Here is a 71,796-nt window from a genome sequence, read left to right as displayed (position 1 = left end):
CATGTAGTCATATCAAAACATGTAATACAGTAGGATTTATGGCAAATACTGTAAAGTAACAGACAAGACTCTCAAGCTATTAAGTGGGAAACTGGCAGCATTAGAAAACTGCCGCCATTATGGCCTTTTTAGTGAAGGCTACTTCAAATTAAGATGTACGAACAAATTTGAAAAATGTTTTGAGCAACATCAACTGCAACTTAAGTTGATTTTAATAAACTTTATTTTTGCCCCATTTCCCCCCCCCACAAATACATTACATACAAAAAGGTGATCGGAATTGAACATTTCCTTATGTCAAGACCGTAACATTTACACAACAATAAATAAAAAAACATGTATAAATAAAAAAAATAAATTACAGGACATTATGAGCCAAAAGAAAACAGAAAAAAAAAGAAAGGCTCTTCTGAATTGGCGGATGGCTTTTACAATGTGGGTTTTTTGAAAACACGTACATAATACTTGCATTCCAGGTCACAGTTTTTAGGATACAACTCTGGGTTGAGTAAGCAATGTAAACCAATAAGGATTACAGTACAGTACAGTAGAGTACAATGTTTTTCCAAAGTAGATATTTCTGGGATATATATTTATCATAACAGTTGTTCTAAAAGCTTATACCAGGTAGTGAGAGTGTAGTGCTAGTGAACTTACTTTTACACTTGGCTCCAAGTAAAAAGCAAATCCCACCTGTAAAACCCTTCGAATCTTGTTTGTTTCCAGCTTGACATTCACAAAGGGTTGTTATTGCACTAAACAGATATCCCTCAGAAAGGCACTTTTATCCCCCCTCCCCCCCTCTACCCCCATAGTCCAACCAACAGTTTTGTTTACCAGCATGTGGCACATTCATTCACCTATTCTATGTGAATTTAAAACTGAATCATTTTAAAAACCAAAGAAAATGCCTTTTGGTTATTCTAGTTAAAAACTAATAAAATATAACGAGTGGTAGTAAAAGGTTCCGTTTTCCAGATTAATTTACTCAAAAAAAAAAAAAAAAGTGCAATATTGTGTTGCTCCCATAGTCCCTTTAGTATGTTGTGTATCATGTCAGTGAAATTAGTTTTTAATAACCATCTAACAAAACAGAAAAAAAAGGTGACGTTCAAGCAGAAGAAGCAAAGGCTCTTCAAACTTTAACGTCAGCATGACAAATAAGGCCAGGAATGTTATTGTGCAGGTGAGGCAAAGATCGTAGTGTGATCCTATGGCTGGCTCATTTTTTTTTTAAAAGAAAGAAGGGGAAAAAAAAATTATGCGTGCACCATTGACCGAAGAGGCAAGACACCAACCGAGGGTAGGAGGGTCTCTTGCCAATCAAAACATTTTTCCCCCAGAGCATCTCTGCTGCAGATCACAGGTCCAATGCAAGTCAATGGAATTAATGACCTTGCAGCTAAAATGGCTAACAAAGCTTTTCAAGCTGCAAGATTATCCATGTTCCATTCCAAGCAAATAAGACTTAGTGTTAAGATACCTTTGAAAAATCATGCCGTGGTTATCGGCTATCAGGGGATGCTGAAAGCTGCAGGGTTTGTTAGTGGCTTTGAAAGATCCAGCCAAGAAGCACTGGTTGGGAGTGAGTGAAGGAAGAGAATTTCGAGTTTGGGTGTCCATTTAGGCATCTGCCTGTGAGGAATCCACAATTTCAGAACAGGTAGGAGTCTTATTTTAGAGAGCAATACCTTCCAGGTGGTTACCTTTTAGGCATAAGCTGGACAGAAAAGCCTTTTGGGCAGATGCTGTATTGAACAACCTTCTGGCTGCTTGATGTTTATCTAGATCAATCAATTTGATAATCAGCTGCCTAAGCACCAGTCCAGACAAAAATATTAATCAGAGTAGTTGAGCAGCCTTCCATCAGTCAACTGAACAGGCATCAGCCGCTACCGACCGTGCCCTGGGAAGTTATTTCAAGCAGTCAGGCTGCCTCTAAGGCATCTGTCAATCAGGCAGCCTGGGAGGCACTGAGCTGGATCTCAGGCTTCGGTGTGGTGTTGAAGTAGCTGGACCACATATCGGAGCCGGTGTCGTAGCTCAGGGGTGCAACCAATCTCATTCAGCATGCTGAGGAGGTAAGTGCAGGAGACGCGCTCCCGGCTGATGTAGGTGAGCAGATACGAGTCATCGGATGACTTGCACAGAATGATTTTTGTATGGTCTGTGTAGAAGTTAACCTATGAGGAATAAAAAAAAAAAAAAATACAGAGCATATGTAAGAAAAGGAGGGAAATGATCAAATAGAACAGTTACTAGTAAAAAAAATAAAAAAAAAATAAAGTTGAACATAAACTATTTTGTACACAGTATATATGACGCTTTTTAAAAGGCATCTAGGACGGTGAACTTAGAATAGATTTTAATAGGCATTTTCAAACCTGCAGAGTGCCATTGTTGAAGAGCATGACAAGAGCATGGTCTGTCTTCACCCACTGGAGCAGGAGAGGAGGAATACCTGAAAGCTGTTCATCACAATGCAGATCTCCACCCTGAGGAGGACAAAGAATTTCCTTCACATCATATAAACAAATAGTTATGCAAGTCCACCTAAGATTAATCTAGTACAAAAGTTATAGATGAAACATTTGACTATGGTACACGTTATGGACTTTAAAGTCCTCAAACCAAAAATTGATTAAGCTACAGTCGATAACATTTTTCCCCCTCGTACCTCCATAAGGTTCTGCTCCATGTAGTTGGCCATTAATTCTACAATTTGTTTCTGGCTGTGAAGCTGCTCAGGTAGAGAGTTGGCAGGAAAGGTGAAGTGTTTGTTGTTAGTCAAACAGTAGTGGACGGTCCTGTTTAGAAGACAAACACCACATCTTAAAAACAAGGTCATATTCTCTTGCCAATTTAGTTATCTTAAAAAAATAAATAAATAAAAAGTTGGCACACACATTATCAGAGCAATTTACTTGGCTGAGTTTACTCATTAGATAAGTCAACATGACACAATGTAAGTGACATTAAACAAACTAAAGTTTTTAAGGTGCTCACTTGCGTTGGTCACAAAGACTGAGGTGTGTCCCCTCATTGAAGAGCACGCCGATACTTTGGTTTGACAGCTGGTAGCCAAAACCATATTTGTTGGAGTAGTCGACCCATTTAGTCACCCACAAGAAGGACTGTGGCCTGGACAAACATGGCGGGTTTCTGGTGGCTGGAGAGAGAGAAATATTCAAATTACTGAACAACTCTCATAGCGTATGATATCAATTGTGAGTAAGAACAGAAGTAACTTTTACATTATACAAGTCAGCATTTTACAAAAACACCTTCAAGCTGTTGAGACAGCTTGAAGGTTTTTCTGGGCTACACGAGTCAGCAAATATTCAGTGGATTTAAAGAAACTGCTAAGGCCAGAAAATGCAGCAGAAAATAAGAACGTTTGTGTTATTAACTGAGGAAGTATTTATTTGCAGGGCTGTTTGGTGATCTGTAGCCCAGCCACTGATGGAAATATTCACTGATGCTACACAGCATTTCTATTTGTAGTGTTGGGGGTTGAATAAATCTGTTGGGTTTGCAAAACATTTAACAGTTGAGTCAAAATGTTTTTGCAGTCTGCTTTATTCTCACCTACCTGCAGGCATGGTGGCCAGGCAGCCGTTGAGAACTTTCATGGCTGTGTCAGCAACAGCTGCAGGGGTTAGGACATCCTCGCATGCTGAAGAGAAAACAAGATGTCAAACATTGGTCACATGATGAATATTGAATACATGCAATATGCATGCAATACATGAATACATGAACTGAAACATACGTTCAGTGCTGCTGGCCAAGGTGCCCTTGAAGGAGCGAGAGATCGACTTCCTGGATTCCTCCTCAGCTGGAGTCTGTTCCAGAGGCACAGAATTGACCAGCTGACCGGCTGGAGAGGGCACCTGAGCAGCAATGAGATATGCTTCTTAAGACACATTCATAACATGACCATCCGTAGATGATGGAACATTACATGTGAAGAAAGGTGGTCAGAGAATTCCTGAGCAAGACTATCATTTTTGGACTTTTAAATCCAACTTCTGCATCAGCTTAAACTGTTGCTTTAGTGCTTTTGAGTGTTTTGATCTTGAGCATCTTACTGCAACTGCACCCAGTTAAACTACTTTCACTACCATTGTTTCATTGTGTGCTGGTAAACACGCATGTCATTTTATTGAGCAAACATCCCTTTGACTACCATCCAGTATATATTGACTACAGCCTGATTTCTCACAGCACAGCCTCAATATCAAGTGACAGAAATATTCACTTCAAAAGTGCAAACCAATTTAAAACCTGACCAGCCTGATTAGAATTGGCAAACTGAGCTTCTGGGTGTTGGGGCATTTAGTCTCAATTACAGTTGTGGAAACGTACAAACTATGGAAGTAGAAAAATAATGTTGTATGTAGTACAAACTTTGAGTGTTTAAAAACTGGCTCTCACCTGTACTGTGTGTGCCACTAAATATTAACTACAACCAACATAAACAGTGCTTCATTACGGTCTGACAAGCTGGATGACGTCTGCATTTTATACTGCAAACTCAGCAAAATCATGCTAAATACCCAGAAAAATAAACTTCTGAATCCTTCTAAGAAGAATGACAACTCTTTGAAATGAATGAGTTATTAAAAGCTTAACCCATTGTTCAAATAATATGGCTGCTGCATATTCAGTCAGCCCACGATGGTTTTCAAAGCTGGGACTTGAAAGTCTCCACTGAGGAAACAGTCCAGCTCTCATAATTCACAAGAAAGATGGTTATACTGTTCAATAAAACATGCTGCTGAGGTTTCAAGTTCACTTCAAACACTGGATGCAAAGAGATCATCAACTAAAAGGGACATTGTCAGCCTTGTATAATATGTATCAACCCGCCCCTTTTTCATTATTTGATTAGTGGCATATTTGAATTAACAAAGTCTTTTTTTAAAAGCAGAAGCAGGTAGAGAACGTACCTCGTTGGGTCCCACTGTCTTGTAGCTGATCTGCCGGTTGATGGAACATTTAACAATTCCAGAGACCAACTTGGAAATGTCTTTGTCATCTTTTTCCTCACAAGGAATTTTCTCTGCTGCAAAAACAAGGTTGTCCCATTGTAGTCACAACAAATATGTATAAACAACAGGAGCATTTAAATACCCGCACAGTTCCTGGAAAGTGCTTAAAGGGACAATAATTAAATTGATCTACAACAAGGTACAGGAAACGTTCCATCAAAATCATCAGTTATCAGGAAAAACAAAAAACACGTAACCAAGTCAATTACTTGCAAAGTGAATGAATAATTTGTCTGTATCAGTCATTTCACTGCAGTTCTGCCGCTTACCTTTTGCTTTTTTCTTGCCAAAGAGGCTCTTGGCCATTTTAGTGAGGAATTTCTTGGCAGGGCTGGGGGGGTGAAGCTCAGGAATCATGATGCAGCTGTTGGGGGGAAGCTTGTCTGGAGTGAAACCCTAGGGGACAAAAGAGGCCCGGAGCAAGCAGATGAGAAGGCGAAGAAGATGCAAAAAGACGTCGCACAGCTAATTCTGTACTAATATTCAAAGCTAGTCAGGCATAAGTTTCACACCCTCTGTACAAGCAATAGCATTTGATTATTGTTTGACTAATGAGGAAAATTAGCATGACGTTTGCATACTTTGGTGAAGAATTCATGGCTGAGAATTTGGTCCAGTGTCAGCCTGTCGCTGGGGTTTTTCTGCAGAATGCCTGAGATGAGTTTCTGTGCAGCAGGGGAAAGTGTGGAGGGCAGGTTGTACCGAATTTCTTTTATACACTTGTAGGTTTCCTTCAGGTCAAGAGTCTCAAAAGGAGGGTTTCCACACAGGAGAGTGTACCTGAATTTAAGAAACACAACCATCAAGTAAACTTGAGAAACTAAACACGTGCTTACTGATTAAGTGCCATTACCTCATTTGTACACAGGGAAGCTCCAACATACAGACAGGTTTTTCACTTGACTGAACTAAGCAAATAGCTCTGGGTTGAATTTTGCACACCTACCAAAAAGACATTTTAAAGAAGTGGAAGAACTAAAAACACTCACATGACACAGCCAAGGGACCAAACGTCAGACTCTGTGCCGTGGCCCTGTCTGTTGAGCACCTCAGGTGCCAAGTAGTTGGGAGTCCCACATATTGTTCTAAGAAAAAAAAAAAGAGTCAGATTTAGGCTAAAAATCCTTCAGTTTATTTTGTTTTATAGGTGCGTCATTCAGACAAGGAAGCAGTGGTGGAAGCATTTGCTGAGGTATTCCACAGGAAGGCGTCAAACTGGTACTGAAACTGTGCTCTGAGCGCTCCATTTAACTGTCACTTGGAAACCGGTTTAGTTAGGTACCTTCAAGAGGAAATGAGGGGGAGGAAGAATCTGCTCGCACTGGGCAAACTTACACAATAAATAAAACAGTAAACCATCAATATCTAAACATCCCTCAAAAAATGATGTGTGGCTTTGCCCTTCAAGGCTAAGCATGATAAAATGGGCCCAACAGCCAATTCATTATTACTAAATATTGTTTTCTTCCGTTTAATATCGTGATTTTGTTACTAACATTTAGATATTGTAACAATGAAATACAAGTTTTTTTAAAAAGTAAAAATTCTAACTTTTTTCTCTGTTCGACTGTCTCCAGCTTGGCAGCGAGGCCAAAGTCCCCCAGCCGCAGCTCCATGTTCTCATTGACAAAGAAGTTGCCTGAAAGAGACAAAAACATGTGTCTAGTCAGCATTCCACAGATTACACAGGCCTGCCTGAAAGTCACAGCAGATTCCTGGGATGCTCATGTGCATATACCCCACTTTAGCCATATGCTCACACACCTAGTTTGAGATCTCTGTGCAGGATGCCTTTGCTGTGGAGGTACTTGAGGCCGGATATGATCTGTCTGAGGTAATATCGCACTTCTGGTTCAGTGAGTGTGCGTCTCGTCTTCCAAATATGTGCCAGGGACTGCAGAGACAGCGCAATGACATAACCGTCAACCCTGCATCAGTCAGTGGGACTGTACAATGCTGCTGCTCACACATCACGCACAACCACAGCAGCATATAAATTAGATGCTGCCATAAATCAAGCTGCCTGAAAGTCTTTGGAAATAGTGATCTGACTGTAAATTATGAATACTAAAAAAATAGATTAAAGTATTGTTTCTTTTGCACCACTGTACAGCAACACAAGACAAGCTGAATATAAACACATGCAGGCAGGGCAGACTGTTCTAGAGAGTCCTAACGTCTCACCTTCCGACTGCAGAGCTCGAGGAATATGTAGATGTTTTCTTGGTCTTCAAAATAATGGGAGAATTTCACCACATGCTTGTGGGACAGGGTTTTGTGCAGCTCGATCTCGTTTGTAATCTGTCAAAAATATGACAAGCCATCAATTTGTGACCATAAGCAAATTCTAGCACAATTCAGACAATGAGTGCAAGGCACTTTCCACCAGACACTGACAAACAATTGAGCACAATCTGTACCTTATCCCTCTGGTGTGGTTTGGACACTCTGCTCTGAGGAATCACCTTCACGGCATACATTTTGTTGGAGGAAAGGTCTGTCATCTCATAGCATCGAGCAAAACCACCCTTGAGGGAGACAAACAGGGTGATCAGTTAAAGCAGCAGGTTGAAACCTGCAATGGCCATAAATAATAGGTTCAGTAGTCTCTGATCTGAGAATCGTGGTCTATAGAGCAATAGAATTGTTCTGATGTAGAGACAGATGTCAGTTAAAACAGAAGAGGAAATAACCAAATCAGGATTTAACATAACAAAAAGGGACCAGTCTGTTCCTGTGCTTTGTTCTATAGGCAAAGTAATAAGCATCTTGTGTTGTCCTGGCTGCTCAGATAAGCGTCTTCAATCGACTCCAAATACCATGTTTCCTGCTCTATATCGGGTTTTTTTTTTTTTTTGACGCAATCAAAAATATATTAGCTTGAGGACATGAGGGATGAGGCAGACCAGGTTGCGGCATTTATTAACTGTGACACTGACATAGACGTTTCCAGCTCTGCGGCAGGAAGCAGAGGAAGAAAAAATAAACATAAAAAACCCGCAAGACTTGGTTGGATGCCCAAAGCAGACTGTCGGTGACAAGCAACATGTTGATACAGTCACTCCATTCATACACGGTGTCAAAACCCATTAGAGCGGATACACTGAAGGGGGACAATGACAGACGGACAGCTACGTATCAGCTTCAACTGTTGCCAAAAACCGCATTCAAATGCTGGGATGCTTGTAACGGATAATTCGTAGGATTTTAATATTAGTTTCCATTTAATTTGTGCGCTTAGGGGCTGGGCCCCAGCTTTCGACTGATTCATTCATCAACGCGCACAGCACCACGAGGTCAACCCCCGTTCCTGTGTCAGTGACACACCTGGAAAATAGCCGAGGAGGATTTTTAAATCATCGGCAGCTTCAGCTATCAACCCACAAAACAACACGCTTGATCCATCCCTCGCCTCAGAATTAACAGAAAGAAACATGTCAAAATGACTCCGGTGCTGAAACAAGCACATGTAAAATTCAAGCGTACCTTTCCCAAAAGCTTCCCTTTACTGTAGCGTCGTCCCGTCTTGGCGTCCGTCACCACCTGGGCCAGTTCTGGTTTGGTTTGTTCGGGTCTAGTCCTGCTGGCTTTCACCGGGGCTGAGGACTGTTGGGGTCCACGCTCCGAAACGGGCTTAAATAAATCCGCATTCATGGTGTGGCACGAAATTCGCTGCGCCGCGGCGAAACAACCGGTATCCATTAAACACAGTGGTAGAAATGATCAGTTGGTAAATATATTATATATCCCTTTAGCGTATTTATGTTCAGTTGTTGGTCTGGTGATTAATAGTACGTCCACCTCGACCAACTATATCCATTTGCGTCGCCGGGCTCCGCTCTCTCTGGCTATATAGACGAGGAGCGACGTCACGGAACAGGGGGGCGGATGGAGGCGGTGCATTGGTGAAGAAAGTCCAGACGATTTGCCAACGCGCAGGTTCAATCAAATATTTCTCTAGAATGTAAGAAAATATGAATGAAACAGCTCCTGGAATGAGAATCGGTGTAATTCAAGTTGATACCGCTCATGTGTCAGATGTGAAGCCAGTGACACGCTGTAACCCGGGTAGGGGGGTTTCCAGAGTCTGATATGTTTCATCTACAGTCACCGTTCAAAGACACCTCCGGGGCAGTGCAGACAGTGGGAACACTCTCCAAATCTTCATGCCTGCACCCGAGAGATAAACCTGAGCTTTCACCTTTTGATCTTTCATTATATAAAGGAGTATTTCCGTGTTCTCATTATTGAGCTTAACATTGCCAGGGGGTCCTCACAGCGTACCTTAAAACGACTTGCAGTAATCACAGTCACCACTTACGTATTATTTTATTCGAAGTTTTAGTTCAGCCTGGCAAATAGGTTCATATCATGTAAGCAACTGAATTAACTGAAAATTGAATTTACTTGATAAACAGATCTAATGAAAAAACTGTACAACCTAGTTCGAGTAGACGCGCAGACCTGCCCACGGGTTAGGGTTACAATGGATAACATAGTATGACCCCCTAGGCCTTGTGTGTGTGTCCAAAATAATCAGGGCCTACAGATCATAAACTGCTGCAGTGGGCGTTATGTATTGTAGCAAACTACAGGTACACTAATGAGTTTTTGTGTCAAAGCCTTTGCAAATCCTACTAAATGAAAAACTCAAATCTTTATAATAGTAAAATAAAGCAAGAAACTGCTGCATTTTTCTCTCCTTAGACACACTCGAGAAAACTGGTGATCACAGGTGCCACCTGCTGGACAAAACCTGCACTTCCGCATCTCTTTTTCCACAGGACATGTATAAATGATTTAAAGTGCTCTACATACTGTAGTGCTGCGGTTGCCTATAAATGCAAGAAGCCTGTGTGAAACGTACCTATTCTCATCAAATACCTGGACCACTGCTCATCGTAATATTTAGTTTTAACAGTGAGGTCAAGGTTGGTGATGTGTACAGATTATATTAGCAGTGTTTGTAGACAGAATTCTGGAGGCAGGCAGGCTTCTTTACAAACATATTTTAAATACTGCACAAGGTCAAACTCTTCATTGTGATAAAAGCAGACAAACAGAGACAAGAGGACTCATTTCAGAAGCTATATTTGTGAAGACTGAACAACCTGAGGGCTGCGCAAATACAAATGGCAAATACAACAAATATATTCACACATGTTGGAGGGAAAATCGCAATGTCATCAGTGCAACCATGAATAGAACTACGAGTTTGAAACTGTCCAATGCTATAAAAATACAATTCATATTTAGGAATTATAGTGTATAGTGTATATAGCATTACACTGCAAGAGGAATGAATAAAATAGATTACATTTCAAACACAGACCCATGCAGTAATTTCATTTATTACACTGGATTGATGCATGAGTAGTAAGTACAGTACGAAAAATATCAAAAGGCGCAGAAGTTCTAAGATCCCTTTTGTCATCTTCACTGAGAGAAAATGAATGACTTTGGCAAATGTTGGCAAAATTAACTGGTCTGATTCAAACTATTCACTAGAGTTAGACATATGCTGTCACTGGCCACTTCATTAAATATACCTTTACAATCTAACGCAATCCAATGCAGCAGCTCTGCCATGAATTGTACTTGTTGGCTATAAAGTCAGACATGAAAGGCATGTGACAGTATTCTGTCATACTGGACTGCATTATATTATCAGTTGGATCAAATTTTTTACCCCCTCATTTATTTAAATTAAGGTGGCCAAAACATTAAAACCACCTCTTATAATTCACTCCAGTACAATTCTTTCACCCAGTATGACCTCAATAATACAAAAATAATAGAATTATCACCTTTCTGACATTTTCAACTTTAGAATTGAGAAATTATAATCTTGTAAAAGAAGATTTAATGGCAAAGCTGTTACATTGGATCACATACAATTGTACAGGTATATACCTAATGATGTGACTAGTGAATGCATCTTCAAATAACAACAATCACATATTGGTCTATTAACCCTTTATATACGACTTGACCACAAACCGTGATGAAATGCTATAATGTCTTGTTGTATTCAGGTTGTCATGTGGTGAACTGCATCCCAGCAACCTATGTGTTTGTATAGGAATGTTCCTTGTTGTTGCTGTCATGTGTTTGCATTATGACCACTGACTAACAGGGGCAGTGCAAAATTTGTTCATCCAGGGCTTTAACAATATTTGTGTCAGCATATTTATCAGTTGTAAGCCTACATTGTATTGTGGAAATATGAACTATATTTTGGGTTTTAATTTCAACCCACAGCATTTAATAGTCAAGTCGTGTCAGCTGCAGCCTGGAAAATCTCACTTGGTCTTGATGTGGAAAAGAAGTGAGTGCACTTCAGAAGTCCATCATGTCTTCTCCTCGTAGTTTCTTCTCTTGGGACTCTGTCCAGGCTTTATTGATGGTTCTCTTCATTTCATCATCTCCCTCTGCATAAATCTTCTTCAGCACACTCATGAGGCCTTCGCTGGGGTCTGCATTCTCATCCATACTGGGTTTACTGTTGAGAGGACAAAGAAAAATATCCTGCATCTGCACTTGTTTTATAGTTTTTTGTATTTCTAGTCTTACCTTGTATTTTCGCATGCTACATGTAATCACTGCCTAATACAAGTGACAGCCAGTGCACAGATTCATTAGTGCACCTGAATGTGTAAACTACTGCATGCTTCAAATAGATTGACATTTTAAATTGGTCAGAAGTAGATTGTAAAACTTATCAGGGTTTCAAATAATTTAGAAATAATAATAGTTCAGTTTCAAGTTATTACTCATACCAACACATTTGCACGTTACCAATTAGTTAAATAGTGTACATATAACGTCACTTCAATTAAAATATGGAATTAATCTAATTACTAGAACATAAGCTCCTAATTATCTTTTGAACTTACTCCTTGTCTTTAGATTGCTTTTCCACCTTTGTTAGGCACTCCCACTTTTTTGTTGTCTGCTTCTTGCACATGACCAGAAGCATGTCTGTTTTAATCTGTTGCAGAGAAAAAAAAAAAAATTATGGTTAGAGGTTATAAAGGACAAAAACTCTGAAATATGTCATTCAGAAATTGTCAAGATTAAACCTACGGTAAATGCAAAGTTAACTAATAGATTCAATAGCTGTCAGCAAGACACCCATCCTTATTTGATCTGACCAACAATTTACATGTTAAGGTCTTGATAAGAAATACATTATATCAAAGGACAGCTTTGCCAAATTTTATCATGCTCCCTATGGTCCTAGTGTGGGAGTACATTTACATGAATGGTAGCAAAGTTCCCCTGCCTCCGTTATGTTAAAATATCTTCTGCTTCTTAGTCTGGCACAACTATTTTCGATCTACATCAGAACATCTAAGAGATAAATACAGATAAAGCAAAGACTTTTGTGATGATTTGTAAGCATGAGAATATGGAAAATTTGTTCATAAACAAAAGAGCTTGAAAAGATAAAGTGAAAGTTAAAACTCAAAAATAACTGATTTCAAAAACATGAGTTATTATTAATTAATTATTATGAATAAATAACTCAGGACAGCAGAACATGTACACACGATCCCTCTAAAGGTAAGTTTTATTTACCTTTTTGTAGCTGTCCTTTTCATCAATTGGATACAAGAGATTGAGAACCGTCATCTGGTGGTTTTTTCCATCTAGATTCTTTACTAGCACAGAAAATGACCTGCAGAAAAATTAAGACATATGTTATTAACAAATGAAGAATAATTAACAATGTGTGTGTATTTAGGTAGGTTGGCCAAAACATAGAACCACCTCTTCTTATAAAGCACTCCAGTACCACTCCACCACCCACTATGACCTCAATAATAAACAGAGTAGAATTATCACCACCCTATTTAAAATAAATGAGGTGGCCAAACGATTAGAACCACATCTCCTTACAATCGTATAGAATTGTCTATAAGATATATTATAACCTTGTAAAAGAAGAATTTATGGTGGAACCACTGCATTGGTTTGCATTATAATGGACAGATGGACATTACATTATGTCTGTTTGGTGTATGTTTACACATTGATATGTAGGCTATAATTTACCTTTCTGTAAAAGTAACCTCAACATTTTCTGATGGAATTTTGTGCACATCTTTCAATGTGAGGTAAATTTTAACAAACTTCTCTGACTGGTCCCAAGCTGCAAAAAAAAGAAGTAAAAGAACAAGTAAGTTAGAAATATAATTTTAGCTCTTACACATATCTTTAACTGGTCAATTTTACAAATAATGACTGTTAGGCTGTTAGCGCTGTACCATAATTGGTGATTTTAACTGTGTACGCTGCTTTTGAGGCTGCAGATGGGTCCGTCTCACTCCTGGTCTGTTGCTCCTTCTGTTGTCGTTTGGCTATGAGCTCCTTCTCCACCTTCTTCTGCTCCTGTTTTAGCAGTTCCTGTACTCTTTTCCTCTCTGACTTTTCCAAGAGTGTCCCCAGCTCCAACAAGTCTGCCTCCAACTGATTGATCTGCATTGGTGAAAGGATTAGATTGGTGAGAAATGCAAAGTTCTGAAACATAATTTTACTGAATAGTTTACCACAAGGGGGCATGGCCTGTGAATACATATGGTGCATTAGAGGAAGTGACTGACCAACCCTTGTACAGCCCAGATATCAGGACCCAGAGCTGGTCAGCAGCACAAGATACGTGGCTAAGGTTAAAGGTTAAAAAGTACACTTCTTATCTAGCCGTGAGGCGGCAGCACTAACCACTCCTGCTGGCCAATTGGGGATCAATAAAAGTAAAATTCAATGTTGCAATTGCCAAGCCTGGTAGTATTTTTTCTTTTTTTTTATGTTTTTTTGTAACGAAAATCTATGAAAGCATCTTTTAATTTTACATCTTAACTTTGTCATCATCATCAATCATTATATTTATTTGGATAACCCTTATCCTCCTTAAGTCAATGGTGGTCCAAATAGTATACATGTCATAACCCTATTGCTGTTCATCACACTGCATATCCATTCTGTTCATTGAACAGCTCCACTTTTACACTTTTTTTTAATTACTTTTAGTATTTTTATAAATTCCCTTGCTTTCTTTGTAATGCTCTTTGGATAAAAAGAGCTATATAAGTGGGCATTTACCAGTTAGAAACGAACTAAATGATTCAGACTCCTGAACAAAGTTCTCCACACCCGGTTCACAAACATGCACCTAATGATCTCTGAATACAGTCATAACCTCCCAGTCTGTTATGTAGCGGCTCATCAATATCATCTATTATTTAGCCCTCGTGGTTATTTGGGGACTAACGTTACCCAATAATAATTTGATTAATGAGCCTAAAAACGTCCCCGATATGTTGTTGACTTGTTTTAAAATATTTTTATGTAGTTAAATCTCTCCACTTCCAGTCAATGGCGATGAACAATATATCGCTAGCTATGTTAGCACTGCATTGCTAGAATGTTCTGGTAAACTCCAGTGAAAGTTAGCTTGCTGCTAGCTAGTGAGCTCGTTTCTGACACTTACGGTCACACATGACTGGGCACTGTCAACATCACTGGTAAATCTAAAATTAGGGTTTAAGTTTAGAAGTTTAAAGATGTGCACACACATAAATATCAGACAGCAGTGACTAGCTAAGTAAATTTATATTAGGAGCTAGCTGACGTTATTTAAGATTTCTTTAGCTCTGCTTTCAGTGCAGGCATGTAACGTTAAGCTAACTAAATTCAAACACTACCTTCGCACTGTTCGCAAACAATAAATAAATAATAAATAAAAATAGGCTATTTACCTGGTGGTTTAAATCCATTACGGATTTGTCTTTATAACCTAACGTTTGTCAACTATGTTGATGCTCAGGTCAACGTTCTGTGTCTAGTCCACAGCAATTCCAGCTTTCACCAACCGAATGGCCTTATTTCTTCTTCTGTTTGATTGTTAGCAGTTGGCTTAACAGCGTATAGCAGCACTACTGCCACCTACAGCACTGAAGGCTTATTTCTTCTTCTGTTTGATTGTTAGCAGTTGGCTTAACAGCGTATAGCAGCACTACTGCCACCTACAGCACTGAAGGCTTATTTCTTCTTCTGTTTGATTGTTAGCAGTTGGCTTAACAGCGTATAGCAGCACTACTGCCACCTACAGCACTGAAGTGTCGAGATCCCGAAATATAGAAATCATTTCTCAGGTATTGATCTTTTAAGTAGTGAATGACATGCTTTTCAGACCACAAAATTTAATATAGCTTTGCTGCAATTCTCATTATTCTGTTTAGATTTAGCATACAGACAGTATGATCAATTATATTAAATGCTTTGTAATGGGCATACGTTTTGGACGCCTAAACAAGACTGAAGACGTTTTCAAAAGTAATAAACAACTAAATAATAACAAATTGATGGTTTCATGTTAATCTCAAAGATTAACGGCTTTTGGCTTGTACCTTGATGGGTCACCACAGCAGAATGTGTTCCGCACGTTGATTTTACAGGAGTTTTTACACCAGATGCCCTTCCTGCGGCAACCCTTCCATTTTATCCCTGCTCGGGCCTGTCACCAAGGTGGCCTCAACTGGTGGGGTAGGATTCAAACCCGCAGCCTTCTGTATCCCAACCCAATGCTCTACCACTGAACCACCAGGCCAACAATGGTTGTATTAGTGTATTGAGGGGTAATAAACTGAAATAACTAGTGTTCCCATTCTGTTTGCTGCAGTTACAGTGCAAAATGAATATTTAATTTTTAATCATATGACTCTGCTTTATAGATACATACCTAAAGTTCCTAAAACCTTAGAACTGCACATACATAAAATATATTTTTAAGAAATTAAGAGTTGTAGTCAGTTTGATACAGTATAAGTGGGTTTTTAACCAATACACTTCTTCATTCCAATTTCCAGTAAAGTTTTGGACACCATGTAAAATGTAAATAAAAATATACAATGTACAATTTTAAATAAAAAAATACTTGCAAAGACTGTATATCAAATATTGAAACTAGACAAAAGATTGCAAAATTGCAGGACACAAGTTTCATGTTAGGTGATGTTTTGAAAATTCAGTCTACAATTTGAAAGGAAAACTAGAATTTTGCATCCTTATGTGTTTGAAGAAAATACAAGTTTTCTCTTGCATATTTATATTGACAATGCTACAAAAAATTCTCTTTATCAGCTTTTATTTAATCTAAATAAAGGAAGACAGTGAAAGGGTGAGTAATATACAATACGTATTTATCCCTTTCTGAGTGCAGAAAGTTACAGGCTGAAGAATTACATTAGCAATTTTATTTAAATATGTTTTTGTTTGTTTACTTTTGTAAGAGAACAAAAGTAACTTACTGACTTGGACATACACTATCTACAGAAAAGTAATACTTCAACAGCCAACTTCAGCATACACAAGATACTAAAAATACAGTATGTTGCAGTAATCTTTGTGTGTTCACTTAAAACATCAACAACTTCTAGTAGTCTTTGTTGTTGTCAATTGTTGTCAATGCCTCTAAACACATATGTACAGATCTCTAGACAGTAAAAGGCCAAAATGGGCAAGTACTGAGAGCAGATGCACTGGTTTTTGCCTTTTCATAATCCAATCCAAGTGTAGTATCCAGCAGATCCTCAGTCACCACCTTGCCCTCAGAATCCCAGACATCTGATTGTGGTCAGCTAAGTGACGGAAGACAATGCGACTTAACCGCCACCTCCGCTTCACTCCCCGAGGTCTAGAAGTCATCACACACCTGTTGCGAATTCTAACAGGGCAGCTGTCTCTAGGTAGTGCTGCAATCTCTTTATCTGCAATCACCTGCAAAAGTTATGAGAGAAAAAGTCTTTGCTTGTTCTAAAATAATTAGAAACAACTGTGGTTTTGTTTTTTAATTAATTACCTCCCAAAAACAACATTAACAATAAATGTATGCATGAACTGAGAATACTCAGTGCTTGGGGTTGTATTAACAATATAAGATATATTCCTAGACTTTTCACACTGCTTCTATATACACAAATGAATGGATTTTCAAAAGATCTGCAAGTATAATTATAAGTATAACACACCAATATAGCCACATGAAGCTAGAGTTCAAGTCACCTGAAACAGAAATGCCCTGTACATGACTGACATACAGACTGACTTTTTACCTGAAGCTCTTTGGGAAGTATGGTATTCTTCCTCAATGCATTAATCCTTAGCCTGTCATCAGCATAGTCAAAGGCCATCTGTCTCCTCTTGACATCCCTCAGCATCCTCCAGTCCACATAGTAACCCCTCACCTGGTCGACAGCTCCCCAGCAGCTCCTTAGTGCCTGCACAATGTTCCTGCAATTGTTACTCATTGACAGATAATAGAATATGCCTGTGCTCTAATTCATTTTACAGAAGATATATTTAACACAATACTGCATGTGTATTTAACAGTTTCTTTCTAAACCTTGACAGCAATTTGCAGCAATCTTTTTTCTTCACAAAATGACCAATACCATAGTCTTATATCCGCTGTCTAGCTGACATACTCCACTATCTCATGTCCCTATGAGGACGATGAGGACAGCAGGTCTGTGGTGTAAACACTGTTACCTATAGAAATTGCTTATTGCCACAAGAAAAACATGTGGAATATCTGGAATACCCAATTTTATATCAGTTTTGAATGCAGTACATTACCAATAACATACAAGGCGCTTGTCATTCACCAAACAAATTAGCATTAGCCACGAAGCTCATGTCAGAAAGCAAGTTAGAACCAAAACTACGGTCAGCGGGACTTTCACTTTCATTCTGTCTTACGCATGCAAGTCAATCTGTAGACCATCCGTGAGATCATATACTACCATATTGTAAAAAATATATTACCTGTATCGGGGAACAGACAGTTGAATGAAGGGCATTTAAGCCTAAACATGCTATTCTGTGAGCCGCCATGTTGGATGAGTTCTTGATCACTGAAGAAGATGAAAAACTCCGACGACACCGCCGCCTGGTGACCAGAGTTTCAAATGACACGCACATGGGAAAATTACGAAAGTGCGAGACAGCTATGGATGTGTTATCCGTGAAATATGTATGCATGTATGTATGAAATACGTATGTAAAACATTGACTTTTGCATATTTGATTGCAAGATCTGCAAGGGACAAGCTGCAGCTTTAAGTGGGAATTAAATATTTAGACCCTGGGACACCAGAAGAACTACAGGTGGCAGTGTAGTTCTATGACTATAAACACACTCTTTCTAACTATAGATGAGCAGGGTCCCTGGTTTTCAACTGGATCTAAACCTTATGTCTAGCTGAAATCCTGTTCTTAAATATATTAAAACCCAGAGCCATTTTCTCCCATGACACCCTAACAATGAAAGTCTTGTGTTTTGTTGATATACATACTATAAAACAGTGCTTCAGTTTCTATCAACATTTTTCAAAGTTTGAATATGATCATTATATGGAGCCTAGAGGGGATAGATTCTTGTATGACCATTAACACATGGTAAACTGTGGGCAGTGCTTTGTCTATATAGACCTACATTAACATGAACTGTCCCTCTGATGTCCTCATTCCTGATCCTGTCCATCCTCGTCACTCCCAAAGAGAACCTCAACATCTTAAGCTCTGCTACCTCCAGCTCTGCCTCCTGTCTTTTCTTCAGTGCCACTATCTCTAAGCCGAACATCATCTCTGGTCTCACCACCGTCTTGAACATCTTTCCTTTCATTCTCGCTGATACTCTTTCATCACAAAACACATGTATTCTGTCTTACTGTGACTAACCTTCATGCCTCTGTTTTCCAGAGCAGACCTCCACCTCTCTAGATTTTCCTCCACCTGCTCCCTGCTCTCACTACAGATCACAATGTCATCTGCAAACATCATAGTCCACGGAGATTCCTGTCTAACCTCATCTGTCAGCCTGTCCATCACCAGAGCAAACAAGAAGGGGCTCAGAGCTGATCCTTGATGCAGACCCACCTCCACCTTGAACTCCTCCGTCACACCTACAGCTCACGTCACCACGGTCTTACAGCTCTCATACATGTCCTGCACCACTCTAACATACTTCTCTGCCGCTCCAGACGTCCTCATACAATACCACAGCTCCTCTCTCGGCACCCTGTCATACGCTTTCTCTAAATCTACGAAGACACAATGCAACACCCTCTCACCTTATACTGCATCTGTTGGACTCTTTCTAGGCATGAAACCATATTGCTCCTCACAAATGTTCACCTCTGTCCTTAGCCGAGCTTCCACTAATCTTTCCCATAACTTCATTGTGTGGCTCATCAGCTTCATTCCTCTGTAGTTGCCACAGATCTGCACATCACCCTTGTTCTTAAAAAATGGGCACCAGTACACTTCTCCTCCAGTCCTCAGCATCCTCTCACTCTCCAAGATCTTGTTAAACAAACTAGTATGAAACTCTACTGCTACCTCTCCTAGACACTTCCATACATCCACAGGTATGTCATCAGGACCAACTGCCTTTCCACTCTTCATCCTCTTCAACGCCCTCCTCACTTCACTCTTACTAATCTTTGTTACTTCCTGCTTCACACCAGTCACCTCTTCTACTCTTCGTTCCCTTTTATTTTCCTCATTCAAAGTTCTCCTTCCTTCTTCCCATCACACTCCTGGCACCTGCCAATACAGTTCCATCCTTATCTTTAATCACACTAACCTGCTGCACATCCTTCCCATCTCTATCTTTTTGTCTGGCCAACCTGTACAAATCCACCTCTCCCTCTTTAGTGTCCAACCTAACATACAAGTCCTCATATGTTCTTTGTTTGGCCTTTGCCACCTCTACCTTCACCTTACGCTGTATCTTCCTGTACTCCTGTCTACTCTCTTCAGTCCTCTCAGTGTCCCACTTCTTCTTAGCTAACCTCTTTCTCTGTATACACTCCTGAACTTCCTCGTTCCACCAGCAAGTCTCCTTGTCCACTGTCCTCTTTCCAGATGACACACCGAGTACCTTCCTACCTGTCTCCCTGCTCACATTAGCTGTAGTGGTCCAGTCATCTGGAAGCACCTCCAGACCACCCAGAGTCTGTCTCAGCTCCTCCCTGAAAACTACACGACATTGTTCCTTTTTCAACTTCCACCACTTCGTCCTCTGCTCTGCCTTAGTCCTCTTCATCTTCCTTACCACCAGTATCATTTTACACACCACCATCCTGTGTTGTCTGGCTACACTCTCCCCTACAATAATTTACAGTCACTGGTCTCTTTCAGATTACAACGTCTACACAAGATGTCGTCCACCTGAGTGCTTCTACCTCCACTCTTATACGTTACCCTATGTTCCTGCCTCTTCTGGATAAAGATGTTCACTACAGCCATTTCCATCCTCTTTGCAAAGTCTACCACCATCTGTCCTTCTGGGTTCCTGTCCTGAAGACCAAACCTGCCCATCACAATCTCATCACCTCTGTTCCCTTCACCTACATGACCATTGAAATATGCACCAATCACCACTCTCTCCCCTCTGGGGATGCTCTGCATCACTTCATCTACCTCACTCCAGAATTTCTCCTTCTCTTCTAACTCACATCCCACCTGTGGGGCATAACCACTAACAACATTGAACATCACACCTTCAATTTCCAGCTTCAGACTCATCAACACACCTTCCTCCTCTCCTTCTTCGACCAACAGCAGTCAAATTTCTACCCTGTAGGTCAACAGCATTGCTGGCGGTCCTTGTTAACCCAGGCCCCGACTGATCCAGTATGGAAGTCAGATTCGGTTTGGAAGTAATGATTCGTATGTTTAATTTGGCATGTGTTTTATGTCGGACGCCCTTCCCGATACAACTCTCTCCATTTATACAGACTTGGGACTTGCACAAGAAGACACTGGCTTGTTTCCCCTTGTGGTTGCATTGTTTTAGTGATTAAAAATAATGGAGAAAAATAAATAAACACAACAATCCTCAGTTCTGACACAAACTCAGTACATGCAACATCGGGAGGATTATTGGCTTGATCTGAAAAACCTTAGGTCATTTAATTTGCTGCTAACTAATTCCAGAACTATGTATCTTCATGCTGTATTTATATTAAATTAAAGATAACAACCTGATTTTCAAAAGCCAAAAATGATTTACTGAGAGGGGTCACGTATGCTTTGAACTTTAATAGGTCAGTTTCAAAATTAGTTTGTAATCCAGTTAATTCAGTCTTTTCCTGTGCACATGCTTGCTACAAAAACAGATACATAATTCTTTTTTCTTACAAAACATCTGTGCTGCTAGGTTATTGTTGGTGCCCAAAATAAATGTCTGCTTTGGTAACTTTCTACATAAACACGATAATTAACTACTAAAGTTTATTTCTTGTTGCATAAAATTACAATTTCTTTTTTAATTGAGGTCAGAATATTCAACTGTCTTATATTTCTCATTTAGTAGACAGCAAATCTTTTCAAATCACCATAATTGTGAAATTACATGGATGGCAACTGGGGAAACATGTTTTATTCGGTTACTAAGATTTCAAAAATACAACATTGTAATTTGACAGCAGTAGTATATCATAGTTAAACTGCTTTTCGGCCTTCTGTTGGTTTTGGCTCATGGTTTAAACCCCTGAGGTGGATCTTCCGAGACTGCCAGGAAGGCAAAACCATGCCTCTCCTTATTTCATTAATAACCACCACACTGAGATGTCAAAAGAATGAAAACATCAACACAATTACCTTTTACATTTCTGTCATTTGAAATTAAATACCCTGCTGTCAGATTTGGCTAATAAGAATAAAGTTTTAAGTCGGCTAGTAAAGATGCCTCTCTTATATAGGGATTTGCATCCTTTCAATTGTAACCTTAAAACAGCTTGATTGGAGTAAACATGAACTTTATTTCTGATTAAATGAAAGATGTAAGTGAAGCTAGAACTAGTCCACTGGTTACAGTCTAGAACTGATGCTGTTGTCATTTATTATGCAATGACATCACTGACTTGTCTTCAGCCACACATTCCCGTTCCAAGTTGGAGGCATTTAGGTATCAGTGTGTATCATGTGCTATTGATTTTAAAGTCTACACTTTTTATAGTGAAATTTATACATTTAATATAATTATTTCTTTCTTAGTGCTACCACCTCACAGCTAGAAGGTCTGGTTTTACTGCAACTGCCAGCTTTTGCCTTTCTGTCTGGAGTTCTGTCACTCAGTGCCCTGAGTGAAGTTTGCTATAAGCTACAGAGGCCTTTGCATTTCTACCTGGGAGAGAGAGTGTTTTTCTTCTTTGTTAAAACTATTTGGAGAAACTTAATATTTAGGAGTAGCCAACCTGAAAACATTTGTTTACATAACAAGGCCAGTAATTAAATGGATGGTAAATAAAAATTAATTTCGAAATACATTTCTAGCAGAAACACTGATTCCCTCTATGCAATGTTGTTTGTTGCAGTGACAGCTGGGATAGGGTCCAGCTCCCTGTGACCATAAACAGGATTAAGATTAATATTATGATTAATTTTAATGTCTGTCCCAGTCCCTGACACAAATTCATCTTTGACAGGCTCCACAAATCACATGTACTACATACAATAACCAATACAGTTGACAGTTAAAAACAACAACAGCAGTAGCAACATAATAAAAATGTCTATTTGTAAGTGGTTAAGTGGATAAGTGGTTGCAATAATAAATGGATGGATGGGAATCTTTATATTTACATTAACATACACATTCTCAGCCATAAATCCAGTCCTTTTGGGGCTGCAAGCAAATTCTTATCCTCCATTCAGAACCTTACTTAGCTACAACATGCAACCATTATTTTCATTTTTAAATAAATTATCAAAAGCATTTAAAAATATTCAGTAGTGGTTTATTACCCCAATTCATGAATATGTAGGACTTGTAGGCATATATTTAACAGCTAATCGCATTTTATAATGTGCTCAGCTGTTTTTTCTTATAGCTGTGTGATGAATGGGTTAAAGTGAAAAGTGCAACACTTACATAACAGAAAAAGTATAATACATGAGTGAATGTGACTAGTTATACTTTAGCACTGTAGATGTACTTTCTTTGAGAAGACTGTATGTTAAACTCCAGTAGGGCTTGTGACTGCAGAAAAGCTCTCTGTTTGGATTTATATAGACCTGAGTGACAGATAACACCAACCAGCTAAACTCTTTGTTGTTCATCGTCTCCTGCTTTCATCCCACCCTGAATAATATTGGTGATTTCCAAAATATGCAACATCAGGATCAAAGTTTGATGGGAGCAGTATGTTTCCTGTTAATGTGCTTGTTGGGGGTATTAGATTCTGACACTATGTTACTTCATAATGAACCAGGTAATGTGACAACTTTACTCTTAATGCAACTTTGATGACTTAACTTTTTTGCGTACTTCGATAGTGATCTATCTATCTATCTATCTATCTATCTATCTATCTATCTATCTATCTATCTATCTATCTATCTATCTATCTATCTATCTATCTATCTATCTATCTATCATAGATAGTGATGAAATATAAGAAAGATGCAAACAAAGACATGCACACACACACACACAAAAACACACTCACTTACGCACACACTGGTTATATACTTATACTATATACTTTTATATGTGCACTGGTTTCTGACTAATAATGTGACCAAGTCTATTTTAACTGAACAAGACTGGTTTGTGCCAGAAAGACATATATTAAAATATAATTTCCTACAGGCTACCTGTGTGTGCCTATTTTTATCTACACAGAATATATTCTAGTCACTCAGTGTCACGAATGCATTATGTTTTGAAAGACCAGTCTATACAAATGTGGTTACTTGGTAATATGGTTCATTTCGAATATGACACCCTTTCTGTGAAACCATAATAGAATCCATAAGTTACTGGTAAAAACAGGAAAAATGTAACATCTAGACTTGGGTAAAATAAATAATTCTCTGCTTGAAATGTTGTAAACTTCTCAAGCGAAGCCACATTTTTCAAGCCTTCAACTGGACCATTGCTCTTTACCGGATGTCTCTGATAAACTTTTGTTGCCAAATGAGAGAAACGAAGCCCATGGTACAGTGTTTAAAGGTGCTTCATAAACCACTGACAAGCAAACCAATCACGCTGGATTTCTGAACACGGAAAACTCATACACTACTGCAAATATATTTAAGCACTTTATAATTTTGCCTTGTGAAAAACTGAGATGGCAAAATTAGCGAAAGAAAGGCTCTTTTGGGTCTTTAAGCATTTTATAACTAAATACACATTTGAAACAATACCATTTAGTTTAGCTCTAAGGTATTTGCTTTCAAACTGCATTTCAGTTTTATTCATATTCAAATTAGTCTGAATGCCCCCAGATTATTTTTTATAGGTTAATATTCTACTGTAGCAATATTTGGCAATACTTCCAGTACACACATAGACTTTAGATGTGATGCACTAAACCATCTTTAGCGTTTACAATATGTTTATGGACATGTCAGCTTGGGAATTCCTTGTCCTCTTAGTGACCAATGTCCACACAGCTCGTTTAATGAGAGGCCATGACCTGACCGACTCAGGTTCTGGCCTTCAAGACTTGTCTGACATTCCCTAAGGTCCTTTATGTTGGTTAATGACAAATTTAGAATTAAACAATGATTCTTCTGTTGGACATTTCCCCATGTTACTATTGATACATGAACATTTTAACACTGGCAAATTGTTTCAAGCTGAAAAACATTTTAGGGTCAAAAATATAAAAACATTTTCTACTGCATTTGGGTAAAGTGATGAGTGACGATAAAATGATGAGCCCCATCTGCAGATTTTCTGCATTCACTTATGTTGAGCCAAGGGGCTCCACTTTTCGTATGAATAAAAAGATTGTTTGTGCTCCTTTTCAATCCTGTCTTTTCTTTTTTTAGAGAATATAGAGTGGTTTTTGTAAAAGCCAAAAGGGTATTCTCTTGGTTTTTTTGGATATGTGTCATTGCCAAGGAGAAGATCAGAGGTGTTTCAAGATGATGAAATCTGAATTCAAATGAGTCCAGTTACCAGTCCAGGGTAGAAAAACAGCCAAAGAGACAGGGGAGGAAAGGATACAGACCCATCTGTGATTTCACTTAGTTTTAGGACCACCAACTCTCTAGGAAGCACAGTCCACAAGCTCTAGAAATAAATCTTTCTTGACCTAAGACAATCAAAAGGGCAACTCATGCTCCCATTTTACAAAGCTGAAATAATTTCCTTTGAGGAAATGTTGATTAATATGACCCTTATTTTTCCAAATTCTACCACATGAGTACATGCTTAGTGTGTTACTTAGCACTTTCCCTTTATTTGTAACTCGGTGCATCTAGTTTCCAGTGAAGACCCTAAAGGTCTTGGCCTGTCAGTCTGTGGTTGAAATCCAATATCTTTCTTTTTCTTTCAGAAAAGAAAATTGTGCATTTCAGTGAATTGGTTTGTTAAAAATGCAGTGTTAGTGTACAGTTATTCACCTCCTTCTATATTTTCTTTTTTCATGAAATTGTGACATAGTCCTAAACAACTCTTTTTTTATGGAGATAGTCACAAAATCAAACCCATGCAGACTGTTCCGTACACATACGAATTTATTTCAATTTCTGTGTAAAATGAGCTTCAGCCACAAAGTGACACGTTACAGTGACACGTTACACCTCTCACTTTTTAATAATCTCATATTGTTTGGCAAAAAAGATTCTCTAAAAACAAACAAAGAAGGTCTCTCATGACAGGATGATGCAACCCTGAGGACTGGTATTCTCATTTGCTCAGGAAGCTCTTTAGCAGCTGCAGACACCAGATCATCTGTCAGATACTGGCGCAACTTGACTTGTCTAATTAACTCTTTTACACCAATCAGCCATAACATTATGACTATGGAAAGGTGAAGTGAATAACATTGATTAACTTGTTACAATAGAACCTGGAAGGAGGTAAGTTATATTAGGCAGCAAGTGAACATTTTGTCCCTGAAGTTGATGTGTTGGAAGCAGATAACACGGGCAAAATCAAGGATTTAGGTGACTTTAGGGCCATGTTGTGATGGCTACACAACGGAGTCAATGAAACTCTAAACTGCTTGGGGTGTTCTCAGTCTGCAGTGACAGCACCCACCAAAAGTGCAAAAGTGGTCAAAAAAAGGAAAAGTGATGAACCAGTGCCAGGCTTATGGGTTGCTAAAGCTCACTAATACAGTTGAGGAGAGAAAGCTGGCCCATGTAGTCTGATCCAGTAGAAGAGCTACTGTAGCTCAAATTGCAACTGCAATCAAATATTTACTGCTGGTTCTGATAGAACAGTGTCCGAACACACAATGCATCACAGTTTGTTGCGTATGAGGCTGCATAGCCAATACTCCCCTGTATTCACTGCTGAAAGTGCCTACAATGGGCATGTGAGCATCAGAACTCTACCACAGAGCAATGGAAGAAGGCAGCCTGGTGTGATGAATCATGTTTTCTTTACATCATGAGGATGGCCAGATGTGTGTGCGTCCATTCTTGCGGAAGAAATTCAACCAGGATGCACTATGGGAAGAAAGCAAGCTGGTGGATGCAGTGTGACGCTTTGGGCAAAGCTGTGCTCGGAATCCTTGGGTCCTGCCATTCATGTTACCACAAAACGCACCACCTACCTAAACAGTGTTGCTGACCAAGTACACCTATTCCTTCATTCTGACAGCAGTACTTATTTGAAATCTAGTTTATGTAAGTAGCTTCACATAAATACAATTGATTGCAATTGCAAGAAGAGTTGTGACAAATGTTTTCTCAAAGTTTTCTAAGTTGTGTTTTGAAGCACACACCATGTCTGTGCACACAACATCACAGGTCTGAGTCCAGAGCACAGCTGTTGTTACTGTATGTATTACAGTAATGTGGGATCATGTCTGTTGCTCTTTATTGCGTGCAGTCTAACAAAACAGAAGCCACATAAAAGATACACTTAAAAACAGCAGTTAAACAACATCAGCAGATAATGTACATTTGCTCCTTATAATGATGTTGATTTTTCTGTTTTCTCTGGTTGACAAAGAGCATAGAAATCAACTGCAGTGTGCATTAAACTTAATTGGAGACAACCTATAGTTTATGTGTGTGTTTGTGTGCCCACAATTTTGCGCATATGTGCACAATGTGGCAGGCATCAAAGAAAGCCAAACGCACAAAAGGGTTTTGATTCAAGCGAGCCTCCATATGGTATTCATTTGATTTACCTTAAACAACTTTGGCTTAATCAACACTCCATGCTCTAATCTGATCAGCCTTCCATCACAGTCACACATGTTCGGTTTACACTGGTAGTAAGTAAAAACTGCCTCTGAGACATGTGGCAATTGTAAATATGCAGAATGTGGCTCTGAAGCCAGTCTTTGGCTCTCGCTCCTTTAGATCTGATCTTGTCATTTTCACGTAAACAATTAGAAAACATTTTGTTTCTGTTTCTGTTTCTGTTTAGATAGGAATGGGAAAAACAATATGATGGAAAATGATCAGCTTGGAGTTGGCTGTGAAAATCGTGCCTAATAAACCCCAGACGTCTCCTTAGTTTTAAACACATTTGGGTCCATCTGTCAGTTCTCATTTTGTTTAAAGGCCTCATAACATAGCCCCCCTTCAGATCAAATGTGCTCATTCAATCAACAGGTTCCAGATCAGTTCTCCTCACCACAGTTAATGTGTGCATGATTAAATACACAACATGGTTCAAAGTGTAGAGTTAATGTGCTTTTTGTATATTTACTTGAAATGACCAGCGGGTGTTCAGATTTAAATTACTGCAAACATAGACGAGATGGAGTTATACATAGCTGATGCCAAATAAATGTACCTCATTTTGTTTTCAGTCCTTTTGCTAAGCTAAACTAAAAGTCCTTTGGCTCCAGGTCCATAACAGGCACTTATAAGTCTGGTGTTGAAATTAGTTTACGTTAATAATAATTATACTTTAACTACTTAATGGTAATAGAAAAATGATTAACTAAAGTCGTTTAAGCTATATTATCCAATGGATATTCAGTTTTAATTCTACCCTGCTCGTGTTGTAACATCACAGTCTGCAGTATTTGCACCGTCAGGCTTATTAAGAATAAAACATGAACAACTGAGAAAATCAATAACCATTAAAAAAGATCAGGATACACAGGACCTCAGATGAGCCTCAGAAATCATATAATAAGGGGAAAACCAAGTCTGATGTAGTGATGAGTGTAAAGGTATGTAGTCAGCTTGTAGCATTATTTTGATATTTGCACCTGATTCAATGCAGGTAAACACAGTGGATGGTTGCGTGTAATCCCACGTAAATCAGCTTTCTGAAAAAAACAGACTGTGACCTTTTTACTTTGAAATCAGTCTTTGAAAACGCACTTGGTGAGAATTAGTGATGACTTTTTGACAACAACGGAGGTCATGGAGCACAGACAAATAAGCTAATCCAAGTGGCAAATTGATATTAATTGTGAGTAGAGGCAAGTTTTCAATTGACCAGTTATTCTTTAACTAAATGCTAACTCCTTTTGTTGTTTATCTGGTTCTCACAAGAACACACACAAACACACACACACACTTAAATTTAAATATCCCTTCCTAATGTAACTTCAATCTAAGGGGGACAAAATCCACAATCCACCTCCAGTGCAAAAGTCACAGTGTTGTCAGCTCTTCCCCCCGTTTCCCTCCTGAAGCGTAAACTACAAGCCACGACCGACCCTTCTAACCAAATCCCAAGCCAACTAAAGGGAGATTCTGAATTGGTATATTTTCTGCTGCCATCAACACAAACAAGAGACTTTATCAGGAGTATGCGTTATTGTTACTGATAAGCCCTACAGCAATTTCCAGACATTTTTCTAAATGTGTACATTGTAAATCTGTCAGTCTCTGCTACTTCAGGTTTAAAGTAAAGCATTACAGTGGGGAAAAAGACTCACCCACTTAACCCAGATCCACTTCTGCTTCAGAAGCTGAGAGTTATAATGCTGCTTTAAAGAGAAGCCCAAGGTAACAAAATAGATACTTAAGTGTAGCCTACATCAGTGGGACTGGTCTAATTGGATACAAGTGTATTGACATTTTAGTGTGTCATGGTTTGCATTTTGATGTTGTCATCAACACCTTCCTTCAACAAAATTAAATAAATAGTAAATATTTAAAATACCAGTAAAACCTGTCCTGGCATAAAAAAACTGGATAAATATTAGAAGTGTGTGGGCACATCTGATAAGAGTTGAGAGACTGTCTTCCCCGGCAAAGGAAACAGACCACAGACTTGCATCACTTTAAAGGAAACGTAATATTCACCAAATTCCCCCCACTGTGAGGAGTTCTGTTTCATGTGCTGCAAGTGTGTGATATGTTTCCCAGTGTGATCTGAAACCAACGAGCACTTTCACTGAAAGTATAGAGACATGCATGGAATAATTTTTCACTGTCCCACGAAGCACAGTGTGTTCCGAACACCAGACGAGGGCATGAATGGACCTCAGTGTGCTCATTTGACATTCAGTGTATTCTCTGTCCATCGAAGCTGAGGATTTCCTTGTTTGAATGAAATGATAGACGCAGCGAAAAATGGAGAGGTGGTATTTTTAACATAAATTAAGTATTTTAGAATTTATAAACTCCTAATAATACTCCTCTCTCTTCTGAAAAGCATTTTTTGACTTCACACATTTAGGGATTACTGTAAAGAAGAAATGGACTAACTGAGTGCAGGAAGTTGTAATTCCAACGAACAGTGGAAGGAATGAAAAATCTTTTTTGAGCAAAAGATTAGTCACTGTTTTCAACCAAACCACAGAACATCAACAAAAAGCACTTGCTTTTGATCTACTGATTGTTCTCTAAATTAGTAAAAGCTCATGGGCAAGTTGTCAGCTGAAACAGAACTTCAAATATTGGTGACATCTGTGAAAGACTTGTTGACAAGTTTGCTGTCGGAGTGATCAGTCTGTGAGTGTATTTGTGTAACTGCATTCCTTTGTGCTAATTTGGAATCAGTTGACCTATGTCCAAATCTTCAGTCAGTAATTGGTTCCAACCATCTGAAGCTGATCTCAGATAAGCAACTAACAGTCTGCTCAAATCTCACAGACACGCAAGGACACAAGTACTGGCAAAAACACACATACCGGACATGCAAACTCTTGCAGCCTACAGGTACACAGATCAGCCACAACATTAATACCAGCTGGTGATGTAAATGTTGTGTTGTACAGGGGGTTGGGATTTGGCCAATCAGCAGCTATGCAAGGTGCAAATCGCTGAGTGTTGTGGCCAGCATTATATTTTCCCATGGTGACCCCCTGTCCACCACGACATTAACACCACCATGTACATTAACATTGGGGCTGATTATGTATTTATATACAGTATGTCACAGATTTACAGAACATAAGCTATAATGTAGTTTGATGAACATTCTAACTGTTAAAACCAAAGCCACATGACAATAAAGTGAGTGGTTTCTTAAGTATGACTAAGAATGTGAGGGGAAATGTTTGTTGTCATGGAGTTAATCTCAAGTGCTCTCTGTGCTTCTTCTGTTACTTCTACAAAAATCTATTTTCATGTTCTTTTACCCAACTCCACTCTGACAGAGTTAATTAATGCGACTCTAGATTTACATCTAGAGGTGCCTCTTTCTAATGACAAAGGAAGCAGAGCTTTGTACGTGTTAAAAAAACACTTCAACATGAAAAAAAGGGATTGGAGGCAACTTAATTAATCATAGTCTTTATTCTCAGGGTGCAGTGTAATTGAGTGTCCTAGTTTCTTAGCTCTCTGATAAAGAAAATTAGGTAGATGAGTAGAAAAGTCTGGTGCAGGACCAAATCTGAGACTGAACAAATGTACTGTAAACTAGGGCTGAGTAAGATACAGTATCTTAAACTGATCATGATTTACTATAATATAAACACATATAGATGTATTTAAATGTGCGAAATCACACAAACTTTTAGGAAATATAACAATCCAAAATAATGTTAATTTAATTTAGTTTTAGTTTTAGTTTTGCTGGCTCTACATAGATCTTTTTGAGGGGGAGACAATGATCTGTTTTGGTAAAAAACATCCATAGCACTTTAGCTTTTAATTGCAATCTGCTTGAAATCCAAAAATGGGATAAGAAAAGCATCAATAAATAAACAATAAAGCAATCTTTCAAATACAGTCAGGGTATTGGAACCTACTGTAAGTCTGGCTGAACCGACCAGGACTACAGTCCTACTTTTTGGACAAAAGTTAAACCAATACCAGTGCTAGTATATTTAAGTCCGGCATTTGTTTAAATTGTTATATTGTATCTGTGACACCACATCCACCCTGAAAGCTAATATACAGCTTTCTGGTTTACTGTATAGCAAAAGATGGAAAACTATACGGAATTCACACACTTGCTTCACACTTCATTAGACATTTGGACACAAATCTTAACATTGTTCATCATGTAGGAGTTTAAGCCCCATTTGTTCTGTACAAACAACTACACCTGGCTGCTCAGCTGCAGCTCCAGTGTCACTTGAACAATCCTGCTCTATGTTCCCACCGAAATTCGAAACTTTACCTATATATTTATAGACAAACAGCTGCTGTCAGCATAAACTATTGCCAAACTTTGACACCTGGACTGGTTGGTTATAGGGATGGTGGCTGATGCTGTTTGTGTTCTGACACTGTTTATATGCTTGCACTTAGCGGCCTGTATGATTTCAAACTGTGTCGTATACAATGCATAACAAAAACCAAAGCATATTGTGCTTTGTATGCTTTAAAGTGATTATAATGTAGTCGGGGGGCTGAGCTTCGACAGTGAAGCTTGTGGTTTTTCTGCTGAGGGTTCCAGTCTGCTATTTGTCTTCACAGTGTGCTTCGCAGTGGCCTTTTTCACAGAAATAATGCGAGAAACAATTTAAAAAGAATGGCAAGTAAATGTCAAATCAAGTCAAGGCTTTTAACCGTCAATCATCTGACCGAGAATAAATGCTCCAAAGTACTCTTATTATCACGATTTTCAAAAACCCCAATCTCCCCTGAGGGTTTTATGAAAGGAAAGCCTCCTAGGGCTTTTTTATTGTCTCTATCCCTAACACAGTCTCTATGCAACTGCTGTATCCTCATTTTAGCCTAAATGTGGCCCTTCCATTGCGTTTTCTCTTTAAGTCATCTTAAAAAGTTTGGACTTTTAAAAATGTGGTTTTGAAAAAGTGGTTCCAGGTAATTTATTTTTTCTCAAACCTTTTGTAGGTTTGTCTTGGCTTTAAACTCACCCTCTATCCAGTTACTGTTTAAGACCTCACTGCTTCTGCTAAAGAGATTAATTCCTACCTCTTCTGCTACTGTAACCAAACAAATATGAAGGGGAAAATCTGAGAGAAATCAGTAATTAAATTCAAGGAAAGTGTTAAGATGATGGAGAAGCAAGGTAAGAGACATGTTTAGGTACAGAGTGATGAGGTAATTACTGCCCATTGACTCTCCTCTTCCACGTTCCCCTTTTCCTTTACATTTAGTAACTTAAGGGGGAGTCGAGAGGAGACACTCCCAAACTAACTGCCCATTGGCCGACAGGCATTTAGGAGAAATTTTTACAATTGAAGAGGGAGGGAGAGAGCAAAAGTCACTGGCAGTGCAGAGGTCCTTGAATCATTGGCTTGTCAACAGGTGGCAGAGGGAGAGGCTTAGTCAGTGAAGTTCAGTCCTTCAGAGAAAAGAGAGAAAGAAACAAGGTGGAGGAGCAGAAAGTTAAAGAAACTCCTCAAGGGTAAGGCAACTTAAAATTTTGATTTTGAACAAAATTTACATTTGAATGTAAATTCAATTTATGTGCAAGACATAACTGGTCAACATTAGTCCAATTAACCTGCATTTGAACAACAGTATTACAAGTTTAAGGTTAGATTTTGCTTACTCACTATTTTTAAATTTTTTTTTTTTGGAAAACATGTCAGATTTTGTTATAAGTTAAATTAAATCAAATGGTGACTGACTTTGTTAACTGATAAATGTTGCTGTCATCAGAGAGTGTGCATGTTTATTTCAACTTGATCCCTGCAAGATCATTTTTCTTTTAGTTCTCTTACTTTCCCTCTCTCTGTTAATCTTTTTCACCTTACAAATTGTGTGTGACTACTCTCTCTTCCTCCTCTCCTTTCTCTCAGCTCTTCACTCTCACCTTACTGTCAGTGAAAAGTTTACACTTTACATTTTACACTTGGGGTTTATCAACTGTCTAGGGACTGAAGCTCTTCCTAAGTTTGGGTTAGCGGGATAATAGTTTGTTTGTGGGAATAGTGTGGAAATCTTGTGAGAAATGCAATAAATATATATATATGGAATATGGTTTGACACATTAAATGTAATTATGTGAGCATTTGGTGCTCAGCAGGCATACTTTGAACTAACACTCCACACATAAATGTATGATATGGTAACATAAGTCAGATTTTGAAATTATTATTCAAAAATGTAAAAAAATGTTTAGTGATGCTCAACACGATTATTGTAAAAGCAATTTGTCGCTACATAGGCATCTTAGAGTGAATATTTGCGTATTTGTATATCCATTTAAAATCCACATTGAACAGTATGTAATTATATATACGGTCTTTCAACAAAGCTACCAGTACTTTTTCTTCAACATAAACATTTAAATATCTATATTTGCTGGGGTGATAGATATTTTCACAGCGCTGTCGATCCACTAGATTTACCTTTAATGTAACTGTGCTGGCTCAGGAAGTACACAGAAGCCCTTGCAAAATGAGCTACAGATGTGGGCCCTCATCCATGCAAAATGATAGAGAGAGGAATTCATAAAGTGCAGGAGAGAGAGAGGGACCCCCAACCCTGAGTGGGGGGCTTATAAAAAGTGTTGCGGCTTTCATGGAAACCCCACAACTCCAGTTATGTGATTTTTTTAAATTTACCCCTACTGATTGAAAATGACCCCTGGGCACATTAAAGCTACTGAGAACAACATTGCTGTTATTTCAAAAAGGTACAGTATCTCTGTCTAGACTTTAGGCTTCTGCATTAATCCCTGGGTCATCCGTTTTTTGTTTTTTTTTTCGTTTTGGCAAGTCAGGTTTTCATCTGATCGCCCCATTGAGAGGAAATGAGCTTGTTTGTTTCTGATGAAACCAGGTTCTTATCGAGCTGTCCTTGTGGTCTCTATGGCAAGAGGCAGACAGAATCACGAAGACATGAGCTTTGCACTCAGACTATAATTGCTTTCAGCTTCATTTTATTCGTTTTACTTTCCCTGTTCTGTCTGCAAGCTGCTGCGAGGGGAAGGAAAAGAGGAAGGGAAAATAATGTTCACAAATACTGCAAAGTTTGCAACCGCAAATAAAGAGTCTTGTCCAAAATTGAAACCTGGTGAAACAGTTGGCCTTTTGTCCAAGGCTTAATGGCTCCCCAGAGAGGGTAGGGCAAATGTGCACTGACTTCTTCTTCTACCATTATTGCTTGTTTATAAATCATTAAATGATCTTGGTCCTAGATTCACAGCAGCTCTCCTGGCCCGGTGTGAGGCCTCAAACCAGGTCAGAAGATCATGTCAGCTAGTTTTGGATTACTGGTCATTCTATGGGTTAAAGCTAAACATGGTGAGGCTACCTTTAGTCAGAAGTGCTTAGGCTTGAAGCAGTGCTGAGTAATTGCACGTTAAACGAAAGACCGTCCTGTTTGCTTTTGCTTTCGATTAAAGATAGAGTGGCATTATTGCTTGTTTATAAATCATTAAATGATCTTGGTCCTAGATTCACAGCAGCTCTCCTGGCCCGGTGTGAGGCCTCAAACCAGGTCAGAAGATCATGTCAGCTAGTTTTGGATTACTGATCATTCTATGGGTTAAAGCTAAACATGGTGAGGCTACCTTTAGTCAGAAGTGCTTAGGCTTGAAGCAGTGCTGAGTAATTGCACGTTAAACGAAAGACCGTCCTGTTTGCTTTTGCTTTCGATTAAAGATAGAGTGGCTTATATCATCTGATCTACAATTATATACACAAAGCCTATTTCCATAAAAGTTGGGATGTTGTGTAAAATGTAAATATAAAACAAGTTGTAAATGATTTCACAGTTATGTTTATTTGCTGGGGGGTTATATATTATATGTTAAAATGAGTAATGTAGTCGTTATTAAAAGTATATGATTATTTTGAATTTCCAACATACATACTCCAACATACCTTAAAAGAAGAAACTGGTTAAGTTGTGTAATGTTAAATAAAAAATGTGGTGGAACATCTCACAACTAACAAGGTTAACTGGCAACAGGTCATGATTAGATACAAAAAAGGAGGAGCTGAATCTTTCAGATACAAGGATTAAACAAGGTTCATCTCTCTGTGAAAAAGATTGTGTGTTCAATCCCTTGATAATAACATTTCTCAATGTAAGAATGTAAAGACTTTCATGTTTTATGGTACGTTATATCATTAAAACACTCTGCACATTAGTGACAATTCCAAAATTAATTACTGAATAGTTGTGATTATCGTGCCCTCAGCTGGGCTATTGCAATAAAAACAAATATGAAGGGTTAATCATTGGATGGGTTGAAGAAAACTGTCTGTGAACACTCAAATGCAATTTAGAGCTCTATCATGCTCTCATACATTTATATAAAAGATCTGGAAATGCTGCCAGTCTGAGCTCATTTAATATGGAATCAGGTGAAGTGGGAAACTAACCTGTCATCTCATGAGCTAAAATGGGAAATTCTTCTTGGAAATCATGGATTCCGCATCTTCCATGCTAACGAGGAGACGAACCATCTGACTTGTTATCCACAGGATAACAGGACTTACACGTACACAGGTTTTGGAGCAACATACGCTGTCACCCAGACAAAATCTTTTTCAAGGAATGTCTTGCTTATTTCAGGAATGCAATGCCAAATCACATGGATCTGCACATATTACAACTGCATGTGGTAAATGAGTCAGGGAGAAACTGGGCTGCCTGCAGTCCACATCCGGCACCTATTGAAAACATTTGGCGCTTTATGAGGCAAAAAATATTACAAAAGAGGCCCCAAACTGAAGCAGCTGAAATCCTACTCTTAAGCAAGAATGTGAGCAAAATTTGCTTTCAGAACTTAACTTATTTCTTAGTTTTAATATTTGATATCTTGTCCTAATAATAATAACTGCAATCAAAAGTAGGCTTGAAAGTGGATTTGCATTTTATTTTTTGCAGTGTCCTAAGTTCTGGAAATAGGGTTTGTACACTCACACATACAAAATATGACAAATGCACAGCTGAATAGAGTCACTTTAGCATTTTTTGATAGTCTGTTGTTCTACAAGGAGAAATATTTATTTCTTTTAACATGTTTTTTAGGCTTTATCATTTGTACTTGTTTTAACTATTGTTGATTTTTGTGTTTTCCCTCTTTTTATTTGATTAGTTTTAATGTTTTTAATGTTTGAGATTTTGCTATTGTGTTGCACGAGACTCCGTGAACACTTTGGGTTGTCTCTTGCCCCGAAATGTGTTATATACAATAATTGGGCCGACTGTAAATTTACCTTGACTTCTTCTACTGCTTCCCGCTTTCTGTACCTGTATCCTAATACAAGTCATTTTCTACAGCTGTTTATTTCACTTATGGTCTGTCTAACTCTCGCTTTCTCTGTTTCTCTCAGCCCAATGTTTAGACTGTTCATAGGTCCCAATAATCTTAGAGTATAAGAAGGTGTTTAGAGCTTAGAGCATCCATCAGAGCTTGTGAAGCAGCCTAGAGTGAATGTTGTCTAGATGCAGTTTCTGATGATTAAGTTGCTGTCGTTAGCTTTGGAGGCAACTCCGTTGTCGTCGTAGGCTATAAATGAAACATATGGGCATGGTCCCACACCATGGGAGGGTGAATGAGAAGCGGTGTTTGAGTACCAACAGATAGAAAAGTGCTATATAAGTGCAGACAATTTAACATTAAAATTATTAAAACTTATAAGGGGATGCAAACAGTTACACACAACTATATTTATCCAACTTTAGATGAAACCATCCATTTGACCAAAAATATGTTCATTAACTTATTTATGCCCTCTATTCACCAACACATCATTCATCCCCCCATCTACCAATACACCCATTTTTTAATCTAATCACACTATCACTGATATATTTTCTATCCAAACCTTCTGTTACCCATCCATCCATCAGTAATTCTTAAACTGTCTCACTTCCTTCTTCGTTCTCTATTTCCTCTCTATATAAATCTCCTCATCTGCTATGTTTGGAAGATCACAGTCCAATCTCCTCCAACAGAAATAGGAAAGGGTCTTATCACTGCAAGCATAAAATAAAACATTGACAGGGAGCTATAAATATGCTTGTTAAGCATCTCTCTGTGCCAGTGCTCAATGCCATTGCACATGCCTATGGAATAGTAGATATAGTGTGGCTAACGGCTATCCTGTCACTGAATTACAGTACAAATGCAAAATCCTAATCCCTTTCTCACCTATTTTACTTTATTTAACTTCATCTCACTCAGTGTTCAGTTTTAAAATCTTTTGCTTTCCCTTGCTTTCTTTTTGTCTTTCTCCATCTCCTGTTCTTAATGTCTCTGTTACTTCATCTTTCCTGCTTTATCCTCCAAAAGTCTTGGCCATGGATAAGACATCCTCTAAAGTTAAAGTCAAGCCTAACATACAATTTGCCCATGATGTCATAGCTTGGATTTCTTGAAAAAGCACCAGTCTCCCTCTTCAATCTTTTGACCACCAGCATTAAAAGAGCTAAAATAATCAAACAATGTCAAGCTTACTGAGTTTGGACTAGTTAGAAACAGGTCAGGATAATTGCGTGTCTGTTTACCTAAAAAAAAGTTACATCCCACACAAATCATCAGTTGAGCGATTCAGATCTACTTATTTTTCTAGAAAGAAATCGAGCCCAGTTCTGAAAGTGAAGTAGCTCTCCACTAAAAATTTGTAAAGAACTTTCCATGATGGTCAAAAGTTAGATATTATTACTTGGGATCCATGCTCAGACTCTCTGTTAATGTGATAATGATATCACCATAGTGGTTGCAGGATTGGCAGAGTTTAGGTCAACTTGATGACATGTTGATGTTCAGGCCAATGCTCACATCATGAACAGTGGGATGTCTAGGATCTGTTTCCCTCTCAGTTCATTTTCTACTTTTCCATCTGTTCGGGTCTGACACTCAACAGACAAAGTACATGGGTTTTCAATCAACCAATTTATCATAAAATTGATACGTTTATAAAACTATTAAAATACAAACAGTTTGCACAACTTTTATAGTATCTGTAGTAAAATCCATCAAAAACATTTAAATAAAGTAGAGGAGAGTTTGCTGTTTTTGTTCCCCGTGGTTTATATTATCAAAATTGTAACATCTTTGGGGTTTGGCTATTTATACATGTTCCACATGTTCCACATTTCAAACAAATCTGACATATGTGCATCCAGAAAGTATTCACTTTTGCACATATTGTTATGTTACAGCCTTATACTAAAATTTAATAAATTCCTTTGTTTCTTTCTACGAACAATACATGACAGCATGAAAAAATTTGTTTAAAATCTTTGCAAATTTAATTAAAAAAAACTGAAAAAAATGACATGTACATAACTATTCATGGCCTTTGCCATGACACTCAAAATTGAGCTCTGGTGCATCCTGTTTTCACCAATTATCTCTGAAATGTTTCCACAACTTGGTGGATCCCACCTGTGGAAAAATTTAGTTGATTGGACATGATTTGGAAAAGCATACATCTGTCTATATGAGGTTCCACACTTAACAGTTCATGTCAGACAACAAACCAAGACAAAGGAATTCCCTATAGACCTATGACACAGGCTTGTATTGAGGCACAGATCTGGGGAAGGGTACAAAAGTATTTCTGCAGCATTGAAGGTTCCAATGAGCACAGTGGCCTCCATCATCTGTTTGGAACCAACAGGAATCTTCCTAGAACAGGCCGACCGGCCAAACTGAGCTATCTAGAGAGAAGGTCTTTTGTCCTTAGGCATAAGGTGACCAAGAACATGATCGTCACTATGAAAGTGCTCCAGCGTTTCTCTATGGAGAGAGGAGAACCTTCCAGAGGAACAACCATCTCTTACTTGGCGTGAATGCCAAGTGTCATGTCTGGAGGAAACCAGTCACCACTCACTATCCGGCCAATACCATCCCTATAGTAAAGCACGGTGGTGGCAGCATCAGGCTGTGGGGATGTTTTTCAGTGGCAGGAACTGAGATACTAGTCAGGATCAAGGGAAAGATTAATGTGGCAACGTCCAGAGACATCCTTGATGAAAACCTGTTTCAGAGCACGTTGGACCTCAGACAATTAATCTCTCAACAGTACAACGACCCTAAGCACACAGCCAAAATAACAAAGGAGTGGCTAAGGGACAATTCTGTGAACGTCCTTGAGTGGCCCAGCCAGACATGAATGCGACTGGACATCTCTGGAGAGATGTGAAAATGGCTGTGCATCGACGCTCCCCATCCAACCTGATCGAGCTTGCGAGATACTGCAAAGAAGAACGGGAGAAACCGCCCAAAATAGTTGTGCCAACCTTGTAGCATCAGTCTCAAAAAGACTTGGAGGATGTTATTGGTGCTAAAGGTGCTTTAACAAAGTATTAAGCAAAGGTGGTGAACACTTATGTACATGTGATTTTTTTCATTTTTTATTTTAAATAAATGAGTAAAGATTTCAAACAAACTTCTTTCACATTGTCATTATGGAGTATTGTTTGTGGAATTTTGACGAAAAAAATAAATTTAATCCATTTTGGAAAAAAGCTAAAAATGAAGGTAAAAATGTAGAAAAAGTTGCGAGCAGTAAATACTGTCTGGATGCACTGTATTAAGAATGTATATTATACTACTGCATGTTGATTTGTCAAGCAACATACAGCTCAATACTGAGCTTCTTTGTTCTGTTCGAGGTTTTGTATTTCCATAGACCACACACACTCAGCACAGTTAAATCATATACCTCTACACCAGAAAACCCAATTCAGTCCAAAGTCCAAAAGTACCACTGAAGGTTAACACAGACGTACTAATTTGAAAGCATGTAATTTGGCTCCCCAGGGAAGATGATGCATGACATCACTGTCATTAGACACAATGACATCACCACCCAAGACTAGTTTCTGTGCCCTTTGAAGCTTTGAAACGCCTGACTAAACATTTATGGTTTAGAGTAAAGGAAAGTGATGATTGCACAGTGATATTCAGGTTTCCTGAGATCCAATACACAGAAATGTGCCCCAGTGAATTAAACTTATATTTTGTCTAGACAGTATTTCTGTCTTCTGTTGTCTATAAAACTCATACTGGGACGTTAAAAAGTGACCATCTTTTCGTGACTCAGGCTCTGTCAGCCATGACAACAAACATCTACAGTTTCAGTAGTCTGTGACAAATAGATCATGCCGATGATACGATAACCATAAAATCCACTCGAAACAGACAAAATATGTATTTCATTTCAGTGTAACTCTTATTGTGTGTTTTTATTCTTTGTGAGAATTTGAAAGGGAATGAAAGGGATTGATGCAGCTTACAGTTTAGTTCTTATTGATGCTTTGAATTGTTTAAGATAAAATTAACAAATATTTAAATGAAAAATCTGGCATTTTGGGAATTAGGCTCATGAATTGAGGCATATATTGCCAAGCTCTACCTCACTCTAGCTCTAGCTGTTTTTTCTTTCTACCCAAATAAGTATTTATGCAGTTACTTCGAGGAAATACATTTGTTTGATTTCTTTTTGAAAGTTAGACACGGAGGTGTTGCATGCTGGCAAACAGTGGAGGAGTGAAAGGACCTCCTATGGTCTCATGAGTTTTCAGTTCTTGCCAGACAACTAACTGGCACTTATAGAGAGAAAACCAGCATATTTCTCAAACTGCTGATCTTTAATAGTGGAGTGGGTGAAATAATGGTGAATATGTTTGTGGTTTGTTGTGTCATCCTGTAACAATAAACGCTTTTTTAAAAATGCAAAACATCCCTCTTTGCTTATCACTATTTCACAGAAACAAAAAATGTATATGCGGAACATTAAACAGTTATCTACTTTAATCTTATTTTCTAGCCATGACCACTAGACTCCCGGTGAGGGCCTTATGCCTGCTGGCCCAACTCTGCACCATCTCACATTTCTGCTCAGCTAACAACCACCCAGACCCTTCAGCCCCAGAGCAGGGAGTCACCTTCAGCCATGTGTATAAAATAGACATCCCAGGGAGCTCCAGTTGTAAATTAGAGCACCTGACAACGCAGGACAAAACAGGTAGAAACAAGAATTAAAACAAGCCAGGAAGAGAATGCATGCAACAGAGAATAAAGATAAAAAGAGTCATATACATTTATTTAGCACAATATTATATCAGAGTTTGTATACTGAAAAAGTTAAAATAGGTTGTATTTTGAAGGTCTGCAAACAGGGACCCCTGCAAATGGAGAGAACGACATCATCTTTAGGCACAACATCAGGTTGCAGACGCCTAAGTGTGACTGCGAGGACTCTGAAAGCTTCAAGTCTCTGCTGTACAGAGTCAATGGGCTGGAAGAAGAAGTTAACTACCTAAAGACCCAGTGTGCTCAGGGATGCTGTGGAAGAAGTGGTGTGGAGGGTAAGTGTTTGGACGTTTTAAAGAGATTTAAAAGTTATACTACAGTATATGTAACACAATAATCTGTTTAGCAAACATCTGTCCTCCTTTTTGTCTGGAGGTTTGGACACTAGCTGTAGTGGCCATGGTACCTACCAACACGACACCTGCAGCTGCCTCTGTGATGCGGGATGGGAAGGCCCAGATTGCTCCGTGTCCTCCTGTCCTGATGACTGCAATGACAATGGCAGATGTGTGGATGGGAAATGTGTGTGCCATCAGGGTTACACAGGAGAGGACTGCAGCCAGCTGACATGTCCAGACGACTGCAATGACAAGGGGCACTGTGTGGATGGAAAATGTGTGTGCTTCCCGCATTTCACTGGCGAGGACTGCAGCATCCAAAAGTGCCCTAATGACTGCGTTGGTAATGGCCAGTGTGTGGATGGCCGGTGTGTCTGCGATGAAGGATTTTATGGGGAGGACTGCTCTTCAGGTAAGCCCAGTCACCTAAAGACCTTTCTTTTTAGCAGGTGCCTGCTGGTTAGCTTATTAGAGCTTATGCTGGCTAACTGCATGAGAAACATCAGCAGGGCAGTTTATACTAAAAAAGAGGGCGCTTAATTAAAATACAGCTAATATGCCACCTTGCTCTGTTCCCTCTTGGATCAGCGCTGCAGTGCCAAGATGGTAGACTTTTTGCGGTCAGTACATCAATGGTCAAAGTGTCAAAGTGGAGCTCAGCATTAAATATTTATGGGTTTACTTTGCCCACACTAATCAACTTACTGTTGTAACCCTGTTAAAATTAATAAATATGCTATGAGTTTGCATATTATAAGCATATCTGAGGTATCTTTTTATGGGCAAATTATATTTATCTAGGGTGAAGCAAAATAACATTTTATGACCTAAGCCTCCATTTAACTTGATTTGTTATTGTCATGAGACTTAAGATTCATGTTTAACCTTTTTATATAGTCACCTCTACAGATGTGCTGACATTTAGCTGTGGATGTTAACTGCTTTCTCATAGAAGACACATATGCTACAATGAGCTCTGGTACCATTAAATATATTACACTTGCCCCCAAATGCCCAGTTGACCTTCATATAAATTTTATTTTATCCACCAATTTGTAAAATCGTTTAGGACCTGGATAATAATTCCTGACATGATTTACAGTATAGCAAAACATTTGGCTTGCATCTGTTGATTTCTTATCATCCTCCAAAAACACGGGACCTGAACAGCAATAGCCTGAGAAATGTTATCCAGTTACTTTAGATTCTTAAAGGAACACAGCGCCCTTAATAACCAAATGGTTCTTACTCTGGCTTAATTAATGCCAACAACAGCAAAATGAGAACCCTGCCAATTGAACACCTTGACCAAAAAGAGTGAGGAGTTTGAAACCAAAACCACCTTTTTCAAGTGTTTTGTGACTTCTGACTTTACTAAAATATGAAGATTATGAAAACACCTACTACTTCTTGATCCTTAGGTCCTTTACACAGGATTCACTAAGTCACTATTAATGTTGCAACAGCAATGAAAATTGATTGTTGGATCGCTTCACATCACTTTTGTCTGTCCTGTCAACAGACATCTGAACCACACCACAAGACTACAGGAAACTAACGCATTGTTCTGAGCCTCCTTGAAATGAAGGGAAAGCAGAAGACCTAGGACAGCAATATATAAAAACTATATATTTTCAGAACAAAACAGTTTTTGTTTTCAATATTGCTCCACTGCAGCACTGCATTAAAAACAGACAGGATTATCTACTTGACATTATGCATGGGCTCAGGAACACTGACGCAAAATCACTCTCTGTCAACACAGTTTGCTGTACAATCCATAAATGTAAGTTAAAGCTGTATCATGCAAAGAAGAAACCATATAAGACCACAGTGCAGAAATGCCACCATATTCTTTGGGCCAAAGCTCATTTAAAATGGTCTGAGGCAAAATGTGGTCAGATCAATCAAAATTTGAAATTAATTTTGGAAATCGTGTCCTTTGGACTAAAGAGGAGAGCGCCCATCCAACTTGTCATCCGCTCCAGTCCGCAAGGAAGACACCCAGCAAAACTCTTCATCGTAATAATCCCTCGATGGTGGAACGAGCTGCCAAACTCTGCGAGCTCAAACTCACTCCCAATATTCAAAAAACTCTTCCACACTTCCTATGCACTTAAATCTATTTTTTTTAAAACTTCCTTTCTGCTCTTTCTTGCACTTGCATCTCATGAAATGTCAACACTTTTCTGATAGGACTTAGCTTGGATGTTTTTTACTTGACGTAGATTTTTGCTGCCTCGTGCCTCACTTGTAAGTCGCTTTGGATAAAAGCATCTGCTAAATGTAAATGTTAATAAGTGGAAAGTTCAAAAGCCTGTATCTATGATGGTATGGGGGTACATTAGTGCTTATGGTGTGAGCAGCTTACACATCTGGAAAGGGACCATCACTGCTAAGAAGTACATAAAGGTTTTAGAGCAACATTTGCTCCCATCCAGACAACGTGTCTTTCAGCGAAAGCCTTGCATATTTCAGCAACCACATGCTGCATCCATCACAACAGCATGGCTTCGCAAGAGAAGAGTCCGGGTGCTGAGCTGGCCTGCCTGCAGTCCAGACCCTTAACCAATAGAAAACATTTAGTGCATTATATAACAAAAAATAAAAATAATCAGGCCACAAAGGCCCAGGACTGTTGAGCAGCTAGAATCCTGCATCAGACAAAGATGGGATAACATTCCTCTACTATACTTCAGCAACTGGTCTCCTCACTTCTCTTAGACATTTACTGACAGATGTTAAAAGAAGAGGGGATGCTACACAATAGTAAACATCACCCTGTTCCAACTTTTTTGCGATGTGTTGTTGCCATCAAATTCAAAATGAGCAAATATTTTCCATGAAATGGTAAACAAATATTTGAATTGGGGTTGTATAATAACACCCACCAAGTTGTTCGGGGCTTCACTGAGCTCTAACCCTGCAAAAGAATAATCACCTTTCCTGCTAAACCCACTGCTCTCCAAGCACCTGTTACTGTACTGCCTGAGGAACAGGGTACAAAATTGTATTTTATGGCAATTTAAGGCCAGACAAGCAACATCAGCCAAGCATGCAGGCATTAGTTCACTGACTTCACACTTGGAGGTTGTGACAGCTATTAAAGGTGTCCTGAAGATTTGGCTGCAGGTGAATAGCAGATAATTTTGCTTTTCCAAATACTCTGTTTTTGGACTGCAGAAGAAGCTTTAAATTAATCGCTGTTATATAACATCATCACTCTATGTGGTCCTCTACATTTGACACAGACTACAAAGGATATACTAAAAAGTGGGAGCTTTTTGACATTTAAAATGTGGGACTCCACCAATAAAAGTACCACACCAATTTAAGGTCCTAAAGTTCAGTTTCAGAAAGTAGAATAGAGTGCAGATGCTTTGTTCTTCACAGTAGCAGGTCAACCTTTAAAAATGATTTAGGGTCTTCAAGCTGGATTTTGCTCTGCAGAGGAGAGTGAGAAACCGATCTGCAGGTTTGTGTGTAGGTGCTGTTGAATAGAGTCCAATGTCAACAGTGGCACTGCGTCCGATGAAAATTCAGGAAGAAAGGGAAAGTTGAAGATTAGAAAAAAAAAATACATCATGTTGATTTAAGGTGTTAGTAATATAGGGGGCAATATGCAGCGGGAGAAAAAGTGCACAAACGCAAATCATTTGAGACATTCTTTTGTTTTAAGTGGCTACTTGCCATTTCAACACCTTGGTGATGGATGTCAGTTGGATGGTGGTTATGAAGGCAATATAGCTCTTGAAGTATGGCTTCAGATATACTGTACATCTAGAATAGTACAATGTAATTCCATGCAACTGGTGTTAATAAACCTTTATTTTTTTCTCTACTATCAAAGGTAGAAGCCTCCTTGTTAAAACAAAAAATCAGTGGTGCCTCATCAATGAAAATATTTCTTTTGCAACCACATGTTATAAGGTAATGTGGATATAACCTGGGTGTGATTATTAAACTTGAAAATATGAACTTCTTCAGAGCTGAATCAACAAGATGCATATGCTTTGGGTTTTATGCTCTTTTAGTGACTTTTTTGTCACATTCTCTTTTATGTATCGACACACTGAAAGAGATTTGGTTGGACATATTGTACATGTACCCACATTAAAACAACATTTGGATGCTTTTTCATATTTAATAGACCTCCCTTTGTAAATGAGTGCACTCAAAAATTAATTTTCATATCTAAAAAAGTGTGATAAACAAATGTAGCGAGAATTCTGGAACAACATTACAGCTGAAGCTTCCTTAATGTTCACTCTGCAGATTAACTCTAAAATATAATTTAAAACCTGTTGTTCAGGCATATTCTCCTTCATTTAGTTCGGAGAAAGCTGGACCACAATCGCTTTTTGCACCAAAGCTGGGGTGAATATGTTAATTTATTCCCTGTAGCTTTTCTGAAACATTATTTCAGTGTAAAGATTGTGCCTTTAGTAGTAACATGGGGATATTAACTGCTACAGGAAGGAAAAGACTGCTACTTTTGAACTTCCTGACATTATCTTGTGGAAAAGCATCTGAAACTGATTTAATTACTTGTCTGTCAAACTCCTTTCCTGCTTGTTTTCACATTCTTTCCCCTAAAAATATGCTTGCAATAGCATGCACTTTGCTGTACCTCGCTACATCTACCACCACCTTCCATTTATGTCTGTCTGTTGTACCTACAGAAAGTGTCTTACTGTCTTTTGGCTGCTGTTTAGTTTTTTACTTCTCTGTAGTTACAATATACCTTCTCATCGCCCACTTAGCATTTTTTTCACCATCTCCCCTGAGGCACTTTGGCCTTGTAACAATTGCAATTATTTCAATCTCAGGTTAGGCAATAGAATGGATTTTGGCCTGTAGAAGATATACTCAAATTAGTGTATGAGGAATAGACATGTAAAAGAGAAGAACAGCTTTGCTTAAGTTTTCTTACATGCATTATATAATTTAAGAACAATTATTTAACGTGCAAAAAAATAAGTTATGCAAGTGATGCACCTCGTGTCAGTAACACCCTTATACAAACGTGTAAATGTCATTGGGTAGTAAACGTAACAAATGTTTTTTTTTTTTTTTACTTAAGTCAGTTTAACGTGACATAACCAAAACTGTAATCAGCTTCTCAGGACCTTTAGGCAGATTTTAAATGAGCGCAGAAGGCAGATAAAGGTTCAGGGTGGTATTATAGTAGCAAAATATATTATTAAAACATTGTCCAAACTCTAATACACTCTTTCTTTATTTCTCCTGAACTCTTCCTTTCTTAGTCTTTAGCCCTCAGGGGCTTCAGCTCGTCCAGGTGACTGACATCTCTCTCCTGGTTGAGTGGGACCATGCACGTGGAGCAGAGTATTACGTTTTGTCATATCATCCAAAAGAGGATGAGAGTAGCCTGAAACAGGTGATTCTTTTTTCTTTAATAGAAAAACAACGAATGGAGTGTAGAGCCAGAGTTTTGTAACAATTTCAGAACTTTTTTGTTTGGACTCACTGTTATCTAGGTTCATCTTCCCAACACAGAAAACTCCTACCTTATCACAGGACTGAGTCCTGGCATCACTTATATCGTTGAGGTGCATGCTGTCATCAAAGAAATCCCAAGTGAAGCAGACAAGATTGAAGCCACCACAGGTGAGCAGTCAGCTGTGATTGGGCCTGAAAAAAAGTCATCAGCCACTTTAAACATATATGGTTCATCTAAGTTAACATTATTTTAGAATACGTTTCATAACTGGTGAAATGACTGTGTGGAAAACACATTGCCTCTAACTGTGTCGATGGCAAAGACAGATGTGACCTATGAAAGGCTCATGTGGTGGGCAGATCAGGTTTGTCCTGCAGATCTGGAAGATTTAGATCTTCCTTAGATTAAATTGTCACATTCGAGGTTAAAGCTAAGTACATGTATGATGAGGTATGAAAAAATCTAAATGTCAGGCTCTTAAATTTTTAGCAGACATACACATAGCAGATTAAGAAACTGGACAAGATGGAAGAAAGAAAGACATGTTAAGAGGGTGAAGAGTTGAATTTGAGGTGATGGGGCATCATTACACTACATTTTGAGTACAACGTTTAATGTCACTTCTCTATATGGGTAGTCAAGTGTTTAAAGTGAATAAGTTTACATAACTGTACATTCTGGTCCATTTATCCTAAATCACTTCCAGTAAGTGTTTCCAGTAAGTGTTTCATTATGCAGTGGTTTCTTAACCATTACAATTAAAGCCAGTTAACAAGGCTCCACAGATGTGTTTAATGGGAATCGGATCTGCTTACAGATATAGTAGTAGAAAGAGATTGTTGGACAGGGTTGATAGGCGTGTTCGAGACAGACAGACACAGAGAAAGGTTGGGTTTGAGTCTGATGTGTGGTTAGCTTGGTTAGCGATGTGAAAGCTCACAAAGGATGGCATTCCTGTATGGGCATGAGAAAACACGCCAGCATCTGGCTTATGGTTGTGTGAGGAATCCGCAGACGGTACATAGTTTTTAACTTCAAACATGATCTTCTTTAAAAAATGGTTTGAGTGAATGTTCTCCTTTTTCTCTTAGAGTATAAAAAAACAATATATGACATTTTAAAACTGGCATTTGGTACCACTTGCTTTGTTTTGATGGTTTATATTCTTCTGTCTTGTTTCACCATATGTTACAAATCCTGACAAGGAACAAAAGCATCTTTTACAGATTCCCCCCTCTGGAAGTGTGTTTCACAATAGACATGGGCATTTTAGGGCATTAGGGATTCTCTACCTCAAGGACATGTGGGAGCAGAACAGGACAGACGTTTGTGATTGCTGGGGTTTTAGTGCAGCCTTTCCAGTTTGAGACTTACAGTATGTTTTTACACCCAGTTTCACCTTGTTGTCCAACACGTATCATTTCCAGATTTTTCAGCAGTTGATGATATACGAGTTCTTGGCCAGACAGAAGTCACTATTGAGGTGGAATGGAAGAACCCATCAGCTGAGGTGGATTACTTCAGGCTAAGCCATAGTGACCCAGCAGGACAAAAAGAGGAGCTGAATGTACTGAAGAGCCAAGAGGCCCGCACTAAATATACTATTGTGGGTAAGTGTTGTAACAGAGGAAAGACAAGTTTAAAAATACATGAATATATTTTAAGCCCACAAAACCCCTGAGTAGACCTGAGAATTGATGTTAGTCTCTCAAGCTGACTAACCACTAATTCAATTCAATTCATCTCAAGCCACTTTACATAAGTCCAGACTACACAAGTATGTAGAGGCAACCCAACAAATCTCCCTTGAGTAAATAGACTAAGCATTGTCTATTTTTGTATTTTATTCAAATTTGCTGGTCTAGCTTTTGCTTTTATAGGATGTCTTCATATGTATTAAAAAGCCTTAAATTTGATTTTTAAAATTTAAGGTCTAAATTAAATGCCTTAAAACCCTGACTTCCTATAGAACGTCTTACATTTTGAAATGATATGTAACTTTTGAGCTCACAAATTATTTAATGTTTATTGTATTATAACTGGTTCTGGCCTGCTCTGATTTACCTGAAGGTAACAGATTAAAAAAAGCCCACTGCACACTTACTTTTCTAGTTTGTCTTTTTTTTTGTGTATGATGCCATTTGGACTTTTTAATGTCAAATGACATTATCAACTGTCTCGTCAGTATGCATCAGCAGCTGCCTGTCAATTGTAGTGTCCTCAGTGCACTGCTGTTCACACTGCTCCCCCACCAAAGCAGAGCATCAGCTGCTCTTAGCCACATGCCACTGTGTGAATGCAGCACTGTATCAGCATCACAACATTGGTTGGGTCAGACTTTTGCCCAGGATCATCCCACTGTTTCACTCCGACAAACAAATTTAGAGACTTCTTATTTTTTTTATATATATATCTGTAGCAGGATTTATATGTGTATCTCCAGTTTGTGCAAGTAAAGGATGATGCGCAATGATATCGCACTGGCACAGTGGCCTTCAATAATAATCTTCATTAATCAATTAAATGATCTGTATTTTTTGCACAGCATACAGATTACCTGCAGTAAATCTATGCTCAGGGTTAGTACAGCAGCATCAAAGCTGTCACTGCATTCTTATTTCCAGCTAGTAAAATATCAGTTTCTCTAGAAAGTCATTGTTTTTCCGGCATTTTAAAGTTGATTATCACAGTTAGATTTCATGTTTTGCTCCATAAATACTATAATATATTGAGTGTTGTCAGTACTGCAAGCTCAAAACTAATCAAATCTCTTACATGTGCTGTACCAATTCATTACAGGCCTTAAAGTGCATCTAGTCCAAATAACTTTACATCTGACTGAAACTTGACATTAACTCAAAAGATATAAGATTAGTGAAATCTGATCCACAAAATGTATACATTTCTTTCAATGAGGTCCTAAAAAGTATTAAATTTGATCTTAAAATGTGTGAATAAATCTGTTTTAGTTTACAAGGCTTTCTTTACACACACATACTTTATTGATGTAATAAAGTATGTTTAAATGCACATTCTTTTTATTGTGTAGAGCAGTGGTATAACTTAAAATACAACAAGGGTTGAAAGCTTTTTGGCAGTTATGGCCTCAGATTGAAGATCAGTTGTGATCAGTTTAACCACTTATAGAAGAAACACTGCAGTTTCATTTTAAATGTCCTTTAAAGGATTTTTGGTCTGCAATATTAATTATCTGGGATGTCACAATGAACAAGGAACATTTTGAAGTGAGGAAGTTTATCTCAGCACTTATCTTCAAGGATCTGGGCTCCTAGGCTGGGAACCATTAGTATTGGGTCTTACATGGTACTGTACATACTAGGGTTTATTACATCTTAATACCCCTGTGGAGGTTACACAAATGTGTCTCTTTGCAGGTCTGTATCCAGGAACTGAGTACAAGATCTCGGTGCAGGCCATCAAAGGAAACAACGAGGGAAAACCTTCCTCTGTCACTGGTTCCACAGGTCAGTGTCAGCAAAGCAATGTTCATTAGTCAAATAACCTAACTTTCATTCAGGTTTTATCAATAGACACAACGTGGACCCAGTTTTTCGTAATCCGTCAACTACCAGAATAAATGGCAAATTTACAACCAGTGGTAAAGTGTCTGAATCTGGATGACACAGTGAGGGTATCCATATTCTGCTTAGTTTTGAATCAGATGCATTTTTAAAGACAGCTTTTATGATTTGTCAAGCCATCTATAAATTACCCCTGATCAGAGCCTGAAAGGAAAAACACGTTCTCTCAAATACAGTACTAACACACTGCATTTTATAACCAGGTATTGCTGTTCAGACACAGTCAGTGACTATGTTTTAAAGAATACTACCAGCAAAGGGCACAATTTGGGTTAATAATGAAGTGCTTGAGTTTACAGAATAACAATCTGGCCGTGGTGAGAGTGGTCACTGCGAGGAAACATGATATGAATGTTTTAATGAGATGCCCCCTGAGGGTTGAGGTGAGAATGTCTGTGGGTTACAGATGCCAACAGGTAATGATGGATTTTAGTGGTAAGGCACTGAGTCACTTGTATTTGGTTTAACCGCGTTCTGGACTAATTATTGTGCATGACGAGGAATTAATAAAAATTTATAGTTAGTTTCCCTTTTAAAGCTGGTTTTGAAATTCAGTTGCTTTCAAGTGATTATTTAAGTTACTGACAAATAGGCCAGAGTGGCACAGCAGGGTTTCAGTTACTCACGTTATTCTGCTTATATTATTGTGCTTATTTTTTACTTTTATGTCTCACATTCCCTTTTTTTCTTACGCCTATAACCTCCAACTCTCATTGACGCTCAGCCTACTCTCTTCAAAAGCCGTCTCCAGGTTGAGGGCTCTTTATTTTTTAGACCGCAGTTTTTATGGTTTGTAGTTAAAAGCGTTAGATAGATATTTTCAAGACTCTATTTTCACCTCTCTTCTTTTTAAAAAGTGAGGTACTCAGGAGCCTTTGTCATCCTATTCCTGCGTATCTTTTCCTGTCTGTGATTGTTGCATAGTAATTACAGCTGGTGTGAATGTGCTTTTATACTCCAGGAAGACAGTGGCTTGTCACTACTCCAGTAGCTACAATCTCTCATTTTATGTGTAACACAAAAAGGCTAGAATTGTTTGAAGAGGATAGTCTTGCCAGCAAAAGTGTACTGATTTTATGCCGACTAACATGGCACAACAGAAAGCATAGTCAACTATTATATCACAGCTCATGCTGGTTCCCTTGGACCGGATGGTTAAGGAACATAAGGACGCCATAAAGTGAATACACAGATACACATAAACAACAATAGAGAAAAAAATGATAAAAAGTTAATAGAAATAATACATAATAAAATTAATACAAAAGACAATGATACGATGACAATTTGAATTTGTTAAAATGAAGAAGCATGAATGAGGCAGGATATACGTACATTAAATATGCCCATGAAACTGAGCTTTGTTCTTAGGGGTTATAGCTGACATCTTAGTACAAAAACAATTCAACTCAATTCAATTCACAACAAGGTCATCACAAGCCACTTTACAGAATAAAGTCGAGACTATAAAGATGTATAGAGAGAACCCAACAATTCCTTGAGCAAGCCCTGTGCAACAGTGGAGAAAACTCCCTCTAACAGAAGAAACCTCCAGCAGAACCAGGCTCAGGGTTGGTGGCCATCTGCCTTGACCGGTTGGGGTGAGTGGAAAGTGGAGAGGAGAGACAAAGGAAAAGAGCGACAAAAAGCAACACAAAACACCATTTGTAGAAAATTGTCTCTATTGTCACTTACTCTTCACTTATACTACCTGTCTTTCATTTTTCTCTTTTTCAGTTTTCTTCTTAATTCACTGTTAGCATCTTTTTAATTATATTCAAATGCAGTAGTTTATCCTGTGCCCGTACCCTCCTCTGATTCCACAGAGTGAAAATATTTCCCCCACTAGTTAATTAATAAAATGTGACTCTTTTTTATTTAGTGATAACACAGCATTCAAGAAATAGCTTCTTCACAAAAAACGTAATGTATCATAGCGTAACACTTCCCCACAATTAATTAATTAGCAAGTACTATAAGGGAATTATCTTGTTTCTGCACGATAACGAAGGCTACTTCAAAACTGAAAGAGTTCAATGTTTGTATTAAAATGCTGTACATGCTGGAAATGAAATTAGTTTTCAGTGTGTCCTTGCAAACTGTTTAGTGTGACTGAAGGGAACTGCATCTTGTGTGTGTGGTTATTGAACAGCTCTATCTCGGATATGTACATTCAGTAACTCACTTCTGTACCTTTGTTATGCCAGTCTCTCCACATGTCTTTCTATGACAGATGTTTGAAATCATTGTGAGGACCTTTTGGTTTCCTCAGAATTTTAAAGGGCTGTTTGAGGAATAAACCTTGATTTGACATCATGTGGATTTGCATACAGTGTACAGCACTGTATACAATAGAATCACCATAGAGTTCTAAATAACCAAAAACATATATAGAGAGGATGAAAATGACTTTTTGTTATCTGGACTTTCTGTAATCTTGACAGTACCTCACATGGCCCATCGGGACTACCCTGTCTGCTCAAGCTTGTCCGTCAAAGGCTTTTGAGCCAGCTCTGTATAGTAGATGCCAGAAAATGTTAAATGAGACTGTGATGAGGGACATTTTATATAAACCATTTTGACAGCTCAAACCAATGGATTATGTTTCTAACCTCTCTTGCCTAGTTGTTATGTCAGTGTGGTAGGAGACAGCTCTATTGACCTGCGCAAGAAGTTACGAACATTTTGTGGCAGGTTCAGACAGTGGCACCATGAATTATGCAGACATGACGGTATCCTCAAAAGTTAGTACATTAGTTATTCTTCCAAGTATAGTATAAGTATAAATACTGCTTGAGTTCAGTATCACCTTTGGCCTGAATCTTTGTTTGAAATATGTCTATTGATTTTAATATACAGAACAATGACATTACCTTTTGCAGGATTTCTATAGCACTAATATAAAGGAGTGGATGGAAGGCAGGTCTGTCATAAAGAATAATTGGCTACTTACAGTATAAATAGCTACAGTTGTTGTTTATTTATTTTTTGTCCTGGCTTATCTCATGAGTTCAGGGTCGCCACAGCGGATCATTGTCCGCATGTTGATTTCGCACAGTTTTTACACCGGATGCCCTTCCTGACGCAACCCTCACCAATTTCTACCGGTTTTGGACAAGAACTGCACAGCTGGGGATGGGAATGGGTCGTTGGGGGTTCAGTGTCTTGCCCAGAGACACCGCGACATATAGCTGGGACCGGGAATCGACCCACTGACCCTGTGGTCCGTGGATGACTGCCTGTGTAAATAGCTACAGTACCTTCACTATAAAATATGTCAATATGTCAGGTGTCCCACCTTCTATATTATATTTATTATAAATTATAAAAGATGAAAGACAGCTTGTTTCTCTCTGCCTTGTGCTCAATGCCTCTGAGGAGCATGCTGCCCATAATGGATAAGGTGTTTTCCAAATGGCTGAAGCCGCAGCTCATGTTGAGCCTGTTGTAGCCTGGTAGCCGCTGTCACTATATACTGTACCTATTGAGGTAGAACGTCTGGAGTAACTCAATCTATCTTCACACACAATAAATGCAATAAATGCAGGCAGCCTCATAAAAGGCTGTGTTGCTAAAAAATAAGATCCAATAACATAAAAATAATTATTAGAGAAAGAAAAACTGCTAGGCAGTTCATAAGAATAAAGAGAAGAGTGTTACAGATGTGTCAAAGCTCAGAAAACAGAACTCATAACAACAGCATAAAAGTTGAAACACTTCACCTTTATTCAAGTTCATGCGAGTGATACAGGTAAGTGAGAATCGTGAGGGGCAGCTCTACTAAGAACAGGCTGCAAAGCAACAGCTGGTATGGCACAGGAGCACAACCTGCCAGAGGGCAAGTTCAAGTGGACCAGTATATTTACAGTACACCTTGAGGGATGGAACAGGTGAGTGGGTGGTATAAAGTCAGAGAAATAAGCTCTGAAAGATCACCTGTTAAGATGGGACAAATTATAAAGTATTAATTGTGCCTTAGCCCCAGATACTCAATGGCTAGTTATACATGGATAGCTTCCAAGTTTGTGAATGTGATCTTTCTGTTAAAGAAAGTTGTTCTGAAACTGGTTGTTCTGAAATGACAACATAATTAGTTAACATAGCAAAAAACAGGCATATGAATAAATAACTTTGACAAGAAGAGGGTTATAAGTAACCAAGTTGTTATTTGTGGTGGAAAAAAAAATCGATTCTCTTTCAAATTAAATAAGCTTTACCGCTTGTGGGTCTTTGGGGACATGTGGGGATGTCTGCCTGCAAATCAGTCATAACTCATTCTGACATCACTCGTTTGTCAAATTGAAAATGTATAATATGATGAAAAAGTAGTTTCATCTTTTTAATGTAAAATGGTCCTTTTTTTTTATCTTTGTGCACCAAGCGTAGCTAATAAACTCGTAAATGTACTTTACTGAATTGGAATCTAAATTCCATTGGTGGTGCCACCAAAATTAGATTACAGTGAGCTAGTGTGAGAACCACCTTTCAGTTTCTGCCAAATTATATGCCCACCCACTCACAATCTGCCTGGTGGCTCATCCGTCTGTCAAGTTATGCTAGTGTGAACAGATGAAATTAATAGTTGTAATAGGGAAAAACAGTCATGTCAGAAACACAAGTCAGACAGATAAGTGATTTTCATAAACAACCATTGTCTTTTTTTCTTTTTTTTTTCTTTTTTTTGAAAAGCTCGTGGAGAAAAACAAAGGAGTTGAGATCCTGTTTGAGAGTTGTTCTTTTTGACTTTGTGGCCAAATTTCACTCCCTGTCCTACATCTAGACCCCTTTATATGAACAATTAAAACCAGCTGTTTGCAACATTTTTTACTTAGTTCATTTAAAGGCGGTATGAAATGGTTGTTGCTGTCCAAAAAGGCATCGTTCAGTTGCTCCGTCCTCCCTGACTCAGTGGGAGCGAGACCAGCCATGGTCCAGTTACACAGTCGGTGAACAAAGAAAGGGAGCAGTGTTAGTGAGAACAAAGCTACATCTAAGGAATAATTCGATTTTTTATTTTTTATTATCTGATTGCGATACAGTGGTTGCTTTGTAAAACACAAATAAACACCAAAGATTTTGTGTGAATGTAACTAAAGCTCCTGTTATGCTGTGTGTGTTTGTGTGTGTGAGTAAAAGTAATTCAGCGCGGTAAAATCAAGTCCACGGATGTACGAAAATGAGATAAGACCTCACGAGAATCAAAGGACTCTCAAGTAGATGTTTGAATACTCATTTATGTACAATGTCTCTTCTCATTTACCCATTCATACACATTCACACACTGATGTTCTCCTGACCAAAGCAACATTGCATTCAATGTCTTGCTGAAGGACACTTGTCATGTAGGCAGGAAGGACCAGAAGTCAAACTCCTGAGCCTGTGGTCCACGGGTGACTGCCTTGCCAACTGAGCTACAGCTGCTCATTTACTGTCCATCTACAGTAATTTTCTAAGAAACCAGACCAAACATTTAGATAGATTCCCACCTGTTGTAATACAATTATACTGTACGTTTCTACTGAATGAGAAGGTATTTTATTGCGTAATGAGTAAACAGATGATTTGTACGCTAGCTTAGCATCCGTCATGGCCCTGAACTCCCTCTCATTTTCTGGCCTTTAAAGAAATGCTCAATCCTCATAAAATTTTTCTGTGGTTTAGTTCATGACAGGTTGTCAAGCAGCACAGCCACAAGGACAGAAAAGTGACAGCAGAAAAAGAGAGGAGAGACACACAGGGAATATAGAGTTAGACAGTTGCATAGTTCCTTTCTGTTAGGGGGATGCATCATCAATCAGTTTTCATGATACAGACTGAGCATTGAGACATGGCTGACCTTGACTGAGCTGCTGCCACAGAGGAGTAATCCTGAAGCATGATTGCTTTTACATTCCCCTCCACTTCCTCTGTGTGTCTCTTACCTAGCCTCATTTTACTGCCCTTTGTTTATTTTCTGTCTCATATCCTGTCTTTGTTTGTCTCGTTTCACTTTCATGAAGATTCCAGGGGACTTAACACCCATCCCCACGTGTGCACCACCAACGTCTCCACCTGCCTTTTTCATAGTGTATGTCTCCTGTGATTCCTCAATCCTGCTGACTTTACAAACAGAGGCTCTGTGTCCAGCCCTGCTTTTGTGTCCTCTACAGCTCATTTAGGGACAACACCAATTGTTGAGTTGTGTGCTTGTGATCTTTGAAGATCTTCACAAAGCTCTTCCTCTGAGCCAGGGTGTATATGCTTCTGTGTTTCATCTTCTTTCTTTAGTGTTTGTATGAAACAAAACTCTTGATAACAATCTTGCATATTGGAAAAGTTTCCTCACACTGGTCTGTTGTTCATTCTTGTCAAACACTGCTGCAGACAGCGGCTTACTGTTGTCCACCAAATGCTGCTGTTGTTAATACTGCTTTTTACACATTCGCTTATTTCAATCACATTAATTAAATGCATTTGTCACCGGTCTAAGAGAAGGTCCAAACTTAGACTTTATCCTTACAGTGCACTTTCAAACCATCCTTACTTTAGCATGTGTGAACAAAAGCCGTAGTATGTAATGTTTTTGTCATATTCTTTCACAACAAATATGTTCCAAAAGATATCATATTGTAACGAGGTGCTATCGCCCTCTCTCTTGCAGTCTGAGAACAGCACTGGCAGTAGTGCAGAGAAATTTGCTTCTAAATCTTTTTGAGCGAGGCTCACTGCTCTAATCAATAAAGTGAATTTTAACGTTTTAAATTTGTACATAATGATTTCCAGCATTCTAATTAGTTCTGATTTAGTAATGACTAAGGCCTGATTGGTTGTGCAAAGTTGAGTGGAGCTTAGCAGATGGTAGAAGAGTTTAGTGGTTCCAGGAAAGAGGTTGCTAGGTGGAGCAATATGGATTGACCTAGTCCTAAGTGTGACCCAGGTTACAAGGTGAAATATCCTCTGATTTTACAACATACTCAAAGAACGAGAGACGTGCATAAAACTTACAAAAGATGGGTTTATTAACATATACCAATATTGAATATAAAGCCAGAATAAATAGTATCCTGGTGTTGTGCAATGTTTGGATTTTTAAGTAAATTTAAGCATATAATAAATCGACCCCTTACTGGAAGGGCCCACTGCAGGGAGACGCCAGACCAAGCCCCAATATACCCCAACCACACATGCTAAAAAGAACCCAACAACACTGCAAACTTGGTCATGCACTTTAAGTCCACAGTACTGTGTGTGTCTACCACTCAGTGTTACCAACATGCAATGAAAAGGGGCTAAGGCCTGGCGTGATCACCCACAGTTCCTTCCTGGATTCTACAAAAGAATAGAATTACAATTGTTAGTTCTGCAAGTGCAGCGTACAGAGTAGAAACAATAAAATTATACAATAAAAAACAAGCTATATAATACATTCAAGTAAAAAATACACATTCATTTAACACATTGCTCAGCTGGACAGTTGGTTCCAAACTTCAGCATAAGCAGAACAGCAGACTGGCATTAAGTCCTAGGGAGAAAAGTATAAGGAGGAGTACAAGTTAAGTGTTTTTTACATCAGAAGGAAATATCCTTCCTACCATTGCCAATGGCTCACATTACCTCCCTAAAGGCTTTTCAGCCTAGGACATGGGACTGGCTCCACACAGCAGCCTAAAACCTAAAAGTTGGGTAAGTTGTTTAATATAAAAGTAATGAAACCTTTATGTACTGTACAATCAGGCCTACCTGAAGACCAGAGCGTTAAACAAACCATTTATCAAATGCAGCCAGAGAACAGTTTCTACAATCTGCAGTGTGCCCACACCAAACAATCCTGCCAGCCTCAAACAAAAAGAGATTGCAAGTTAGACACAACTTAGACACATTAAGAAGGGCAGCCCTACCTCTCTGTAGGCCCTGCCTAGCAATGGGCAGTGCTTTCTGTACTCTGTAGAGTACTACCCTTCACATATGCTACTGCATACGTTTCAAAATGTAGCTTTAAATAACTAAAAATCTGTTTTGTTGAGTCCGTCCCAAAAAACTGGACAGTGGATAAAAACAATTTTATCAAAGTACAAGTTTATCAAAGTAGTGTTGTGCCTAATCCTAACCAAATCTTGGCCATCAATAGCATGGAAGCCATAGTCTAACTGTGTATTATGTCATTTAATTTGGAGAGCTTTGGATTTATACAGGCTTTATATGACTATTCCAAAACTCCAGTATGCAGTGACTGTATTTTTATTCATCATGAAAAGAAAAGCATTATCTATGTGTTCAAATATGTAACACATGACTTTCTTTGAATTTTGAAATTCTTGTGGCCATGCAAATTATTACTCTTTTTTAGTACTAAAGCTGACAGTAAACCAACACTCTGTATAACAGTTTGGTATCCATTATAATAATCTTTACTCATACCAGTTAATTAGTTAGGGCAAAGTTTACCAGTACAGAAAATGGTGACTTTAATTGCTTGATAGCTGTCTTTTGTTACCAGTTTGTTTTGGGCAGCAATGAAGATGATCTGAAACGCTGTCATGTATTTATGTATGTATCCAGCTGCCTCTGGCATCTTACATATTATGTTGACTTCTGCCTGCTTCTCTCATACGTCCTGTTTATATACACTATACTCCATGTACATGTTATGTCTGATCCATGATTTCTGTTTTCTGTATTCTGGGTGCAGTTTGAATATTCTTCTTACAAAACAAAGTTTGAGGATACATGGGATGGTAGAAGCAGTAACAGAGTTCCTCAGTGTTTCAGTTTTTCTGTTGTTCTCATCCTCCCTTAGACATTGATGCTCCAACAAACCTTTTCACCACTGAGGTAACAGAAGACACTGCCACAGTTTCATGGAAGGAAGTAGAGGCAGAAATAGATGGCTACATGTTGAGTTACACCTCTGCTGAGGGCTCCAGTTCCGAGATCCCCATACCACATGATAGTACCTCATACAGGCTGGTTGGCTTGAGGCCTGGAGTTCTCTACACTGTTTACATCTGGGCCTTCAAGGGAGACAATGTCAGCAGGAAGACTTGGACAGAAGCTGAAACAGGTAAACCTAAAAAAGGACCTGCGTTTATGATCTTTTCTATTTATGTGTTCACTGTTTTAAAGGTCTAGACAGATAGAGTTGGTCAGCAGTAGGTTTAAAAGGTCATTTGAAATGCTGCAAAGGTAACAATCAAAATATAAACTACTAACTGATCAAGTCGATGGCAACAAAACCTGTGATGCCCACGTATATCAAATGTTCCAGAGGGTGTATTTCTTCTTTCCTTCATTAGTGCAGCCTGGGAACAGAAGGAAAGAGTTTCTCTTTTGTTTAAGCTTCTTGTATTAGACTGTCCCTTTGTACAATGCACCAATCATTTCCATGGGTTTTTCTTTTCTTTTTTGTGATGGAATGAGTGAAAAATCATCAGTGTTGACATTTTACACTTTGCATATGAACCCACTTTACCTAACTGTCAAGAGGCAAAATTTGACTGTCACTGAAAAAGACAATTGAACATAATTAGGCTGGACACCTCATTTGAAGGCATTTCAGTTCACCCAGAGGCTGGATGTCTATAAGAAGTTTGACAAGTGCCAATCTTGCTTGGTCAACAGATCCAGCTATTTTGTTTCTCCTGTCTTCTTCTGTTTCTTAATCTGATGTTGTGAAGATTAGCAACCATTGCTTCTGGCTTACATTCATGTTTCAGGAGAAAACTTTTGAGGACATTTAGCAGCTTTGAATATCGTTTAACCCAGTGACAAAAATTGTTTGTGATATTTATTTTCACATTTATCTGTAAAATATCTAGACTATAAATGTTTGACAACATGAGGAATAATTCATAATTTATAATTTTAGAGTTTATCTGTGTCTGTTCTTATACACATTGTTGATCCAAATTCAGTTTCCTGATCCCTTATGATGAGGCAAACAGCCATGGTAGCTCCAGTAACTTAATTCATGCATCAAATAGCAGGAGACAAATATCTGAAATGACTTGGAAATTTACTAGTTGGTGACTTTACAAGCTAGATTGTTGATCTTTTGTACCTATAACAGTAAGTGTCTGTTTTAGAAACACTAAGAGTAATTATAATAAAACTGATTTTTGAGCTCTTCAGAAACTACCAGATTTACAAACACAATATCTGTTAATAAACCAGTGTAGCTCATATGGAAATCTGTCACATCTCCAACTTATCTGTAAAAAAATAAAAGTGGATTGTTTATCTGTAGTATATTGAATATATATTAATAATAGTTAGAGATAGCAAAACTATTGTGAGGTATCTGAAACGCTGGTATTTTAAGTCTTTAGTCTTTAGTAGTTCAGATTTTTCCTAACAGTAACACTGTTCTTTCAGAATTTGTTTTACATGCTTGTGCACTGCTGTATAGTTTGCATGTTTTTCAATAATTTTTGTCTTTGTAGAACCTGTGACAAGATATCAAATATTGATGGAAAATGTTTGGGATATTATTTACAGTTTATAATTTCAACATCTACTAACTATCTTTTATTTTTCTAACTATTTACTGCTGCTTGTCCAGTTATCGCACTCCATAAAACTTAGTGATTCCTTGTAGTTGTTTGGGCACTTTTAAACTAACCATACAATAACTTCCAATGCAGAGCTGGATGCCCCCACTAATGTCTTGGTCCAAGATGAAACAGAGTCCAGCTTCAGGGTGTCCTGGGATCACACCCAGGCAGAAATTGATGGGTACGTCCTTAGCTACAGTTCTTCTGAAGGCTCAAGTGAGGAAATCCCAGTTGGGTCTGACAATACTTCATACATATTCACTGGCCTGAGACCTGGGGTCCTCTACACCATCAACATCTGGGCCATCAAGGAGGACAAAGCCAGCAGAAAGAGTTCAACACAAGCTGAGACAGGTGTCAGATTTATGAATTTCTCTTCAAATCCAGAGCACTGAATTGTCTGACAGACTACGGTCAAATCTGAAAGACGCCCTCTTTCCTGGGCATGACTTGAATACAATTTAATATTGTTTTCTGTCAGATGAAATGATATACACATGGATAATTAATTAAAAGCAAAAAACGACATGAACTATCTCAGTATGGTGCTGGGCCACCATTAGCAGAACTGAGTTAAGATCTAGTGGCTAAAGAGGCCACAGAATATAATGCATAAAGGTCATACTCAGCAAACCATTTAGTCACACATTGTGTCCAGCTGGCTTGATTGTGTTTCTCCGCACATTTATTTAGTTTTGTAATTCATCACCAATGTGCACCCTGTAGTTTGCATTAGTAGTGTATTGATATGCCCCACTAATATGTTCCTTTAGAGCTGGATGCTCCTGCTAACCTCTTAGCCAAAGATGAAACAGAGTCAAGCTTCAGGGTGTCCTGGGATCACACCCAGGCAGAAATTGATGGCTACGTCCTTAGTTACAATTCTTCTGAGGGCTCAAGTGAGGAAATCCCAGTTGGGTCTGATGCCTCTTCATACATGCCATCTGGCCTGAGGCCTGGGGTCCTCTACACCATCAACATCTGGGCCATCAAAGGGGACAAAGCCAGCAAGAAGATCTCAACACAAGCTGAGACAGGTGTCAGATTTCTGAATTTCTCTTCAAATCCAAAGCACTAAATTATCTGACAGACTGAGGTCAGATCTGAAGGAAACCTCTTTTCCTGAGCTTGACCACATATTTACTGACAGATAAAACATGGAAGTTTATGCTTTTTAAACCATTTAGTGACACGTCATGCCCAGCTGCCTTCATTTTGTTTCCTCAGTTAATACATTTTTTAAAATCTATATGTACCCTGTAGTTTGCATCAATAGTGTATTAATATCCCCCACTAACATCTTCCTCTAGGGCTGGATTCTCCTGCTAACCTCTTAGCCAAAGATGAAACAGAGTCCAGCTTCAGGGTGTCCTGGGATCACACCCAGGCAGAAATTGATGGCTACATCCTTAGCTACAATTCTTCTGAAGGCTCAAGTGAGGAAATCCCAGTTTGGTCTGATATTACTTCATACATGCCATCTGGCCTGAGGCCTGGGGTCCTCTACACCATCTACATCTGGGCCGTCAAGGGGGACAAAGTCAGCAAGAAGATCTCAACACAAGCTGAAACAGGTGTCAAACACCAGTTTTTGTTTAATCAAATAACCTGACTAGTACATCCAGGTGAAATATATTGAGTTCAAGCCTCTTTTCATACTGTTGTTCTCATAAGGCAACAATGCAACTCGCGTTTTAACCCCAAAAGAAAGAGATACATTTCTGACATGGGAGCTTGTTTTTTGAATGTACTTAACGCTCAGGTTTTCAAACTACTTACCAACCATTTCTTTCATGCTGAGGAGCAAAGTAACCCAGGCATCATTTTCCCCTACTTAAGCTGTTCCTGAGCCGACCCATGAACTTTGAGGTGTAATCCATCCACCATATTCTTGGATTAGGCTGTAGTCTCCTAATTCAGCCAGGAGGTATTCAGCTGTCCAGCCAGTTCTGCATTGCTCCAGATAATTCCTTTATTTTGTACTTCATACTTATCCCGAAGGTGTTATCACTTTCTTGAGGTTCTCGATATCTGCTTTGGATCCCTTTACTGCCATCCCTACTGAGTTCTCATTTGTTAGATCACCTGTATTTGTAATGTGAAGGGTAACAAAGTTATCAGGTTTCACCATATAATGCAGCTAAAAAAAATCTACTATATTTATAAAGGGAGTATTTTTTTATGTTGTGATATATGTATATAAGCATGTTTTTCGTGCTTTATTTAAAGTTGTTTTACTAATTTTCAGTGAGAAATCAATAGTTCTTGTACTTTGCATGAGTATATTAATTACCTTCACTAACATCTTTCTCTAGAGCAAGATGGTTTTTTTTTACAATTGGTATCCACAAAGCTCTCTTTTCTCTGAATAGAGAAGGCCGTGATCCAATTTACACCCAATCAAATGTCATAGTGCTATTGATATTGATGCATAAAGGCAAAGCAACAATTTATATTATGCAAAACAGATGTCAAGATAACCGAGCACCTACCACTCCCTTAATATTAAAATGTCATTAAATCCATATAGGGTGCAACACACAACTACAAAACTGAATGACATTCAGAAATCCAGATTTTTGAATTTTTTTTTTAAATGTTATTTAACTTTTATGTTATGTCACTTACCGTGTTTAGCATGGCTGGAAACTGGAAACACAAGTCATGCTGCCTGATGTCCAGGTCCCATAAACACCACAGCTGTGGGACTGATTGAAAAAATGCTGTGATCCTAGTGCAAAACTGCCTTTCTGTAAGAAATTCTAGGTATTTGCAGACACAGATTCAAAAAGGTTTCTCTTCTGTTACTCTTAAACAGAAAGGCCTTAGCCTGGCAATACTGATAAAAGATTCCAGTGAGTCACGATTTGTAACATGTGGCTGGGATTTGATGATCAAATTCTACACAAACAGAAACAGCTATCTCAACTCATTAGTTTAAAGCCATATCATAGGCAGATGCAGGGTAATTTGCTGTCTTTCATATCATGAAGTTTTGATTTATGCTTAGAAAGCACTGAATTGGATTCCTATTGTTGTGGGTGGATGACACAGAGGGTTGCGGTTTTAGTAAGGGGTCACTGGTCAGCGTATAAATCTGGATAATTTGGTTTGCAAAGGGAGTTCTTTGGGATGTTTGCATTATGTTGTAGTTTTTTTGATAAATGTAGTCGTACTCTTTAAAATACTAGTCAATAAATGTATGAGGCATTTGTCTACTGCAAAATAATTAGGAATACATTACTCATATCTCTTTCATGAATTTAACTGCTTCATAACAAATTCTTAATTTGTTTGCTTGTAAAGCTTGTAAACCACCAGGAAGCAGTATAACCTCTGCTCTGGCAGTAAATGCTTCCTGCTTGCCAGGACAGATCAGGTATGTCTCATAACTCAGTGTGAGGTAAAAATAGCAGTAGGAGCACATGGTGAATGGGTTACAACAAGAGTATCTTTGTGTGAGACACACGATCTGTTAAATCATCTGGGAGCTCCGAGTGAATGCTGGATCTTTTTCAATTAGGCAGCAAATAGCTTAGACTTGGATTATAAACTTGACACATCATAACTCATTAGAAACTGTCTGGCTACCGCCGCATTTAGCTGGGTTCAAAGAGAAGAATCACTGTCAAAAGAAGTCATCTGGGATACATTTAGGGTCGTTATTACATTTGTGACTTTATTGGATGTAGTGAAAAGCATCATTAATATGTCGGTTAAATCAGTCTCAAAACAACAATACTGCATTTCACAGACTCTTGGCAACACTGCTTTCCGCCAAATGTACAATGTGGTACTACTAAAATCTGTTACTCTTAACACTTTTTTTCTCTTATTGTAATTCAGTTACCATAAGAGCAGTTTCGTAATTTCAGTAATAGAGGGCAGAGCTTTTAGCAGAAAACTAAGTATGGTTCCTGATTTGAAATAATAAATCGTTTGGGTTGATTTTGTACCTCTTGAGAGCCTCTATTTACCCAACCGAGAACTCTTTTTATAACTTGTTAATGAATAAATTAATATTCTTGTGCTGATTCCACTCTGATTCACACTCTTACCCACAGACATTGATGCCCCTAAGGAGCTAAAGGCTCAAGATGTGAAGCTGGAGTCTGCTGTTTTGACCTGGATTCCTCCTTTGGCTGATATTGAGGGCTACATCTTCACTTATAGAGATGAGTCTGGCCACATGGAGGTACTGAGCCATAAGATTAAACGTGATATGATATTTATATCATTTATATAGTGTTGGTTATAGTTCATGAGATTTAGCATACAAAGACATGAGTTGAGCATATTCAAATGTTGTGTTCAGTTTAGTAACTGAGGCTCACACTGATCCTAAATCTCACTTTGAAGAGAGACCAGCATCAACATATGTTTACAAAGCAATATGTAACATATTCTACAGCCGGATGTTATTGACAAAATTTTGACTTTGTGTATTGTGATAGTGATGTATCAAGTTGTGTGTCAAATTATTTTTTATAAGACCTTATTTAATATATATATAGGAGTATTAAATTACAAAATATAACATCATTCTGCGGAAAACAAAATTTGTAAGACGATGTGTAAAACAGGTTTTCCTTCACAGTCAAAGCTACAGTTGCTCTGAACATTTTGGGGGACATTGAAATTCTGTAGATCATAAATGCTCTTTTATTTAAGTCCTGTTCTTGCCTTTACAACACTAAAAATTCTACTTGGACAACAGTTTGTTCACTGACTGAAGCCAAAGGGACCTACATTTAAGCTCAGTCAAACGCTGCCCTCTTGTGGCAAGAAAAAAAATTAATATACAATTTTTGGTTTTGCACTTGTTTGACCTTTTAACATGGTGCTACTACTTCTTGATCAAAGGGAATTTTAGCGTGTCAAGAACACTACACATAAGACTTTTAGACATTAGACTTTGCGCTTTATTTTTATTTTAAATGGTTTTTGATCAGACCGTTGAAAAGCGACTCGGAGCCAGTGAGAGCAGATTTGCTGTTTTTGGTCTGGAGATGGGGAAGAGGTATATCATCACCATCATCGCCTACAGGGGGAACAAGAGGAGCAAGGTGGTAGAGACCGTATTTAAAACAGGTGTGTAGATGTGTGATGCTCTTGTCTGTGTCTTTCTTTGTCACGTATGACGTGTGTTTAAAGTTATTAATGTTCCCATGACATTCTTCCTAGCTGGCCTCCTGTACCCCTTCCCTATGGACTGCATTCAGATAATGAAGAATGGCATTAAAAAGAGTGGCAGGTACACCATCCACATTAACAATAACCGCTCCAAACCATTGGATGTGTACTGCGACATGGACACTGATGGAGGCGGATGGCTGGTATGGATAAACTATATTTTTAATAGGGTTTTATCCTACTAGCTGTGTGTCTGTCTCTGTCTGCCTTATAAGAGTAGGAAGGAGGATTGTATTGATATTATCATCATAACATCATAAATTTCTAAAAAATTTTCTCAGAACTAAAAAAATACTTTTGATGATGCTGCTGAGTTGCAATACGGTAAATATTTCTGAAGTTGCTTCTGAATCTTTCATCTTTCTTTTAACTTTATAGAAGTGTAATACAAGATTAGTGGGATTCTCCTCTAATGATTGTAAATAAAATTCCTGCTATTGACATTTAATGGCATAGCTGTCAACCAACCAGAGTAAATGGTTTAGAAGATTCGTGGTAAATCTTTCCGTGAAATGCTTCTGACTTTTTCCAGGTGCTGCAGCGTCGAAACACTGGGAAGCTGGACTTTATGAAGCGTTGGAGGCAGTATGTAGAAGGTTTTGGCAACATGACAGACGAGTTCTGGATTGGTGAGCACTCACATTTTCAGGGTTTTCTACAAAATATCAAAGAATGCACATATGAACAACAGTGATTTAATAATTATTTGTGAATTAGTTAGGAAGAAGGGGTGCGATTAAATATGTTAATGCTTCTTCTCACTCCTTTTTGAATGTGTTGATAACCGATATTGCTTCATGTTTGTTTTCTTTTTTCTTTGGTCCTTTTTTGGAATGAAAGCTTGTAGTATCATTATTTATTTTCCTTTGCTTTGCATATTCAAAATAAATTCTAATTCATAATTCTAATTCAAATGTACTATTAGACTATAAAAAGAGTATTTCTCCTTTTTTTCACCTGTCTGTCTGTTCCCCTCAGGTCTGGACAAGATATATGAGCTCACCAACACTCCTACTCAATATGAGCTGAGGTTTGATGTGGGTCTGGGGTCTGAAAGGGCCTATGCTGTATATGACAACTTTAAGATCGCACCAGTGAACCAGAAGTTCAAACTTACTATTGGCAAATACAGCGGGACAGCAGGTGGGTCTAGAGAAGGCTAAATGTGCAGCTTTCAATGCTTAGATTTTCTCTCTGACCCTCGGAGGGAGTTACAGCATAGCGGTGAAACAGACAGGGGTGGGATTGCAGGGTTCAAGCCGTAGGCTCCCTACTCATCATTCCATGGGGTGCCGAGAAAGCAAATCCACACCAACAGTAGGTGGGATATTTGTTTCAGAAACTTATATTCAGTCAGTTATAGACAGTAGCTATAGCGAGTAGGTGGTATGTGAAGAAGGCAGGGTTGTAGTGGACTTTAAACCCAGACAGATACAGACGCACAGCAAGTGGGACGCTGTGTCTACACATGCCACAGTGTGCTGAAACAACACATACTGTGATACTGTATCTCACTATTTTTGGCATTTTATTAAGTTTCTTGCAACAAGGAGCAGATGGAAGCAAAAGGAATGCTAAAGCAGCAAAATCTGAAATATACTGAGGGAAAGGCTGTTTGAACTGCATGGAGTCTGTTCTGTAGATGTTTGAACATTTCCCAGGACCAAGGCTGACGATATGGGGAAATGATCAAATTGGGATTTTTAAAAGCAACATTGTCTGCTTTCTGCAGGCTTTATGCAGCTTCATGCATGTGCATGAGGGGATGTGCACCTAGGCCTTAAATCCAACTATATTTACTGGGTAGAGGGGAACTATGTCTGCCCATGATCTCGCCCAAGTAATTTCCCAGTGGCTATTTGGTTAAAAAGATATGTAGAGAGCCACTGATACCAACCAGCTGGTAGCTTGATTTGCTGACTCACCTGAGGTTTGGGTATAAACATGTTTTACTAATCGCAGCTTAAAATTGCAAATTTAAAAGGTATGTTCTATTAAATTTTGAATCATAATTAATTAATCATCATTATTGTTTATTTTGAAAGTTATTAATTGTTCAGCTTTGAGCACTGCCAGTAATAATCACTAATAATCACTGGTGATCCCAGGTGATGCAATGACCTATCACCAAGGTCGACCCTGGACTACTGTTGACTCAGATAATGACATCGCCTTGGGTAACTGTGCCCTGAACCACCGTGGCGCCTGGTGGTACAAAAACTGTCACCTGGCCAACCTCAACGGGAAATGGGGAGACAGCAGACACAGTATGGTGAGTGAGCAGCAAGGCCGTTCACCCGACTGTGGTTTGGTGAATCATTATTGCGATACTTCATTTTATGACATGAACTGTTTCCCAGCCAGCACATAATCTGCCAGTGTGTTTTAAAAGGGTGACAAAGAAAAGCAGCTGAGTACTGTATTCATTCACTTATCACAGGGTTCATGGTTCAGTCTTTAGCTTCTTCTGCCCACATGCTGAAGTGTCCTTGTGCAAAACACTGAAACTCAATTGCTCTCAGTGCTGCACTCTTCCATTAAGACTTAGTTGGATATTCTACACAGTTTCTATGCCAGTTAACCAAGCAGTCAAAAACACAGTTTTGTAATAAATCCTCCTCTCATAATACTGATCGTTTTCAGTTTAAGTGTTCATGAGAGGTGTTGGTTTGACTGTAAGGTGATGTAGTGTGACTTCATGCCAACAGGTGGCACTGATGGTATTATTTTATGTCATATTAACATTAACCCAAGGTGGAAGTTATTTTTGTAGCCATTACATTTTCCCCTGGCTTTGTGTATAGTTCAAGCATTTGACTCGACTTAGTTACAGCAAGGCAACATTGTAGCCCGTACGTCGCATTCACTTTCAGTTTGTTATAATCATTACCAGTAATGCAAGTGGATTCCCACAACTTATATTGAAATTCAAAATGGCTGCATTAGAAATAATATTTTCAGTGGGCACTGTGGTGAAGTTGGCTGCTTTTTCGTCTGATGAAACCAGATGCAGCAGTTGAGATGCTAGCAGTAGTTCTACACGCATCACACTGAATTTACACCTGCTATAATGATACACAACACACACAGCTGCAATCATGATGATTAGGTAGCACTGTTATTTGGGATCCTTTCTAAACCAAATCCTCTGGCTAATAATCAGACAACTTCAACCCAGCCCATTCCTCATTGTTTCGATTTAGATTGTTGAGGTGAAGCAGAAATGGTCTGAATCCATCAGCAGTGATAAGAAAACACATCTTTCACACCAGCTATAAACCATAAGTGTTTTTTTTTTTTACCAGGCTGATAGGGTAACAACAACAGTTATTATGTCCAAGGGAGACTGATACCAAATGAAATGCCGGGGAATTTCTCCACTTTTGACGAGATTTCATCCATAATATTGCAGCTGCATATGTCTCCTGCAATGTTTGTCGGCAAATGCAATAACAATCACAACAAGTTTGTACTCACATGAAATGAAGCCCGCGGCCAGTATTTATTAGTGTTTGTCATTTTCCCTCTCCATCATGCCGCCTGTGTCTTCTTTGACTTCATCACTCTGCTCTTTGTTACTCCTCCTTCTCCCAAACTTACTTTGCCTTCTCATGTTTTTCTGCTCTTCATTCATACTTTCCAATCTCTTTTTCTCTCCATCTACTATCCTGCTGTCAGGGAGTGAACTGGCAACCATGGAAGGGCCATATGACATCCCTCGACTTCACCGAGATTAAGATCCGACCTTTGGGAGCCTTGTCCAGCAGGAAGAGGAGGTCATTGAAAGGCAGAGAGAAGAACAGAAATGCAAATCTCCAAATGAAATAGGCTACATGCTAACCAGCCTTCATGCTAGTTCAGGATATATAGTATCAGCTCTTGTTAGTGTAGTTACATGCCTGTTTGTGTTTCAACCCTTTTGACAATAGTTATAGTTTTAGGGCAGAGAGAGAACCGCTCATATCCAAAAGTAACTTATTATCTGTTCGCCTACAATAACAATGATTGCAATAACGCTGCAAATAACTTGTGAATTGATGATGATGTCCGTCACCTATTTTTTTTAAAAACATCTTTTTCACTGATTCTAATAGAAACTTCAAATAAAAATAGCCACCTGTAGATTTAAGTTAAATCAAGAAATCCTCATTTTCTCCCGCCATTGCATTCATTTAAAATATTTTTACCCGAGAGTAGAAGCCCAAATAATTTTTTTTTTATGTTTTTCAATCTCGTTTTCAGTGAAGACATTGCCTTTCTTACACACAGTAATATTGTCCCAACAAAAATTTAACAAAAATGGTTTCAAAAGTGATAAAGATGTCATGTCTAGACGATCCCTGAGTTTATTGAATATGAGCTGGCTGCTTCATTTTCAGCTCCTGCTGGGCCTCAAACTGTCACGTCACATTAATTTGTGGTGGACAAGCTAAAGAACAATGATGGAAGGCTGTCTGAAATTTCCATATTGCTCCTACTTTACATTCATATGATAAGGACGGTGTGTATCAATCAATGTGATGGTTCCATATTGAATGTCAATACAAATAAAGCTCCATCCTCACGACCTCAGTGACCAAAGCCCTGTTTTTATGTGGAAATCACAATTTATTAATACTGCTTTGACTTTGACTTTTTTACTTTACTGCATTTTTTTCATACAAATCTCTGTTGGTTTATGTGTCGAGGACAGAGCACATCAATCAACCTTCTTGCTAATCTGAAGTCTCTGCCCTTCATAAATTTCTTTTTAAGCTTTCATTCCACATAACATTTTTTTTTTTCGTTGTCAATCCCTAAGGTTAGGAATGAAAATCCTCACTAAGGAGTTTAAAATCTGTATATTTATATTTTCTTTAGTAATTGTATCATCAAACTGACATTATGGCTGTTTATATTCATGCCACACATCTACATAAAAAATACAGTAAATAATGGTTTGGTTTCATGAAGACATTGTCTCTCTATCAAGGAGCCTCAAGGGATAGCTGTTGAACAAAATAATTAATGAGCAAGTCTTTTCTCCACCACGGCTTTTAATAAAGATCTTGTAGATGTGGAAAGTTTAACTGGAGTAAGTTAGGACGGGGGACACATACTGCGGTGCTTCAATACATCCAGTACAATAATACTAATAGTTTAAATCCATGCCAGCAGCTGCTGCACTGCTGGAGCCAGTAAATGTTGTTCAATTGCATTGAATTTGTTTGAAGAAAGGATCTTTTTACATCTAGGGGGAGTAAAAATGAGTGGAAATCTTAATGTTTGTACATGGATGGTTTAAGAAATAAAAG

General features: G+C 38.5%; 4 protein-coding genes across 5 annotated transcripts; 1 reads left to right on the top strand and 3 right to left on the bottom strand.

Annotated features, from left to right (window-relative positions):
- Positions 1 to 205: 205 nt before the first annotated feature.
- On the bottom strand, positions 206 to 8,894 carry plk3 (polo-like kinase 3 (Drosophila)). The gene is made up of 15 exons (XM_067475037.1): positions 8,541 to 8,894; positions 7,475 to 7,582; positions 7,239 to 7,355; positions 6,819 to 6,948; positions 6,606 to 6,693; positions 6,044 to 6,139; positions 5,636 to 5,834; positions 5,324 to 5,450; positions 4,953 to 5,068; positions 3,773 to 3,893; positions 3,593 to 3,676; positions 3,007 to 3,169; positions 2,678 to 2,807; positions 2,385 to 2,495; positions 206 to 2,183 (listed from the first exon to the last, which is right to left on the bottom strand). The coding sequence occupies exons 1-15, from the start codon at positions 8,754 to 8,756 to the stop codon at positions 1,986 to 1,988; spliced, it is 2,004 nt and encodes a 667-aa protein (XP_067331138.1). The 5' UTR covers positions 8,757 to 8,894; the 3' UTR covers positions 206 to 1,985.
- A 1,234-nt stretch (positions 8,895 to 10,128) lies between these two features.
- On the bottom strand, positions 10,129 to 14,974 carry cacybp (calcyclin binding protein). The gene is made up of 6 exons (XM_067475203.1): positions 14,816 to 14,974; positions 13,325 to 13,535; positions 13,113 to 13,209; positions 12,636 to 12,735; positions 11,951 to 12,045; positions 10,129 to 11,556 (listed from the first exon to the last, which is right to left on the bottom strand). The coding sequence occupies exons 1-6, from the start codon at positions 14,831 to 14,833 to the stop codon at positions 11,394 to 11,396; spliced, it is 684 nt and encodes a 227-aa protein (XP_067331304.1). The 5' UTR covers positions 14,834 to 14,974; the 3' UTR covers positions 10,129 to 11,393.
- A 1,212-nt stretch (positions 14,975 to 16,186) lies between these two features.
- Positions 16,187 to 17,985, bottom strand: mrps14 (mitochondrial ribosomal protein S14). Its single transcript, XM_067475653.1, has 3 exons — positions 17,883 to 17,985; positions 17,171 to 17,335; positions 16,187 to 16,835 (listed from the first exon to the last, which is right to left on the bottom strand). The coding sequence occupies exons 1-3, from the start codon at positions 17,949 to 17,951 to the stop codon at positions 16,653 to 16,655; spliced, it is 417 nt and encodes a 138-aa protein (XP_067331754.1). The 5' UTR covers positions 17,952 to 17,985; the 3' UTR covers positions 16,187 to 16,652.
- Positions 17,986 to 32,643: 14,658 nt separating this feature from the next.
- On the top strand, positions 32,644 to 71,069 carry tnn (tenascin N). 2 transcript variants are annotated; one of them, XM_067475469.1, is made up of 19 exons: positions 32,644 to 32,772; positions 41,111 to 41,308; positions 41,451 to 41,651; positions 41,752 to 42,126; positions 46,982 to 47,115; positions 47,216 to 47,345; positions 48,606 to 48,788; positions 50,574 to 50,663; positions 59,557 to 59,820; positions 61,400 to 61,663; positions 62,083 to 62,346; positions 62,620 to 62,883; positions 65,374 to 65,504; positions 66,262 to 66,400; positions 66,494 to 66,645; positions 67,035 to 67,131; positions 67,481 to 67,645; positions 68,611 to 68,774; positions 70,181 to 71,069. In XM_067475469.1, exons 2-19 carry the CDS (start codon positions 41,113 to 41,115, stop codon positions 70,328 to 70,330), a joined length of 3,363 nt encoding a protein of 1,120 aa, XP_067331570.1. In that variant the 5' UTR covers positions 32,644 to 32,772; positions 41,111 to 41,112; the 3' UTR covers positions 70,331 to 71,069. The 2 variants fall into 2 exon arrangements, with proteins under 2 accessions (XP_067331570.1, XP_067331571.1); XM_067475470.1 differs by lacking the exons at positions 61,400 to 61,663; positions 62,083 to 62,346; positions 62,620 to 62,883.
- The last annotated feature ends 727 nt before the right edge of the window (positions 71,070 to 71,796 follow it).

This window comes from Channa argus, chromosome 14 (assembly GCF_033026475.1).
Source record: "Channa argus isolate prfri chromosome 14, Channa argus male v1.0, whole genome shotgun sequence".
Lineage (NCBI taxonomy): Eukaryota > Metazoa > Chordata > Actinopteri > Anabantiformes > Channidae > Channa > Channa argus.
The sequence above is the reverse complement of the archived record's forward strand: the minus strand, read 5'-3'. Positions and strand labels throughout refer to the sequence as shown.

Bases quoted from the DNA above. Each gene is read 5' to 3' on its own strand.
- cacybp (XM_067475203.1), bottom strand. The intron at 12,046-12,635 runs GTAAATAAAACT...TCTCTGCAACAG, and splicing joins AAAAGGACAGCTACAAAAAG to ATTAAAACAGACATGCTTCT. The intron at 11,557-11,950 runs GTAAGTTCAAAA...TCCTCTCAACAG, and splicing joins AAGCAATCTAAAGACAAGGA to TAAACCCAGTATGGATGAGA.
- plk3 (XM_067475037.1), bottom strand. From the start codon at position 8,756: ATGGATACCGGTTGTTTCGCCGCGGCGCAGCGAATTTCGTGCCACACC. The intron at 6,949-7,238 runs GTGAGACGTTAG...CTGTCTCTGCAG, and splicing joins TCGAGCTCTGCAGTCGGAAG to TCCCTGGCACATATTTGGAA. The intron at 2,184-2,384 runs GTTTGAAAATGC...TATTCCTCATAG, and splicing joins TCAACAATGGCACTCTGCAG to GTTAACTTCTACACAGACCA.
- tnn (XM_067475469.1), top strand. From the start codon at position 41,113: ATGACCACTAGACTCCCGGTGAGGGCCTTATGCCTGCTGGCCCAACTC. The intron at 50,664-59,556 runs GTCAGTGTCAGC...ATCCTCCCTTAG, and splicing joins CTCTGTCACTGGTTCCACAG to ACATTGATGCTCCAACAAAC. The intron at 61,664-62,082 runs GTGTCAGATTTA...ATGTTCCTTTAG, and splicing joins TTCAACACAAGCTGAGACAG to AGCTGGATGCTCCTGCTAAC.
- mrps14 (XM_067475653.1), bottom strand. From the start codon at position 17,951: ATGGCGGCTCACAGAATAGCATGTTTAGGCTTAAATGCCCTTCATTCA. The intron at 17,336-17,882 runs GTAATATATTTT...AACATTGTGCAG, and splicing joins CTGTCTGTTCCCCGATACAG to GCACTAAGGAGCTGCTGGGG. The intron at 16,836-17,170 runs GTAAAAAGTCAG...TAACTTTTGCAG, and splicing joins TACTTCCCAAAGAGCTTCAG to GTGATTGCAGATAAAGAGAT.